This window comes from Pygocentrus nattereri, chromosome 3, assembly GCF_015220715.1.
Source record: "Pygocentrus nattereri isolate fPygNat1 chromosome 3, fPygNat1.pri, whole genome shotgun sequence".
Taxonomy (NCBI): Eukaryota; Metazoa; Chordata; class Actinopteri; order Characiformes; family Serrasalmidae; genus Pygocentrus; species Pygocentrus nattereri.
The window spans coordinates 37605152-37663888 of NC_051213.1; the positions used below are offsets into that span (position 1 = coordinate 37605152).

General features: G+C 38.4%; 3 protein-coding genes across 5 annotated transcripts; 1 reads left to right on the forward strand and 2 right to left on the reverse strand.

Annotated features, from left to right (window-relative positions):
* Nucleotides 1–226: 226 nt before the first annotated feature.
* On the reverse strand, nt 227–31380 carry pdpk1b (3-phosphoinositide dependent protein kinase 1b). The gene is made up of 14 exons (XM_017700762.2): nt 31244–31380; nt 19589–19783; nt 15981–16023; nt 15207–15344; nt 13866–14010; nt 11232–11329; nt 10018–10093; nt 9821–9889; nt 9610–9706; nt 7657–7830; nt 4795–5024; nt 4535–4592; nt 2641–2793; nt 227–1580 (listed from the first exon to the last, which is right to left on the reverse strand). Exons 1-14 carry the CDS (start codon nt 31265–31267, stop codon nt 1467–1469), a joined length of 1614 nt encoding a protein of 537 aa, XP_017556251.1. The 5' UTR covers nt 31268–31380; the 3' UTR covers nt 227–1466.
* A 3090-nt stretch (nt 31381–34470) lies between these two features.
* Nucleotides 34471–43076, reverse strand: tsr3 (TSR3 ribosome maturation factor). Of its 2 annotated transcripts, none has more exons than XM_037537310.1 (7): nt 43055–43076; nt 42404–42576; nt 40903–41110; nt 39666–39859; nt 37977–38144; nt 37838–37892; nt 34471–35264 (listed from the first exon to the last, which is right to left on the reverse strand). In XM_037537310.1, exons 2-7 carry the CDS (start codon nt 42522–42524, stop codon nt 35144–35146), a joined length of 867 nt encoding a protein of 288 aa, XP_037393207.1. In that variant the 5' UTR covers nt 42525–42576; nt 43055–43076; the 3' UTR covers nt 34471–35143. The 2 variants fall into 2 exon arrangements, with proteins under 2 accessions (XP_037393207.1, XP_017556250.1); XM_017700761.2 differs by lacking the exon at nt 43055–43076 and adding an exon at nt 42801–43001.
* A 148-nt stretch (nt 43077–43224) lies between these two features.
* On the forward strand, nt 43225–50536 carry gnptg (N-acetylglucosamine-1-phosphate transferase subunit gamma). Of its 2 annotated transcripts, none has more exons than XM_017700758.2 (10): nt 43225–43400; nt 43641–43695; nt 44739–44861; nt 45012–45095; nt 46861–46954; nt 47068–47182; nt 48880–48962; nt 49152–49274; nt 49371–49452; nt 50248–50536. In XM_017700758.2, the coding sequence occupies exons 1-10, from the start codon at nt 43352–43354 to the stop codon at nt 50334–50336; spliced, it is 897 nt and encodes a 298-aa protein (XP_017556247.2). In that variant the 5' UTR covers nt 43225–43351; the 3' UTR covers nt 50337–50536. The 2 variants fall into 2 exon arrangements, with proteins under 2 accessions (XP_017556247.2, XP_017556248.2); XM_017700759.2 differs by having other exon boundaries at nt 50252–50536.
* Nucleotides 50537–58737: the final 8201 nt, after the last annotated feature.

The window sequence follows — 58737 nt, forward strand, 5'->3', positions numbered from 1 at the left end:
AAAACGTATCGGGTTCTGAACATTTGTATTTAACAAGAGTGTGGTAGAGATAATTTTTCATTCTGCCCATAGAGAAATGATGCTTAGACCCGGAGTTCCTAATATGGGCGCCTAACAACAGGGCGCCGACTACAAAATGACGACACAACTACAGCGGTCTATAGGTTCTAAAGTCTTATTTTGTACAATATGCATGTGATTGGTTGAAAAAGGACAGGAGCCGTGGTTTCTGTTGGCCTAAACCCCTACATGCTTTATTTCAGTTCTAGGTGTCGTCAAGCTCTTGAGCTAGACAGGGAAAAATACACACAGCGCCCACACAAGGACAGACCCCCCACACACACATGCTGGCTCACTCACTCACACTCGCACACACTTGCTCTCACACGCACTTGTGCACAAGTGTGGGCGGGGTCCGTGAATGCAAAGGCTTTAAATTATCAGAATATGAGTCAATCACTGCGCAAATAGAAAATGTATATGATATAGTAAGAAAAAAAAGCTGTAAAATATCAGTTTACAATAATTCTTCACATTCAAAGGCTTTACATTTCAAAACATACACAGCAAGGCCCTCGAACATGACTTCAATCCAAATATGATTTTCATATATTAGAATTTAAATAACACAGAAGTAGCCGGGCCTGAACAGAGTAGCCCCAATAACCTTGTACAAGAATAAAAATACAAAACCCGGATCCAAGAGTCACCTCGCTCTACTCACCTCCAAGTTCAATATTACATCAACTATACATCACAGTCATCAGTTACCAACCAGGAAGAGGAGACACACACGCACGCACGCTCGCAAAAACACATGTACACACACGCGCCCATCTCCTTCCTGTTAAAAACGGCAGAGTGAGAGAAGGAACCACACGCGCACGCACACTCCAGTCTATCGCAGACATCTAGCACACACCTGGTCATGTCTCCACTCAGAAACATACGTACAGTCATTATCCCATTGCAGACGATTTGAGAGGAAAAAAAAAAAAAGAACTGAAAATCAGTCACGCAATTGGCTCAGGGCCTGGGGTGATGCATTACCCTCTAGAACTACATTATCCATAGTTCTGCAGTGATTGCTGTGATGTGGAGATGATTGGGATGGAGTTTCTTTCCTGTAATTTTTTTTTTTGTTCAGAGAGTTTTGATTCGGAACACAAACGACTTGAGGAGCAGGACCTCCCACCACAGAAATTCAACACCACATCCTCCATTCTGAATCAGCTAGACCAGCTACTGCGGCCAATGAGGGCAAAGGACCCGCCTTAACTCTAGATTTCAGACCAATCAAACAGAGGGGACACACCCCTTACACTGAAATTCAGGTGAAAAGTGGGGTGGGAGAGGGAGAGGGAGAGATAGAGAGAGCAAAAGAGAGAGAGGTGACTGTACAAGGGGTGTGCATGTTCTGAGATTGGTCAAAGGGCTGCTGGGGATGTGGCCGTAGGGGAGGGCTCCTATAAGCTGGGGCTCTGGTGTTTGTGGTAGATCTTCCTCCACACTTCTTGGATCTTCTTACACCATTTGTCAGCATTGCCGCTCGGGTCCATCAGATAGTAGGTCCGGTTTGGCTGCAAAGGAGAATTTCAAAAGTGCCATGATTACAAATTCTTCTGAAGGTCTAATTAAAAACCTGCCCAACACAAACCGACAGCCTGCAAAATAATGATTAACACGCCTGACAGCTGACCACAACCGTCCTCTCAGCACTACTTCCTCCATCAAGCGCTGTATAGTGAATTCTACAGTGGTCACATTTGCTATATAAAAAAATTAATGAATAAATAAAATCAAACACATTCAAGATAAATCCTAATGAATTTACATACCTGCAAAATTTGTATCTTTTCATTAAAATTTGCTAAATGTGCTTGTGAACAAGATGATGCCTTCCCTTCAGTATATAACATTACACCCACTAGCTGTAGCATTAGTTCATCTCAAGGGGTCACTTCTATGACTCAAACAAGGGGGTCTAAATCTTTGAACGGACAGCGACTCGATTCAATTCATGAATGAATGGTTTCCAATTCAATTCAAAAGTAATATTTGTAACTTAAACACTAAGCATAAATTAAACACTAAACTTTGTTTGGACTTGATTGTTAAATAGCTTTTGCAAACTTCACTCCTTTCTATGTGCATCACCATTCTGTGATTACTGGCTAACTACTGTACAAAGAATGCACACATGGAGCCTTTGTCCATGAATCGTTACACCACTATTCCTAAATGACATGAAAACCTCTTCACGCTAATGTCAAACTGCTAAAAAATTCCCCTGGTTTGACTAATACCAACACTGTTTGATCCATGTTTACTTTAAATTGGGCTACATTCATATTTGTCAGTTCTTAAACATTTATGACTAACATCTCAAAGCCAGTTTACATGTGAATAATAAAATGCTTTGAAAAGCACTTTTCTTTGAGCTTCTACATTCTCCTACTGAGCTACTGAACTTTTTAGTATGCTAGTACAAGTGCTTTGGGTGCTACCAGGTGGTCTGAGGTGAAAGTTGGAAGGACATAGCAACAGTAAGTAAGGAAAGTAGGTAAGTCAGAATCTTGCAAATTATCTAGCATCTGTGAAAGGTCAGTATGTGATGAGTTACTTGAGGTATGTACTTACTGTGTGGACAAAGAACGTTTTGAAGTTCTTGGCTTCGGGTCGAAGTTCTGGGGACCAAGGAATCTCTCCCTTCAGAACCTTATTCACTGGGTCCACATAGTACAGATGAGGGCCTTCGGTCAGTAGCAGCTGCCTACGCCGTGCAAACAGACCCTGCAAAAATACAGGTGTGAAACAAATCCATCAACAAAAGTGCACAAAATGAAAAACTGCACATATTAAAATAAACTTTTTTTTCTTTTTCTTTTCTAAAAATCTCCTTCTCTGCACTCCTACTGGTACAGCAGCTGCTCAGTGGCAGAGAGGAGAGCACTGCAGAGTTATAAACACGGCCCAGAAGATCATCGGCTGCCCACTTCCCTGCCTGGAGGACCTGTTCAGCTCCCGCTGCCTCAGCAGGGCAGCCAACATCCTGAAGGACACATTTCACCTGGGACATCATCTGTTCGACCTGCTGCCCTCTGGTGAACGCTTTAGGTCTATCCCATCCCGGACAAACAGACTTAAAAATAGTTTTTACCCCAGAGCCGTACGGGAACTGAACACTTCCAAACACACACTTTCTATAGAACACTGTGCTCAGTAGAAGTGAACTGAGCACCACTACAGCTCTTCACTGGCACTGACTTCATAGGCCACTTTACACTGTTCCAGTGTACCACTCCACCTCTGTTCTATTTATTATTAATTTGTTCTCGAGTGTGCAATCTATAATCTATCATTTCTGTGCAATAATTTTTAAGATGTGCAATATCATATGACTATCAAAAGCTATCCAAGGAATGTGCAATAACTAACTGCGACCTAACTTGTCTATTGTCTGTTTAGAATATATACTTTTACAGTCCTTTTTCTTTATATTTAAGATTTTTATACTTTTTTTCCTTTAAATCTGCACTTTATATATTTTAGCCTCATGTTTAATTGTTTTGTATGTAGAAAGTGCTATTGGGTTGCTCCTCAATTTCGTTGTACACAGTGCAATGATAATAAAGGCATCTTATCTACCCACTGATTACTTGAGCTCCACCTACATTATAGCTCCACTATATAAGTGAACAATTACAGACTGTTACCCATCTTTTGTAAGTGCACAATTTGTCAGCTGACCTCTAGCCCATTCATAATTCATCAGTTTCTGACCACAGATATTATTAAGCTGGTAGATAATTCACAACCGTGACAGGTTAGTTTATTATTAATAGGCATCAAGTCGTTTCAGACTCCTGGTGATAATATAGATGATGTTCCTCCAGAATATCCTGTTTTCTGTTTCGATCCTTAAGCTTCTTAATGGCTTTTTCATGATTCCTCTGACTGTCCTCTTTTGCCTTCAACTGTTTCAAGTACAGTTGTTCTTTCCAATTGATTCTTCCCAAAATAAAATATTTGGCACTTCATTTTGGTTATCTGGGCTTCAAGTGAGATGCAAGGCTTTACTGGGTCATGGTTCCAACTGTTTGTTTACTTAGCCACCAAAGATATAAACCAACAAGTATAAGACATCAATATTTCTCTTGTCCCACTTTTTTGCCCAGCTTTCACATCCATAAAGAAAAGACAATTCTGACAAAACTGACATGGTATAGGTATTGTAGTCTGTGTAATGCTGGTATCAGTATATCAGACAGAGTAGTGTTACTGGAGTTTTCACATAGGCTAGCGTCACTGCTAAGTTGAGAAAAGATCACCACCCAAAAGTTCTGTGGAGAGAAACTAACCACTGGTCATGGACTATAGGATGTATAACACAAACTGTACATGAACAGATAGACTACAGTCTCAGTACACAATTCACAAGCAAGGTGAATTCAAGAAGTATGCATCTAAAAAATTAAGTGACCAGTCAGTGTACAAATTCATAAAAAAATAATCAAAAAACACAGTAACTTACTTTACGCTTGTCAACAGGGCCCATCTTATAGATTAAGTTATTCTCCACAAACTGGTGCCTGTAAAACAAAAAATACCTCACAACATATACAAAAATACAAAAGTACTGTCTCCTTTGAGGCATCTTAAATGTATTTTAGCCACAAACAAGCACTAGAAGGCACTGCATGTTCCTTCCAAATTGCCCACTATCTTTATAAATGTAGGTGCTGTGTAAGTGTGCATAATTTCAAGTCAATGCCATAGTGCTTGTGTACACACCAAGGGTTTGCAGCACTTTGTTTGTCCAGCAGGAGGCGCTTTTCCTCTTCGCTGAATTGCAGGTCAAGCTCCATGCTGTTACTGTCCAACTCATGAATATGGATGAACTGATCCACGCTGGGGGCGGGGTTGCATACAGGAAGAACGCTCTCTGAAGACTCATCCACTGAGGGTGTGGGGCCAGGCTGGGCCACTTGCATGCAGCTGAACTGGCTTAAGAGGTCATCATACTGTATGAGAAAGGAGGACAAAGAAGCTGATTAATGACTACATAAACAAATAACATTAGTGTTTTTGTACAGTATATACTTTAAAGGTATTCTATGAATCCTGTAATCCCTGACATTGCGGACAGAAAAACAGGGGCCTATATAAAAGAATAATATAAAAAGTGCTGATTTTTACTAATATAAAAGCAATGGCAGTGGCAGGAAAAAATTATGGAAAAGCATAAAAAAAAGAAACACAAAGGAGCCAACATTCCAAAAAGGAAAATAATACTCCTTTGGGCTGTATTAGATGGTAAAACAGGACTTAAGGGTTGGCCCAAGAAACATTTTGTAGGCTTTGAATTCTCTCTGATATTTCTGAACTAGTACTTGAATAAGCTTTCTCAAAAGCACCTTTAAAAACTATGTTTGCAGCAGTTTTCGGATATCCATCTGACAGAACAGATATGCTTCCATTTTAATTAGTGTTTCAGTCCAGCTGAACTAGACATACAACCCAATTTCCAAAGATGTTGGGACACTGTGTTTATGTAAATAAAGATAGTATGCAATGATATGCAAATCATGTAAACAAAATACACTACAAAGACAATGCATCAAATTTTGAAACTGGGTTTTATTGCTTTTTGAAAAATATATACCCATTTTGAATTTGATGCCAACAACACATTGCAAAAAAAGTTGGGACGGGGGAATGTTTACCACCGTGTTTCAACACCTCTTCTTTTAACGCTCTTTCCGGGTCTCCTTTGTTATATTTTTCATTTCATAATGTGGCAAATGTTATCAGTGGGCGACAGGTCTGGACCACAGGCAGGCCAGTTCAGCACCCTGACTCTTTTAATATGGAGCCATCCTGGTGTAATACATGCAGAATATGGTTTGACATTATTTCACCAAGACAATCAAGGCTTTCCCTGAAAAAAATGTAATCTGGACATCAACATACGTTACCAACACATCTATACATCATTCAGCATTAAGGGTGCCTTCACAGAAGTGCACCATGTGTACTACTGCACCCCAATACCATCATGAATACTGGCTTTTGAACTGTGCACTGATAACAAGCTGGGTGGTCTTTAGCCCAGAGGATACAGTGTCCATGATTTCGAAAAAGAATTTCAAATGTTGATTTGTCAGACCACAGGACTTTTCCACGTTACCTCAGTACATTTTAAATAAGCTTGGCCCAGAGGAGGCAGCAGCATTCCTGGATCCTGTTTATGTAGAGTTTCTTCTTTGCGTTTTAGAGTTTTAACTTGCATTTGCAGATGCAGTGACAAACTGTTTTCACAGACCTCGGTTTTCAGAAGTGTTTGAGCCCATGCAGTGATTGCCTCTAATGAATCATATCTGTTTTAAATGCAGTGCTGCCTGAGGGCCCAAAGATCATGGCCAGCAAATACTGGATTTTGGCCTTGTCTCTTGTGTACAGAGATTTCCCCAGACTCTCTGAATCTTTTAATGATATTATGTACCATAGATGATGAAATTCACAAGTTTTGCTATTTTATGTTGAGAAATACTTTACGTCTTTCACAGAGTGATGTCTCTTTACTTCTGAAAGACTCAGCCTCTCTGAGATGCCCTTTTTATACCCAATCATGTTATTGACCTGTTGCCAATTAACAACCAGGTGTTCTTTATTTTACCATTTCACAACTTTACAAGTCTTTCGTTGCCCTTGTCCCCACTTTTTTGGAACACGTAATTTTAAAACGGGCATATTTTCCAAAAAACAATAAAATATCTCAGTCCAAACAATTAATATGTTGTCTTTGACTATTTTTAATTAAATACGGGGTCTAAATGATTTGCACATCATCGCATTTTGTTTTTATTTACATTTTGCATGGTGTCAACTTATTTTGAAATTGGGTACATGCACATGCGTAAAGCATCAGTGACAGTCAAATCACACTCTTACTTTCTGTAGCATTCTATACTAGACTTTAAAGAATAATTTACTAAAATGTGATGATTTTTTGTTGGTGTGGTAATTACAGGGTAGCTCCTGTGCTGTACTAACAATGTGTAGACAAGACTTCTCGGAAACAGTGGTGGTGATGATTTAGATTTTCAAGAAACAGATCTGCTGTTTGCGTTGTCAAGCTTCTTTTCTGCTGTAAAGTTTTCTTTATAAAAAAAAAAGAAAAAAAAAGAAAAAGCTGATAATTTTTCTGAATGAAGTGTTCAGGGCAGTGATGTCTGGACACAGGACGCTACTCAGCTAAGTACCACTATATTTTACATATGCGGGATTATTCATTAAACTTGTCACATCTCTATGGAATACCAATCTCTTAGCACAATGTGATTTCTTACAGGCATCTTTACTCCTTAGCTTCTGTGGTCACATAAAAAAATCTTTGCTGTGAAGTGACGGTCAATGCCTGCCTTAAATTTATGAAGCATTCACCTAGACCACCTTTATTTTGAACATTTTACATAGATTAATTATATATTAATATATAAAAAAAACAAGGCTCCAGAATACTATATAGAGAAAACAATAACAATGTAACAAATACTCAAGCAGAATTTCAATATGAAGTTAAGCAGTTAGCATAAGTTCAATTGAGGTAAAGACAGTCACAGTATTATCTGCAATGGTGTGTTGAACACTCACGTTCCCATAGCAGTCCTCATCATCCTCTGACATAGCAGGCAGGTAGGGAGTGAGCTTGGGTGGGGTTTGCAGATGCAAGTCATCCCAGCTTATTGACTCAAAGAAAGGGTGAGATTTCAGCGGCTCATATCTGCCCATCTCCTCACAGCCAAGCCGCTTGCAAGGATCCAATAACTGCACCATTTTTATTAAGAAAGACATAACAGTTAGAAAAGCTTGCAAAGTATGAATAACTGTTGTCGTGTGCGTGTGTGTGTGTGTGTGTGTGAGAGAGAGAGAGAGAACGTACACTATATTGCCAAAAGTATTCAGTCATCCATCCAAATCATTGAATTCAGGTGTTACAATCACCTCGACGGCTACATGTGTATAAAACCAACCACCTAGGCATTCAGACTGCTTCTACAAACATTTGTGAAAGAATGGGTCGCTCTCAGGAGCTCAGTGAATTCCAGCGTGGTACCGTGATATGATGCCACCTGTGCAACAAGTCCCGTCATGAAATTTCCTCGCTACTAAATATTCCAGTCAACTATCAGTGGTATTATAACAAAGTGTAAGTGATTGGGAACGACAGCAACTCAGCCATGTAAAATGACAGAGCGGGGTCAGTGGATGCTGAGGCACATAGTGTGCAGAGGTCACCAACTGTCTGTAGAGTCCATCGCTGCAGACCTCCAAACTTCATGTGGCCTTTAGATTTGCTCAAGAACAGTGCGGAGAGAGCTTCATGGAATGGCTTTCCATGCCCAAGCAGCTGCATCCAAGCCTAACATCACCAAGCGCAATGCAAAGCGTCGAATGCAGTGGTGTAAAGCGCCTCCACTGGACTCTAGTGCAGTGGAGACGTGTTCTCTGGAGTGACAAATCATGCTTCTCCATCTGGCAATCCAAAGAACAAGTCTGGGTCTGGCAGAGTTGCCAGAAGAACGGTACTTGTCTGACTGCACTGTGCCAAGTGTAAAGTTTGGAAGAGGGGGGATTATGTGTGGGGTTGTTTTTCAGGAGTTGGGCTTGGCCCCTTAGCTCCAGTGAAAGGAACTCATAATGCTAGAGAAAGATTATGGACAATTTCCTGCTCTGTGAGAACAGTTTGGAGACGACCTCTTCCTGTTCCAACATGACTGCGCAACAGTGCATAAAGCAAGGTCCATAAAGACATGGATGCACGAGTTTGGTCTGGAAGAACCTGACTGGCCTAGAGAGTCCTGACCTGAATCCAGTAGAACACCTTTGGGATGAATTCTCATCCAACATCAGTGTCTGACCTCACAAATGCACTTCTGGAAGCATGGTCGAAAATTCCCATAAATACACTCCTAACCATTGTAGAAAGCATTCCCAGCTGTTATAGCTGCAACTGGTGGGCTGACATCATATTAAACCCTATGGATTAAGTATGGGATGTCACTCAAGTTCACATGCGTGTGAAGGCAGACAAGCGAACACTTTTGGCAATGTAGTGTGTGATATATAATATATATATATATATATATAAATATATATAAATATAAATATCTCACACTCACACACACACACACTCGCACACAGTATTTTAAGGTTTTTAATTGTAGTTTAAGGACTATAGAGAATATTCCTTAAAATGTTGAATGTACAATACTCCTTTAAGAGCACTTTTTTTGGAAAGGACAGCTTCATAGTCAATGCTATCAGCATCTAAGCTAACCCGCTCTTTGACAAATGCTGAAGGTTCAGAACAAGTGACACACAGCATAAATACTACGACGAGTCTCATTCTTCTCTTAAATACTACAACTATCCACAGAGATGTAAAAACACATGGTCTTTCGAATTCATGCACAATATAGCCTAATTTAGCCAATTACTATGGTTCAACTTTGCGTGTAGCTGGTTCTGATTTGAAATCAAATAGCGTAGAAGGTATGAAAGAACAAACATGCAAGCAGACAAACAAAAGAAGCACATGCTCACCAGAAGTTGTTCCACTAGATTCTTGGCTTTGGGAAAGAATTTCTCAGGAAACTCGTACTCTAATTTAATAATCTTCTGGAATATTAGATACTCATTTCTGTGAGAGAGGTAGATGGAGAGGAGGAGAGAGACAGAAAGAGAGCATCTCCATGTTATATATTTTACACTCACTACACCGACTGGTGGTGGAGTGTTAAGGATATATACGCACCCCGCTCTGAATGGTGGTAATCCGGCAACCAACTGGTAAATAATGCAGCCTAACGCCCAAAGATCAGAACTGTACAAAAACAGGAGCGGACACCATCTTCATAAGAACTAGTGTCTGTATCTGTACAAAAGCACAGTCACCTGTACATTTAAAAACTAGGCCATACTGTCGTAAACAAAATTATGAACATGTCTTACCTCTTACAGGCAGATTTCTCAGTCAGTAACTCTGGGGAGACGTACTGAGCCGTACCAACAAACGAGTTTGCTCGAGCTGTGGACAGAAATATCACCATCTAAATATCTACTAGTTCCAGGCTGATTCAAAACTGTTCTAGAGCTTGACGCTCTATCGGCTCTAGAACAGCTCAGTGCTAGCGCTGCTAATGGGAATGTTTAGCCAACTGTACAAGCCATAGTCTCAGTGCTCCTGACCAGAGGTGTCAAAAAGTCATCAGTTTACACGTAGGAGCTAGCCCAAGTCTATTAATTCATTCGAAATCACAGCCCAAAGCCAATGAGCCCAAATATTAAATTGGGCAAAAAAGATGAAAATAAGTATTAGAAGCCATCATTTACTTTTAAAATACACAGTAATATCTGAAAATGAACATGTTACTGTTACAGAGGCTTCAAAACTGATCCTGAAAAACTTGTTAATAAGGAAAACAGAAAACCTTCAGCGGTAGGTTTTTGTGTCGGATGAGGAGAATGATTTGGAGTCACAGTAGACTACTCCATCAGATGAGCTGAAACTAGCGCTAATGATGGATCTGTGGTCTTCCACAAAAGATATTTTAGCGAACCTCAATGCAAAGAGTAGAAAGCATAGGTATGTTAATATTAAACTTGCCATAGAATTTTTAAAACGGCAAATGTGATAAAAAAATGTCACAGTACAATGTCATGGTGCCCCTGTATCTTCTGTTTAACATGTATGGTATTTGAATTCTTTATTGTGCTAGCTAGCTAATCACCACAAAGGCTCATAGACATTATAATGATAACTTTCAAGTCCTATTAAAGGCTTCACAACTTCATATGGGAATACAAACTATACAAAACTGATTAAATAGATCAAAATAGTATTAGTAATATTAGGTCTGATAACAATATCAATACCTTGACTGTACTCCTGAATTTCTTTTTAAACTGAAACAAACTGATGTTAATAACATGTATGTGGGATGTAATTCAGATACCCCATAAACAGTCTTGATTTTGAAAGATGCATAGCTCACTGATGTTGATAAGACTGATTGCTTAGGTAATTTAGAAGCGTCATGCTCTGGAGTAATACTAACTGATTTGACTTAAAACTGGAAAATAAATGACATAATACTCATGCTTGTGTGTGCACTAATCTCTGGTCAGTTGTCAACTGTTTCACTGTGTTTGCAAGTTTTTCTTACCCTGCCTGCTGTCAGAGGGGAGCTGTTTGGCTGTGCCAAAGTCTGTGATTTGAATGTGCATCTCCTCGCTGAGCAAAATGTTCTCTGGCTTCAGATCTCTGCACAAAAAGGCACATACAAAAACAAACTAAATGTCAGAAGGATCAAGCCACCACGACACAGAAATCAGGGTTTCCCCCAAAATGTCACACATGCGATTTCCCTAAAGTGCCTCTCAAATCAGAAGCATTTTTTGTGAAGTATCAGAACAACCGATATCAATTAGCATATAAAGCATTCTTTCACGTACACACAAAAAGAAATCGTCATCTTCATTCAGTTCATTGATAAGAAAAAACAATTAACTTGGAAGGGAATTCCCCAATTTAAAACAAAAAAAAAAAAACTGCATAACTAAATGCAACTAAATTATAATTATTACTTTTATTTTATATCTAAAACTTTATCTATACAAATCAAGTCATTAAGTTTCTCTTCAATAACCCATTTCACATTAAACCGTTCTGTATGAGTTTCTTTACATCTGAATTACATAACAATGAAAAGATTCTGAAATTTGAAAAATTGATGTATTTCCCCTTCAAGCTAATATATCAACTTAGAAAGAATAGAAAAAATAAATCTATTCAAAACTCCACGGGAATTACACAATTACAAGGTACGCAAAACATGTAGCATGTAACATATTCCATTAGTGAGGGATGACCACATTAAAGTTTATGTTGATATTGTGGAAAATGAGAGACATTCCCTTCAGTTTGATTCAACTACCTTCAACAGGTTTGTTCGGTCAGCATAATCAAGGTCAGTGATGTCAGATTAACACGCACATTACAATCTTAGACATCAACTTAAACTCCTGTGGTTTCCCTGCACCCTGCTGTGCCTCACTCTTCTCATGGAGGACTTGGCACAATATTACGTTTTTCCTATTTTAACTCATAAACGAATTACCAAGTGCTAGGTCCTCAGGACTGGAGGTGGTAAGTGCTGCCCTTTGCGCTCAAGATGTAGACACTTCCAAGAGACTGCAGAGAAGACTAGAGAAAAAGCTAATGCTAATAGACCTGCACAACCGTAACAATAGGCACTTTAAATCTGCCAGTGTACTATATATTCAGAGCAGAAAATGTAACCAAAGCTTTGTTGGCTGGACTGGGAGGAGAATAAAATTTGAGAAAAAGAAAATGGGGTGGGTGAGGGGGAGAGAAGCGTTATTTGCATGAGCAATGGAGGTAAACTTCATGACAGTTTCAGTCTAGATGAAGTATGTCTTAGAATGCCATCACCAATTTTTTCCCTCTCAAAGTTATGAGTCTACTCTTTTGTTCTGAACACACTTCTCAAGAGGGGATTCCCCAGGTGGACAAAGGCTGTTCAAAACAAAGAGATGACTGCAATGGAGAACTAAATGTAGCACCATTTGAGAGGAACAAAAGAAGAAAAATACACACACTCACACACACACACACACACACACACACACGTGTTTATATGGTTTTTTTTTTTGTTCTTAAATGTGCACACTCTTGTACTGACTTGCATGTGCAAAAGGACAATGCTCCCCATGCCACACTCAGCCAATAAGTACAGCTGTCATTCAAACAAAATCAGCTGCATGAACTGACACTATAAACTGAGAGGACAAACAATAGGAACCAAAGAGGCCGTATTGAGCAGTTTACAAGAAAGAGTCAAGTGGTGAATTTCTGTGATGGTTGGAATTGTGAAAGTCAATCAAATATGGAGAAGGGAACTTTAGTTCTTTAGTCTGAAAGCGGTGAAGAACAATGCTAGACAGGGTAAACAAATTAAATATCAAAAAACACCATATAAATACTGGAACAAGGCACTTGATGTGTGTAGCTCCTTCAACTCCTTATCCTTTTTTTTAATGTTCTAGAAAAAAAAAGTAGCTGTTCATTTGATTTATCCTGAAAACAAGAACTTTGTTTTCAAAAATCATTCTGATTACAAAAAAAAGGCAATATAATGACTTTAAGGGGTCTACTGCAACCAACATGAAATTATGTCATAAATTTAGATTTGGCTGTTCATTAGAAAAATTTAGATTTGACAGACTTTACTACACAGCAAATTAATAATAATATTATAATAAATATATATAAATAAATAAATAATTCATAATATAATAATAATAATAATAATAAATTTACCACCAACAAAAGTGAAGCAAATCATTATTAAAAAAGTCAGTCGCTGTGTTTTCTGCTGCTCACAAAGGCATATAAAAACAAATCTGTATCATCTGCAGAAAAACATATCGTGCCGCTTTAACCTGAGGTGTCGGCGATTGACTGACTGAAAAACTTGCACAATTTGCACAATCTCCCCCTTTATCCCAAACACAGTTAACCAGCCAAGACACATTTAGTGTTTGGAATTCCCAAAAACATTTTAAGTGACACAGACTTTCCTTACATGCTAGATGCATTATGTTTAGTATTATCTGCTTGTATGGTCTGGTGAACCATTGTTTTAACTGGGGAGAATACAATGAGAAGAGATGACCATTTGACTCAACATGAGACCTGTGTTTGGATCCAACTTTGTGATCATTTTGATACAACTGTGTTATACATATCTAAACACACACAGCGTTTGGTTACTGACCTGTGAATGATGCCTTTCAGATGCAGGTATTCAAGTGCACAGACAATCTCTGCTGAGTAGAATCGCGTGCAGGTCTCGTCGAAGGAGCCAATCTTGCGGATGTACTTTAACAACTCTCCGTTCTTAGCATAGCTCAGACCAAAATCTGACTTTGTGCTCAGGAAAATGCACTGGACTCACACACAAATATACTAGATTTCCTTCACTTCGATAACAAGTATCACTCACTTGTGCTAGTCATAAAATTGAATAGCTCTACAATATAAACCTAACAAGCAGGAGGCAATTAAGATTGGGCGGCATTCAGCAGGTATGCATTGCCTTTCTGGTCAATATCTACTTACAGTGCCTTAAACTGGTAAGTGTAAGGTACCAAATCCAAAGTACTAGATAATTATTTTGGAAAACATGACTGAGTTCCAACACTGTTGAACTAAATTACACTGAAATGTCCAACAGGTTCTAGATATTAACTAAATATGTGGTTAAAACTGTTAATAAATGTGTATTTATTTTGGATAAAATGATAATCACCACGGCAATCTAACTAAATTATACTGAAATGACACACAGATTCAAGCTATCAAAGTAAAGAGGGACACGGTGACATATATTCTATAACCGGATAATTATGTGGCGTAACAAGGTGGTAAGAACAAATATACATGCACTAAATGTCACTGTTAAGGTGTATGTTTAGGAAAGAAAGTATATCAGAAGAATTGAAAAATGAGTGTTAGTTCTCAAAAACAGATCTATGACACTTTTCTAGATACTATATCAAACTCTATTGTTATTAGACTGTTTTGAAACACACCATCATGTTGGCTAAAATAATAATATAGCACTTTATGTCTGAGTTTATGCCTCACACTTCACACTAATCCTTAAAGAATCAGAAATAAAAGTAGACCCATAATCTGTTGTTTGTTGGTTACTGATGATTAAGCAGTTGATTTTTTTCAAATTTCAATACAAGTTGATGACTTGCACACAGCCATTTTAAGAACAATGAAACAATTCTGTGATTAATATACAAAAATATAAAGGCTATAGTATGGTTAGCCTTCCATCAAAATAAGAGATTTTGGTAGAAGACTATAACAAAGTTATAGAGACTGATTACTCCCAGTGATTCTTACTAACAGTTTTCAGTGGCTTTTCCTGCTCAAAAAGACCTGATTTAACTCAGCAGGTATTGGCAGTGTAAGTCTGTGTGTTAGAGCAGAGAAATGGTGCTGGACTCCAGCTACCCATTCTCTACTCATGCTTTAGATGATTTCTGTAGTCCATAATTCATCTTTTACTTGGTGATGGTGTGTATGCGATCATAAAGGATACAGAGCTTTTCCTCATCCTGAAAAGTGAAGTACAGTTTGACGAAGAAAGGGTGATCCAGGATTGACATCAAATCTCTCTCTCTCTTCACATATTGCGCCTTGTTCTCCTTCATTATATGGCGCTTCTCCAGGATCTTAACTACACAAATACACACACAAACAGGTTGTATTGAAGAATTGCAAGAAAACGTTTTTCATGATTTCAGACATTATTGCTCAGAAGAGCAGCATGTCTGACAGATAGCAAACTCTTGTGTTCCTTGCCACATTTCGTATTTGCATGCTATCCCATCACGTTTAGGGCTGGACTGCTGCTCAGTTGTTCCTTTTGACTACTATGACTAGACAAAAAACTAGGGTAAAAACATGTGTAAGACAACTGAGTGCTGTGCATTCAAACCAAAAGCCATGGCTGTCACCTCATTACTACTTAGAGTACTAGATAATCCAAAAAAAAAAATTAAAAAAAAATCAGTATATATATATATATATTTTATATATATATATATATATATATATATATATATATATATATATATATATATATATATATATATATATATAAAATAAATTCTGGGAGTGTAATACTTGGAACTTTTCAAAAAATCAAATGGAATCTTGAACTTGGGTTAGTCCTTTTTAACGTCCACCATCAAAAACTCCAAATGATTAGAGTGAAGCTGGTCTGGAATCTAAAGGTGACCTTTTAAAAATTTCATGTTGGCAAGTTCCTTTACTTTTGTTATTTAAGTGAATGTCATAAATAATTTCTTACTTGCATATTCCTTCCCCGTTGAATGTTCTTTTGCGAGGACAACCTGGCACAAAGAAAGATACAAATGAAATTAGTTTCTCATTCCATCCCTAACTAACCATCCCTGCCAACTCACTTAAGGAAGTTATCCAGTGAGAGTTTCAAAGCTGTTAAAGGGAAAATATAGAAGAGCAATTCTTCTTCTCCAAAGTAAGTGCACTAAAGAAGGAGTGTTAGAGTAAGAGCACAAATCATGTGATCTGCTGTGTCTGTTTACTTAATTGTCCACATTACATGTTCTGAGTAAGCACATAATTAAATATGTGTACATATTATGTAACAAGTTATGCTTCTCTGTAAAGACATAATTGTCCGTTTAAAGCCCAGCTGGTTATTCCCTGTTTCGAAATCTTGTGTCCAAATGAAGGCAGAGAGACCATTTTGTCTGCTTCATCTGCTACTTTCTGAAAATGAATTTTCCACTTTTGCCACTGAAAACTCCATAATTGAATGTCAACCTTAAAAGCTCATCAGGCAGGCTAATTTCCAAGTCACTTCCAACTAAATGATGTAGAACACAGGACTTGGTTGGCTAAAATATAAAAAAAGGATGCACTGAATTTTCCTCCACTAAAACAAAGACAAAAAAGGCAGAACAATTTACCTGAAAAAAGCAAAAGATTAAAGCAGTACCACAAGATTTTTTGTTAAAACTAAATGAAGTAGCATTGCTGAGTAAGGAAAAAAACAGGCTAAAGTATGGTGAGCTGCTGCATGTTATCCTGTAAAACTGGAAATAATAATTTAAAAGTCAGTGGCATTAAGCTGGATTTTGCTGAAATTTTTCCAGACATCATACATGTTTGCATTTACATCACACACAGTCAAAAAAGATGGTCCAACTTGACTTTTAAGAGTCAAATGCAAAATTAACACTATACCAATAACGATGTGATGGCAACAGTAAGTCACTGACTTGGATCCTCGAAAGACATGTCCTTTACCAAGTTTTGACTTCCTGAGTACTTTCCAAAATACTCTTTCAGTACATGTATCTACTGCATCTGCTCGATGAAAATGCCCAGCATTTTTACATAGTGCAGCTCTAAATAGAACAAATTTGTCAAATTCTAAAACTTTTTACCTCTGGTTTTGAAAGTTGTTACAGATAATATGCATTTGTTAGACTCTCCTGGGGCTCAAAGTCTATTTTTTCACTAATAAAAGCACACTAAAATGACTTGTGTGCTAACAAACAGGGTGTTCACTGTCATTATAGGTGCACTGGAATTCAGCTTTAGATGCCTTAAAATAAATAGTATTATAATAGTATTTAATAGTTAAATAGTATTACTTTGAAAATAGAACCGTTTATATTAAATATCAAGTTGTTTTAAATTAGTCTATAGTTCTCTGTCAGTTCTCTTTTCAAATATGGTGTTTATTGCCTTTGCAGCATTGTTAGAATTATTACATTAATTCAAAAACATTGAATTACACAGTTAATTATATAATAAAAAAACCCTGTCTTTTAGTTTTTCAGTATTCAGATCAATGTGTCTTGAAATTTACATTTGGGGAAAAGTTTCTACTCATCCTTTGATTACTGATTACAAACTATCACAGAAAAGAGTTTTGGGTCATCCTTATCAACTGCTGATAAGATGATCAGAAAAAAGACTAGGAGATCAGGTTTTCATTAAGACAAATCAGTCAGTAAATGGCAATGTGCAACCTTGATGCTAAGCCTCCCACAACAATTTAATGCAGCATTACAGATAAAAGAGGATCTGAACATAATCCGTAATGGCCCATACAAACGAGTTACATTTTACTGAGGAAATGACTAGAGGGCTAACTGTAACTTAGTAGCAGTAGTAGTAGTTGCATAGGTTCACTCAGTGGGAACCTGATCCTTTAAATGAACTTGATCAATTTAGCATTTATAGGTTTCAGTTCAACAAGATAAACTGTATCATACTGTACAAAAGAAGCCTCTCCTAGTATTTTGTGTCAGAAGGAACATTCTCTTTTTTTTGTTTGCATCCCTAGCACTGGAGAAGGAGCCTCCTCCCAGCATTTTAGGTCTTACACTGAACAGAAAGATTGTTCTACCAGCGTTTTTTGACATACTGCACAAAATGAAACATCACAGGTATTCTTGTGCGTCACACGTTAAAGAAAAAGCTCTGTAATAAAAATAATTTAACTGTACGTATTGAACGATGGCAAATATAGCATTATTATAACAACGAAGCAACAGGAGATACAGGGTTCTATGGTAAGCTTGTTGTCAGAGAGCCCTGGTGATCCTGATCTGAAATAAACAGGAGCACACAGAAAAATCTATTAGCATAAAAACTGATTTTTTTCCATCTTTTTTCTTTATTCCTCTTATCAGTCAGAGAGGATGACCTTCAGCAAACAGATTTTTACTATGTTTTCCAAGCTCTCAAAAATTACCTGAATGCTAGGAACAATCATGTTCACTCATTCAGTATTTATGTTCTTTTCTTGCGCGCACATATGCACACACACACGCACGCACACACACGCAATTCTTGTAAGTTTGGCCATCAAGGCTGTTTGCTGACAGCCAGTTCTTGCTGTAACATCTGGATAGTTTCACATTTACTAAAATAGTACTTTATAATACAAAGCCTTGTTTCTCTTCTTAGAATGCAGACAATGACACAATACTATTAACTTTAGAATGATAATAGTTAATTTAGTAGTATAAAATAGCTCATTTGGGGGGAAAAAAAATCTGTCAAAGCTACTGAACAAAGAGCATGTTTTGGAGCTGATAAGAGTCAGTTATTATTGGTGAGCTGATCCAAACGTTCTGACTCACAAGAGGCAGAATGCCCATCACTAGCTGTGCAAATGTGCAGTCTGCTTTCCACTGCACTGACAACCCTGACACTGCCATCTTTACAGCGTGCCTCTACAGCTACTGCATTCTCCCCTAGTTTTAACTTCTCTACGCCACCAAACAAAAGACTCCATCTGAGAGATTTTTTTGTTGTATAAGAGGGCCATTTAGCTGCTGGTTGTTTTGCTCAGCATCCATTTTGGTAGCCTGATTAAATGCCAGAGCGTGAAATCAACGCACTTTGGCTTTGGGCAGTGCACTACAAATACATAGCTGAGCCCAGTATTGACTGTTTCTTTGAAGCCCCTGTGCCAATGCGCAGTAAAATAAACTTCTTAACCCATGAGATTTACTTTGACCGTCAGATGACGTGAGTCTTGCGATACACCAGCAGTTCTTAACTAAACCGTGAGACTTGACAGCTACGCAGGTATGTTATATAGCAGGTTAGGTTTTTTCTGACACTGCAATTTTTTCTTTTTTTTTCTTTTTCATGTCCTCTAAATAATGTAGCATTTAAGGCCAGTGTTATGTTTCACTGAAAAAAATCTCCATATTTGTATTCACACATACAATGAATACACATGAGGGGTATTCAAATCAAACTCAATTTTTCACTTGAGCGCACAAAACTGATATTACATTTCTGCCGTATCGTCCTTCTCTACTGCCAATCCCTAATTTGTTCTGCTGTACAGAAACAGCGCTTTACTAATATTGTTGCATGTTGTACACATGTGCATGTATACTGTACCGTAGAGAAGGAACCCTCTCCCAATATTTTGCCAAATTTAAAATCTTCGGGCCTCTTCTTGCGTGGCTGAGCTGGCTGAGAGGGAGGGGCCTGGCCCTCCATGCTGTTGCCGTGAAGACGAGGCGTCTCCTGCTGACCTCTTACCATGGATGGACAGGGGCAGAGACCAGAGGAGTGGAGGGGTACAACATCATACTAAAAGGGAAAGATGGAAAAACAGAATTAATTATCTAAACTTGATGAATAAAGAATTATGAAAATACTGTTAAGCCTCCATAGGAATAGCATTTGCCACATCACTCCAACAAACCATGGTCAACCTGAGACGTGGGCTCACAGGGCCCCACAGGGTCACTAAGGCCTGTTCTACACATACTACGGTACTGCAAGCAAGTTCTACCAACATCCTTTCTCCAAAAGGTTAAATAGCCAAATCAATCACTATGCTCAATAGATATAATTTGTAAAAGAGTACAATACATTTATTTCCCTCAGCAGCTTTCTGACTGGGAAAGGTCTTTAAGCCTGGTAGACCTACTGGGAAATTAGGTTACGGCACAAAATGTTTACCTAGTATTTAGTGTGATGGTCATGATTTTTAGAGGTTTTTAATTCAAGTTTCTGTTTCATTTTCTAAATGCCACGCAGCTTCTTTGTCACGTCTGCGACGCACTGCCAAGCCGCTAGTGCAGGCTGTGTGAATGCTGTAACCTCTGAAATGAGTGCTGAAATGAAAAGTAAGACCTAACACATTTCTTATGCCACACAGAGGTAGTATGTGCAACAAGCCCAACACTCATTAGCCACAGTATGCAAATGCATATTAGATTTATAGACATCATCTCTTGCACTTCGATCTGTAAATTGATTACTTCCATCCATCCATCCATCCAGTCCCATTTATACAACTAAAATTGTACTCGCTTTTATCTTACTGCACACTTAGAAATACATACACTATTAAGGATCACATGCTATTAAAACACATACACATTTATGGCCAAATCCTAAGAATAAGTTTAATGGAAAAAACATTAGAGCTAAATTCGACCAAATTAACAAATTCAATAATCATGATGGAGAACCATATTAAGATTTTATTTTTTTTTTAGCTGAGTTTATGCCCATTATTTTACCTTTATGGTAAGAATGTCATTTTTAATCCCTTTTTCTACATCCTCCTAGTAGGAAAATCAAATTCATCTCAAATACTTATTCATGGAGATACATGTTCTTGTTCAGACTGCAATTTATACATGCTGTGACTATCACCTTGATGAAACATTTTTGTTGTTAGGACAACCCAGTTACCACGCTTTGAAAAAGCAGTCGACCGCAAACACTCCTATATCAGAGACTCTTAAGAGAAAAGACTTCTAATGAAAACAAAAGAGAATTCTCAGCAATTCAGGGATCTGATTTTACACAAGCAAAAAAAAAATCGTACAAAGCCATTTCAAAGGCACTGAACAACCCTTTGAATTTATTGGGGTACAGAAAATAAAACATATTAAATGTCATCTCACTGCCAAATTAAGTTACTGGTCAACAAGGACAGGTCTTAGTGAAGACACTGGGCTAAATGTAACTGTGGTACAATGGTCTAAAGATGGTTTTCATCAAGAGTCTTAAAAACCTTTATAAGAGAACAAGGAAGAACCACTGGCTAATTAGAGAGAAAATACTTGAAAAGAGTGCGCATAACAAATCACTGCACTCCAGGCCACACCTTCCCCATTAAAGTGTGTTGGCTTTGATTGTAGTATCATGGAGATGCATTCTTATGAATGGTAATCTATATTTAAATGAGTTAAGTTGGCACTGAATAAGAACAATTTAAATATCCAATTACTTTAATGTGCAACAAGTCTTTGACTCTTAATACACTCACTGGCCACTTTATTAGGTACAACTTGCTAGTAAAAGGTTGGACCCCCTTTTGCCTTCAGAACTGCATTAATTCTTTGTGGCCTACTCTCCACAAGGTGTTGGAAACATTCCTCAGAGATTTTGGTTGGTGATTTGAGTCACTGCCCATTCTCCTCTAACCTCTCACATCAACAAGGCATTTTCGTCCACACAACTGCCGCTCCCTGGATATTTTCTCTTTTTCAGACCATTCAGACAAATCCCAGTAGATCAGCAATTTCTGAAATACTCAGACCAGCCTGTCTGGCACCAACAACCATGCCACGTTCAAAGTCACTTAAATCACCCTTCTTCCCCATTTTGATGCTCGGATTGCTCTTCAGCAAGTTGTCTTCACCAACTCTACATGCCTAAATACATTGAGTTGCAGCCATGTGACTGGCTGATTAGCTATTTGTGTTAACAAGCAATTGAACAGTTTTTGAATTGTACCTAATAAAGTGACCGGCGAGTGTAGATTGGATGTACAAAGGAGGCTCTATAACTACTTTTGCAAAGTTAAATAGCAAATGCTGTGGTAAATTCGTAAATACAGTGAAACTGATCAACATTGTCCAACACTAACGTCGGGTGTACACTGCGTGATTTTAGCTTGTTTTTAAGCCCGATTTGGTTGGAGCCAACTGAATTTCATGCTCGGGCTGAATTTCAGCTTCATCAGCTGTCATTTGCCATGCAGTGTAAAAGGGGAAACGATTAACTGCCCAAACAGGCTCCAATTGAGCAGTCGGACAATCAGAAGAATTGCTGACATTTCAGAAATGTCCGCATGTGTCGACTTTGCTCCGTTTAAAGGAGTTGAACTGCGAGGAACAAATTGTGTTTTTTGTCTTCGTAGAGCTGCTTGTAGACCGAATGCTTCAGTGCACAATGTGGCACAAGTTAGCAAAGCTGTTGTAGGAATTTGTCAATGGCTGAATCTGGCTTCTGCACCAAAACTGTTTGTTCAGATGCCACATGACCAAATATCAGAAAGCAATTTATTAGACATGTGATGCACTTTACAGTACGTATGTACTATGTAGTGAGCAGGGAGCCATTGAGATACAGCCAGTCAGAGGTGTTTTGATTGAAACAGCTTTATTGTAGAGAGAGCTGACTGTAGACGCTGCATTTCACATGTAGTGAGTATCCATGTCGAATCAGGTCAGTCGGACCATGTGTTTTCGTACCCTGTGAGCACATAAATCGCAGGCTTTGGCTAAACATGAGGAGCGGTTCAAACCTACAGTGTGAGCTGCCACCAAAGAACAAGACGTCTAAAATCGCAGTATATGGCAGGCTTACACTGGCATACACTGCCACATGATATAGGTCAGTGGTTCTCAAACCTGTCATCGGGGTCCCACTGAGATGGCGCACATTTTTGCTCTATTCCTACCTGTGCACTGTGTGGAGGACTAACCACTAATTTAACTGCTGGGTTGTAGGATTAGAAAAAGGTGGCACCTCCTTTGATTTTACTGATGATTTTACCGTCATCTGGGTTTATAAAGTTGTGCATCAAACAATTTGGTGAACAAAGCTGGTAAGAAATAAGCACAGCTTCCCATAGGGATCTACCATAGTCCCATTTTTCAATGTGACTCTCAATCACCTCCCGCTGTCTAGGGTGTTACATCTAAAGGAATGTCCGAGGCATGAGTATATGAGACACACATATGAAACATATCACTTAAGATGAAGCTTAAGTTCTCGTTTAAATGTCCCGTTACACCTTAAACTGTGCAGCAGTTACATCCAAACCGCTGTACAGCAACCAGAATGAAACTGCTGCTCCATTTAGAGTCGCGTGGAAAATTCAAACAAATATAAGAAGCAAATTTCAGCCCTATAGAAATTCAGACGTGAAACAACAATTGGCAATGTTTGTCAGGCCCACAGGAACAGTGTTAGAAAGTTGATATGAGTATTATCTATTTATCCTGTGATGTACATCTTTGCCCATCTCACCTGCTTATATGTAACAGTAATGTATACAAAAGCAACTTAATATTTCAGACGACGATGCTTCAATTTCGGGCTTCTTGTGCCACTTTTTTTTATTACATTTTTCACAATAAAACTAACTGCCTATAAGAGTCAGTGTTACTTGCAACTCTAACTTTGACCATCAAAGTTCATCCAACACCATTCTCCAAACAGGCTAAGCTGACATACAGCAGCTTGGGAAATTTCAGGAACTTCTTTTGAGGACTTTCTTTCCTGTTGTGTTGGTCATCACTGTGGTTCTGGATTGCTTCATAAACTGACTATTATTTTCCTTATATTATCTTTGGTATCATGTTTGTGTTCCAGCTCTACACCCCAATTATACTTCTCAGTACAATCCTACTTTAGGTTATTCAAGAAAATGTTAACAGTAATCAAATATGTACATGTGCCACAGAAACTAGACTTCTTTTTAACCAAATATTTTAACAGAATCATCTTAGCTTCAAACTCATTATTTTATACATATATCATGTGTGAGGTAGTGGCTAGTGCCATGCTGGCTACAATAACACGATGATGCAAATCATCATCACCTTAAAACAGATTTATAACAGGCACAAGAACGCATACAGTCTGCAGGATGTGAAAATGGGACAAAGAGTTTGTTTGGGGTTTAATTGAGGTCATTGTAAACATGAATCAGAATAGGCAGACTTGAATCTTTATTATCTTATGAGTTTCTGAACTGAGTTGTAGGCATGAAAACATAAATGTTTGAGGATCAGCCACATTATAAGGGTAGATTTAGCAGCCCTAGAAGACCATTTGAAATAGTTTTCCATTGTTGGGCAGGTTTTTATCATGGAGTACACACAAAAGCATAAGCCTGCTCAATGCATGCTTCTATTGGCTCACATCTGCATTTCTCTTTTAAATATTTTACTAAATACTCAATATTCTGTCTTAGATTTAAAAAAATTCAGACATGTAATGCAACTGATGTAAATACCTGCAAGCAACTACTTAATGCTTACTGTTAAATTTTTTGGTGCTGATGTATAAACTCCATTAACTTATTTTGCTTACTAACTGAAACTACAACCCCAATTCCAATGAAGTTGGGACGTTGTGTAAAACATAAATAAAAACAGAATATGATGATCTGCAAATCCTTTTCAACCTATATTCAATTGAATACACTACAAAGACAAGATATTTAATGTTCAAATGCATAAACTTTATTGTTTTTTGCAAATATTCACAGATTTTGAATTTGATGCCTGCAACACGTTCCAAAGAAGTTGGGACAGGGGCAACAAAAGATGGGAAAGTTGAAGAATGCTCAAAAACACCTGTTTGGAAAATTCCACAGGTGAACAGGTTAATTGGAAACAGGGGAGTGTCATGATTGGGTATAAACGGAGCATCCCTGAAAGGCTCAGTCGTTTACAAGCAAGGATGGGGCGAGGTTCACCACTTTGTGAACAACTGCGTGAGCAAATAGTCCAACAGTTTAAGAACAACGTTTCTCAATGTGCAATTGCAAGGAATTTAGGGATTTCATCATCTACAGTCCATAATATCAGAAGTTTCAGAGAATCGGGAGAAATCTCTGCAAGTAAGTGGCAAGGCAGAAAAACAAACATTGAATGCCCGTGACCTTCGATCTCTCAGGCGGCACTGCATTAAAAACCAACATCATTCTGTAACGGATATTACCACATGGGCTCAGGAACACTTCAGAAAACCACTGTCAGTGAACACAGTTCGTCGCTCCATCTACAAGTGCAAGTTAAAACTCTGCCATGCAAAGTGAAAGCCATGTATTAACAACACCCAGAAACGCCGCCGGCTTATCTGGGCCTGAGCTCATCTGAGATGATATGATGCAAAGTGGAAAAGTGTCCTGTGGTCATAGTTCAAAAGCCAGCATCTCTGATGGTATGGGGGTGTGTTAGTGCCCATGGCATGGGTAATTTGCACATCTGTGAAGGCACCATTAATGCTGAAAGGTACATACAGGGTTTGGAGCAACATATGTTGCCGTCCAAGCAACGTCTTTTTCAGGGACGTCCCTGCTTATTTCAGCAAGACAATGCCAGGCCACATTCTGCACGTGTTACAACAGCGTGGCTTCGTAGTAAAAGAGTGCGGGTACTAGACTGGCCTGCCTGCAGTCCAGACCTGTCTCCCATTGAAAATGTGTGGCGCATTATGAAGAACAAAATAGGACAACAGAGACCCCGGACTGTTGAGCAACTGAAGTTGTACATCAAGCAAGAATGGGAAAGAATTCCACCTACAAAGCTTCAACAATTAGTGTCCTCAGTTCCCAAACGCTTATTGAGTGTTATTAAAAGGAAAGGTGATGTAACACAGTGGTAAACATGCCCCTGTCCCAACTTCTTTGGAACATGTTGCAGGCATCAAATTCCAAATGAGTGAATATTTGCAAAAAACAATAAAGTTTATCCGTTTGAACATTAAATATCTTGTCTTTGTAGTATATTTAATTGAATATAGGTTGAAAAAGATTTTCAAACCATCATATTCTGTTTTATTTGTTTTACACAACATCCCAACTTCATTGGAATTGAGGTTGTACATCTAATAATATACATATCTAATAATAACATATACATGCATGCACACACAACGTATGCATGCAACTGAGAGCATGTTAGCTAGCTAGTAATCTCAACCTTAAATGCTCAATAGATGAACATGGAGCATCTGATCTCTATTGTAGGCTCACAACTATCGAGATTCTGCTAGCTGCATTTGTACACACTTCCATATGTCAGCTTTAATCACTCTGATGTGAAATGTTTCCTTCTTGTTGACTGAATAACAAAGGGAGAAACAAATGGTTCTCATTGGGGCTGCACTCAAAATATTAATACGGCAATATATCATGGATAAGCCTGAGATAGTAGCGATATTTATGAATTTACGAGTACATGACATTAATTAAGCCTGAAAATGTGAATTTATACAGCATTCAGTGTACAGTAAAATGTGCTCTAGTTGTCAGGGTTAACCATTTGTATAAAAGCTGCATTAGAGAAAAGAAAATGTGTTTCACACCAGTCCCTTCTGCATAGCGCACTCAGAAGAAATGCAGCACTATATCCTGTACTAATTGTTGTTAAAACTGGATGATCCTTGTTAGCTCTGTATTTGAGGTAATTTAACTTTCAGACACAAAAGCGAGGTAGCCTGTTGTGAGTTAGTTAACACTTTTGTTGTTTATTGATGGTTTTACAGCCACAGGCTCCCTCACATGTGCCCAAATACTGCCTACTGCCTCTATGGAAAAAAGGGGCAGAAAGTTCAGCTCTCTGCCTCTCTGTAATCTGCTCCTTTATAAAACTTTAATTTAATAGCATTTTCCCCAATCTTATTTATTCATTCATTCATAATTACTTTAGTTTTTATAACCAATTTTAAGTTAGTCATGGACTAAAAATTCCATTTATACATATGATGTGCTTTGTCATTATGACGCCTGTAAAGAGCAGCCACCGTTCTGTGCACCATGCAGCCTTTTCCCGTGGGATTTGACAAAAAAGGGTGATGGAAGATGGGAAAAACATACTGTGAACATGCCTGGTACGTACGTGAAAAATATGTGAACACGACTTTTAAACAGTCATGCTCGCACCAAATCACTCATCCCTTTCAGGCAAAATGAGTTCATTCCTCTGATCTAAGTCAGAGTTTTGAAACCTGACCTTTGCATGTCACACATTGGCTAATAATATCAGAAATGTTTAATCTAATTTTTCAACATACCGGTCAGCTAATGATAAATTAAGAAAAGCTAAAATGTTTTTCTGCAACATTATTTATCATTAGTCAGAAAATTATTTCTTTGATTATAAAATGATTTAAAATCAATTTACATTAAACAAAGTAACATGGATAAAGTTTAGCTCACCTTAGAGCTAGCATTAAGCTGTCTGTTAAACTAAAAGTGACATTGAGCTGTCCGTGAGGTCTTCCATATACATTAATCCCAAAGGTTTCTCCGCTTCAGGAATGTAATAAAAGCACCAGTAGCTATATGATCAGGATAGCCTGAGTAAGGCATATTCCTCAGGAACATAGTTCTTAGTCTAATAATTCAGACTGATTTACAGCCACCATTTTGAGGAATTCTGTAGCTATTTTACATTCACCTGAAAGAGGAAGTAGCATTAGGAAACTTCTGATTGGCCAAGAGGCAAGTCAAAAAGTCAGAATTCAGCAAAGTCAAAGTTTTGCAGCCACAGTCAGAAATTAGAACTAGCATCCTCGACGTTTCTCAAAATGTTTTTTCTGATTCCTTTTATTTATATGAATTTGTTGAACCAACTGATGAAAACACACGCCATTCACATTCTGTTAGCTGCAGCGTAAACATGTGACTAAGATCAACTTGGGCAGTCGTGGGCTGGAGGTTAGGTAATCAGCCCTGTGATCGGAAGGTCGCCAGTTTGATCCCCAGAGCTGACGGTACATAACTGAGGTGTCCTTGAGTAAGGCACCTAACCCCCAACTGCTCCCCAGGCACCGCGGACAGGGCTGCCTACCGCTCAGGGCAAGTGTGCTCACACTAGTGTGTATGTGGTGTTTCACTTCATGGATGTGGAGGTGAAATTTTCCCATTGTGGGACTAATAAGTCACTTAATCACTTAAATGAAAGCAATCAGGTAATAATCAAGTGAGATTGTATGTATGTATGTATGTATATATACACACACACACACACACACACACACACACATATATATATATATATATATATATATATATATATATATATATATATATATACACACATACATACACACACACATATATATATATATATATACATACATACATACATACATACATATATATATATACACACATACATACACATACATTATATATATATATATATATATATATATATATATATATATATATATAAATTTCACATAAGCAAGATAAGCTGAGTTTTATACATATGAAAGTTGTATAAACAGTTATAATTACTGTTCTGTCTTGATTTACTAGCGTGCTTTCCTTAACAAGCTTTAGACCACAATATACTGGACTGTACTTTGGTCCAGGATCTGAACTTTAAGTCTTTGAGATGATAATACTACTGCATTTCATGGACATTTTCACATACATCAGTTTGACCTTCGGCTGAAATAATTATCCACCAATAATAATAATAATAATAATAATAATAATAATAATAATCTGTATATCTGCTACTGATTTTTCGTTTTTCCTTTTTTTGAAGTGACGCCTAACCTAAAGTGAGTTAACGACATAACCTGAAGAGGGCAGCAATTCACTTACAACACCATACCTATGGAAGTAGACAGCAAAAGAAAAGAACAATTATGGCTAAAAGTTTAAAAATAAATAAAGTCTGGGAACATTTTCTTATGAGAATGCGAAATGTGACACACGACTTGTGCAAGCCTGACTTTGCTTTCCATGGAAGCTTAATGTCACCTTCGACCACCTGAAAAGAAAACAGGCTGGTGTTGATTGTGAAGCAGCAAAAAAGGTGACTGTAGTTTTGCCTCAAGGCCGGTTTTCTGACTAACCAAACTCCCTGAAAACGTGCAGTTTGCACTGTAAATGATTTCTGAGAAAGAGCTACTGTTACAAAAATCACTAAAAACTCGTTTCACTACTAAAGACAGTCACTGGAATATTCTAAGCTGTATCAGTTTCTGTTCATCAGAATTATTAACACAATGTTAATACGTTATCTAGCTTACTACTCAAAACTGGTTCTTAAGTGAAAAATGCCACCCTCTTATCTAGGACACTTATTTCCACATAGCTTGTCTAATGAACCAGCATGTTAAAGTTAGCTGGTTAAATGACGCCGCAGCCTGAAGAGCTACACTGATAATCTACATATTATAGTAATAATGATAATGATGATGATTATGATGATGACTTATTTTACACTATTACTTATTACTTACTGTAGCTCAATATTATGTGCAGATTTAAACAAAGCATGGTGGTAATTTAGCTTGTGGTAAACTACCTCTCTTTGTCTGTACATTGCCAAACATTTCATTCTTAGATCTCTTCACATTTAAGCTGATTAATCAATTATTAGTTCATTCGATAATATAAATAATCAGCTATTAAATTACTTGTTTTTGCAGCCCTATTCTGATCCACTCCTGAAGCATAAATGAGCACGTATGGTGCCTTGACCTTCTCAAAACACACAGGTTTGCATGTACTTGAAGTGCACATCAGGCCAAACCTTTCCCAAGGGATCCAAACCGTCTCATTACATGCATCTTAAAACAATAATTTCTGAGCATATTCAGAGACACTTCAGGGAAGTGGATTTTATGTGATAGCACGCCACAAATACTTTCGCAACAACAGATAAATGCCCTAATCGATAAAGAAAATCAAATGCACCTGTGAGGGCACCTCAAATGAACATGACTGACATGATATGGAGCCACAGTAACATCAACCAATACGCAAAAAATACAATAAATGTCTTTTGGCGTCTGATGTAGCGTTCCCAGGCATCACACTTTATGGGGTGGGGCGTAAGGATTCACTACAGTTTCCTCAAGCATTCCTTAAAAGGTCGGCCGGCAGCCCGGCCTAAAAATTGTCAGCCTAGCCATAATTTTTATGTTAGTCCCATATAAAAAATGCTAGTATGTGATGGAAATGGCCTGCCATTCAAACATATGACGTCGGCTGCTGCGCCGACGTTGGTATCCGCAGCCCGGTAGTTAACACGACATGATTTGCACTTCAAGTCAAAAGTCCAATCAACTCGACCCCACTTAGCCAGGCCTCATTAACTCCCTAAGACCGAGCAGTAAAGCTAGCCAAGCAGCTAGCTGGCTTCGATTCGGACTAGAGACCTAGCGAGCAATGTGGAGAGGAGGAATCATTCGCCTTTCTTTTAGACTTTTCCAGAATCCAAAAGAAGGAATCAGATGTTTGCCAAAGCAAGACAAGACACAAGCTGAGAAGGCCAAAACTGATGCTAACGCTGCGCTAGCTCTGAAGCTATAAAGCTAGCTAGATTAGTCTGTGTGTTAGCTAGCTAGTTATGTCAGTGAAGCTGGCGGGACAACAGTGAAATAAACGGACACGCTAAAGCGAAACGAACTACGGACACATCGCCACAGTTGTGTGCGAAAGGATTACAAGAACAGTGCGGACACAGTCCGGAAAATCCCAATTAAATTAGCATGTAAAGGGAAAAACACTAAACAGCGACTCATAAGTTTCATGCACAGAGTGAAACAGGGGGAGAGTGGTGGTCTGACTTTAGTTAGGTGACCAGTTGGTTATCGTCCAACGCGGTGGTTAAATAATAACTTAAACAAGTTTAGCTGGCTAGCTAACTACAAAACCGAGCAGTTTGTTTTGCCGCAATTAGCGAGCTAGCCACTACCTCAGTTTGAGATAACGTCAAAAACTGAAATGTTCAGTGTTCATTCAGTTAGAAATCTCAATATGTAACAAATGTAAGACTGAAAGACATCATGCCGTGAGTTAAATGACTATTCAGCCCCAGTAACGTTGATAACCACGCCACCGAAAGCTGGCTAAAAACGAGCTAGCTGGCTAACCGCTGTATTCCGGGACGTTGCTGCGAGTGTTGTAGACTCGCAGACCCGGAGCCGCCGCGCTGGAAGCGGAGCGGCCTTTCCCAGTAAAACGCCGTCTAACGGCCACCACACAGCACGCGCCGGCCGCCGGCTTCGAATCAACACTGGCAAGACAACCGCGATACTCACGATCTGACTTGTGGCTCGTGCCATGGAAGTTTTCCGCGAGTATTTTATTTGGATTAAATAATTACGGAGCCCGTAGTCATGGCCGCCTCTGCGCCTTCATCTTACGGCCGTGACGTCATTCCACAACAATGTTGTTACCGCAGTCGAGAGGGGAGCGGGCGTCTCAACGCGCCCTCGCGCGGCCCAACCGCGTAGTTCAAAAATTCGAAATGGTTTGTAACGGTCAGTAACGGTCAGTAACGGTAACGCGCACCACTTCATTAGCCTGACGCAAAAGTCCTGAACGTTTACAACGGTCAGTAAGGGTAATGTACACCACGCCGTAGCTGCATTTCCCGGAGCATGTTAGATATTTATTCTATATTATATTGATATATTATATTATATGATATTTCTGCTCTATTCTATATATTATGTTAGCTATATCAAAAGGAAATTACACAGGTTTTTCAGAATGTCTGCATAATTAAATAATTAAGACGTAAACAAGACAATTCAGTGAGGTTTGGTGTGAAATGCTTCATTATAGAGAAATGTTATTACATGAAAATGTTGCCTGATGCCTGAAACACTGGAGATTCAGTTAGGACCTAAAGTTTTGACAGATTTAAAAAAAAATGTGTCGTAACAACAAAACAGTGCCCACAGAAATATTTTGAATTAGCACCATATCTACAGAGACCCCATGAAATGGTGATTTTTTAAAAATAAGGTGTGGCCACAAATAAAAATTTTGAAGCCACAGGTTGTTTCTTGTGGCCATGAATTCATATATTTAGGTATGCGGGCATGAGAAATTAATTCATGGCCTCAATCTATTGATCTGTGTCCAAAAGAAACGTCTATCGCCTATCAGCCCCGCCTGGGAGTTGAGGCCGCCATCATCTACCTGCTCAACCGAGTCTACGCTCACCTGGACAAGCAAGCCAACACAGTGAGTGTCATGTTTTTTGACTTCTCCAGTGCATTTAACACCGTTTGGCCTGCTGTTCTGGGTGATAAGCTGACAGTGATGCAAGTAGATGCCCCTCTCATGTCCTGGATTGTTCACTACCTGAATGGCAGACCACTGTATGTATGCCTGCAGCACCGTGTGTTGGACAGAGTGGTCAGCAACACTGGAGTTTCACAAGGAAATGTCCTCTCTCCCTTCCTCTTCACCCATTACACCACGGACTTCAGTTACTGCACAGAGACTTGCCACCTTCAGATGTTTTCTGATGATTTTGCAATAGTTGGATGTATCAGCAGGGGTGATGAGGATGAGTACAGGGCGACTGGGAAGGACTTTGTCACTTGGTGCAAGCTGAACCACCTGCAGCTCAATGTGACGAAGACAAAGGAACTGGTGGTGGACCTGAGGAGGGACAAGGCACTGGTGACCCCTGTGTCCATCAGAGGGGTCAGTGTGGACACTGTGGAGGATTACAAATATCTGGGAGTGTATATTGACAATAAACTGGGCTAAGAACACTGACGCCCTCTACAGGAAGGGCCAAAGTCGTCTCTATATTCTGAAGCGCCTGAGTTCCTTCAACTGCCGGACTTTGCTCAGGATCTTCTATAAGTCTGTGGTAGTGAGTGCTATACTCTATGCTGTTGCATGCTGGGGAAGCAGGCTGAGGGTGGCAGATGCCAACAGACTCAACAAACTGATCCGCAAGGCCAGTGATGTTGTGGGTGTGGAGCTGGACTCGCTGACGGCAGTGTCGGAGAGGAGGACGCTGTCTAAGCTGCAGTGTCCCACCCACTCTACGACACAGTGATGAAACACAGGAGCTCATTCAGTGCAAGGCTCATTCTACTGAAATGCACCACAGAGCGCCACAGGAAGTCATTCTTGTCTGTGACCATCAAACTCTATAACTCCTCCCTCAGTGTGTGATTCACAAAGTGGGGTTCATCTGTGCAATACTCAATACCAAACTGTAAAATACTCAATACCACCTGTACTGTTCATATGTGTAATAATAATTGTGTGCAATAACTCAGAGGTGCAATAATTTGAACTGCTTTATACAAGATGTTTCATATTATCACAGTCACTGCCACTTTACTGCATTCATAAGAACTTAAATCTTGTGTACATATTACAAATTTCTCTTTTTGTTTTTTTTTTTTAATTAAAGTCTTATTCTTTTACATAAATGGTTGCAACTGTAATAACTGCAATTTCCCTCTGGGATCAATAAAGTATTCCGATTCTGATTTGTGGCATTACATATAAAAATACATAGAAATAAAAAGACTGAAGTTGCATTGTAGACATAACTACTGCTATGAACAAATCTGATTTTACGTCTCTGGAACGTTCCTTTCATATCAAACTACTGTGAATGTTTATATTACAAAGACTGAACTATGCAGATTTTTTTTGGCAGAGGAATTATATTAATAGATACAACACAACAATATTGCTGTTGGGTCAGAGGAACAGTGAAATTCCCAAATAATTTGTGGGCCAAAGTGTCAGCAACTAACTGGCTAACTAACTTTTGAGGCAATGTTTTTTCAATATTGTAGAAATTTCTGGTAAACAATTTGCTATAAGTCAGCCCTGGGCAGAGAATAGCCATTTGACCTTATCTAGGGGCTGGACTTCCTCATTCAGTTTAGAAAAATTATATGACAAGAGACCAATAATAAAACTGCCCTCATATCAGAAGGCAGCTTTGAAGCCCCTCATTGGACTGACAGTTGTATGCCTTCTATTTTCATTTCTTTTCAAGACAGGGATTTTCATTGTTAAAGGCAGTGCAAAAAGGCTGAAGTCTGGAAAGTCTGGCACTCATTTCAAGACTGGAAAAGTATGGAAATTCAGAAAATGCTGGAGGATGTACAGATATTCTGTTGGCAAAGACTCCAGACTAATACTGTCAATCTGTTATAGGGGGAAAAAGGCAATTCTGTGTTTGGCTGCAGTCTCTGTTATGTATGAAATTTAAAGTTTTCTTTGACCAGAATAGTTATACCTCTTACAAATAGCAACTGAACAGAGAAAGTCTGGAAACTGAAAAGAGAAATGAGGAAAAACTTTAAAAAGGTATGGAATTTTATCATTCAGAAAGGGTGAAAGCCCTCAGGCAGGGCAAGCTGGTCTACAGTTGTGCTCAGACAGCCAGTCAGTGATTTTCTCTCCATTTAACACATAAAAAGACAATCAAATAGAGAGAAGTCTGATTTTAACACCACACTCTGCTGTGGGGAGGTTGTACATCTCACTGTGCTTTCCCATCAGAATACTTGTTTATTTCTTTAAAAGGGCAACTATCCTTTTATAACAAAACTAGCACCATACACTGTGTTACAAAGGACACTTACAAGGTTCAGGACTGAGCTTGCAGCAGAGTTCTTCAATAGACAAGCCAAAAATATATCCAATCTAATTATTTCTGACTTTTAATCCCAAAGAAATCTTTAACTATTTCCTTTCAAAATACAATTGTGTTTATTAATGAGTAAATATGATTAGATTATAATACAATAGATTTACAAATGGTATAATCACCCAAATTACAAGCTCTTAGCATTATTGAAATTCCAATAAATTATGATTATATTTATAAAAATGTTCTGACACACACAGGTCAACTGCTAGACCATAATACACCCCCATAAAAGTTCCTTCTTTACCCTATTGGTTTAACACAGCTGAATCACAGAGCCATTCTGAGCAACAGTTCTGTTCCAGAGCAAACATGTGCACAAATTTGGGATCTATTCACTACCAAGTTCTTTTACAAGCAAAAACCCTGGGCTGGATTACTGAGCACAGCGTGATGATAAAAAAAAAAAAAAACGAAACACAATGGGTTTCTCCTTTCTTTAGTATCCACTGTTCGGTCCATTATCTGCCCTTTATTCATGTACTTGATTGTCTTAGGTCGCCTCCTCTTTGCTTCAGTCGTCTTCTACTTTCTCCACTTTCTCCTTCTTCTCTTTTCTCTCATCTTCATCTTCTTCCTCTTCTTCCTCTTCTGACGTCTCTTCCTCGTCACTTTCAGTGTCGTCCTCTTCCACCCTGCAGGCAATCACACACAAAACAAAGTCAAGAAACCCCTGAGCACCACCCCTTATAGACCCAATTAACGTGAGCAACAACAGTATAATGCCAGAGTAAATGCAATACGCAGACAAGACATGATGCAGATCAGTGTTGACGTTGTTGTGGAAAGAGTAATCCATTTACTAATTAGTTACTAATTACTTCTCTAAAAGTGTAATTGGATTAACGTTACGTAGTACGCCCTGCAAAATGTAATCTCATTACTTCTATGCTAAACCGTAAAACCTGCTTCTACCAAGTGTCCAAGGGAAAAAACAACAATCATCTTCAGGAATTTTAAACAAGCAACTACAGAAAACCTTTAAAAAAAAAAAACCTGTCTGTATCGCTGCTTCTTAACAAGACACAGCCAGTTATGCTGATAAAAAAATTATAAACAGCTGATGCTGTTTAAAAACTGTACACAGTTACAACAGTCATCTTGAAATAAAATCTTCATGAATAAAATGTAAAGCTGACATATCACTGAAATTAAATCTGTGAGTCTGTTTTTTTAAGTGATGTTGATTCTCTCTCTCCTTCAGCACAGGGATCCTTATCAAAATACGTATAAGGACAGGCACAGATAATATACACCAATCAGGCATAACATTATGACCACCTCCTTGTTTCTGCACTCATTGTCCATTTCATCAGCTCCACTTACTATATAGGTGCACTTTGTAGTTCTACAATTACAGACTGTAGTCCATCTGTTTCTCTGATACTTTGTTAGCCCCCCATTACCCTGTTTTTCAGTGGTCAGGACCCCCATGGACCCTCACAGAGTAGGTGCTATTTGGGAGGTGGATCATTCTCAGCATTGCAGTAACACTGATGTGAAGTAGTGCTGCTGGAGTTTTTAAACGCTGTGTCCACTCACTGTCCACTCTATTAGACACTCATACCTTACCTGTCCATCTTGTAGATGTAAAGTCAGAGGCAATAGTTCTTCTGCTGCTGCACAGTTTGTGTTGGTCATCCTCTAGTCCTTAATCAGTGGTCACAGGACACTGCCCACAGGATGCTGTTGGCTGGATATTTTTGGTTGGTAGACTATTCTCAGTCCAGCAGTCACCCTGAGATGTTTAAAAACTCCAGCAGCACTGTGACTGATCCACTCGTACCAGCACAACACATACTAACACACCACCACCACATCAGTGTTACTGCAGCGTTGAGAATGCCTGCTCTGTGAGGGTCCATGTGGGTCCTGACCACTGAAGAACATAGTAAAAGGGGCTAACAAAGTATGCAGAGAAACATATGGACTACAGTCTGTAATTGTAGAACTACAAAGTGCACCTATATAGTAAGTGGAGCTGATAAAATGGACAGTGTAGGAACAAGAAGGTGTTCACAATGTCATGCCTGATCAGTGTATATACCAGAGTATGTGAGTGGTGTGGAGATGGAGTGAAGCAACGTGATTTTGCACAGAGTGGCTTTTTAGAAAGTTGAAGTGCTGGTATTATCTTTCAGATTTGTACAGGTATTGTCCTTATTTCCTTATTAAGTGCCTATGCATGGCACAAGGGATGCAGCAACATGACAATGTGCAAACATTGCCCATTTATATACACTGTTTGCGTGTGGAACTGCTCTACAAACCTAAACTGGAAATTCTCACTGATCACAACAAAGTTTTAGGGATATTACACACAATTAGTCTTGTGTTGTCCATTTTACTGTGTGCATGATAAAGAAGCACATGCATTTGTTTACCCTCAGCAGTTTGCTGACTTGTGACTGGATGATCATCTCCTATAGCCTATACCTACCCAAGCCTATACCTACCCAAAACATCTATGTGGCACAGAATGGTTAACTAGTTTTTCCATTTAATAATGACCATACATTATTTCATGAAATAAAGTGCATAGGTCCATATGTTCAAGACGTAAAATAAATATTAGAACAAATAATATGAAGTGAACATGGAGCAAATTTTCTCACGTGTGAGCGAGGAGCATAAAACAGAAAACTCGTAGCTGGAGTTGGAGTGGAGTGATTACAGAACGCTTTAAGTACTTTGACTCTACTCTTATATATACACTTATATATCGTTGCTGTCGGAAGAAAACCTTGTATCTCCATTTTTGCCTTTTTTCAGTTTTTGACATAATGTGAAAATGCCTTTACATTGTGTGTAAATTTCATGATAATGGATCAAAACAAACGGTCCAAACTGAGTTGGAAAAAAGTCTGGTTCCACTGACTTACATTGAGTATGTTTTTTCCTCCTCCTGTAAAGTTACCATTTTGGAGATATGAGGTTTTCTTCCGAGAGCAGCGATATGCAGATTGTCAATGATTTACACACATCATACATAATTTATAATGGTTCTCTTAGAGATGTGAGTAACACAACTAAAGAAATTCTTAGTAAGTCAGTAACTGTATTGTGATTAGAGAAAACCGTAATGCGATGCATTACTTTGTTACAGGAAAAGGCAATTACATTAATGTAAGGTGTTACTTTGTACCACATTAGGCCCAACACTGCTGTACATATGAAAATAATTCTTATTTCTAGAAACATTTCTTACCTCAGAGGCCTGTTGAGGTTCATATACTCTCTTCCAGAGTCTACATCAAAAGGATCTGAAAAAAAACAAAAGTGAGCATGTATTAAGCACGTCCATATTGCGCACCTACAACTTTTTTTTTAAGCATTGAAGATTGTACCTATCTCTTCCTCTGGGGAAGCAGAGGTGAGGTACTCTTTCTCCACTGCGAGCAGCTCCTCTTCTGATTTGCTGGCAGCATAGCGCTCTAGAAGTGTTTTATTCAACTCAAGAAATCCCTTTCCCCACTTGAACTTCCTCAACAGGAGCACTGCTAGGTCCTGAAAACCTGTTAAACATATACAGACAGGCATGCACCAAATGACACTGCAACACAAAAAAACTGCAGGACACCTTGCCTTGTATTTGTAATATTTGATTGTTACTTTTAGTAACAATAGACAGTAATTCAGTAATATTTAGAGTATATTTTGCAATACTCAGTCTGGATGTTTGCGTCACACGTCATGAGAACACGCTGCATTCACGAGAGAAATTGATTATACTGTGTAGCTGTATGCCAATATGAAGTGTGTCATATGGTTTATAGCTACCATTATAATCACCATTATAACTCACTTCTCTGGTAGACCTTTTATGTTTCTTCTTCTGCTCATGTTCTCCAAGTGTAGAGAGGACTGAGACGAAGTTCTACTACCCAAGTCAAGGAAATAAGTTAAGTGTTGAGTGAAGTTAAGAGTGAAGGTAAGAGTGAAGGTAAGTGATACTTTTTTAATCCCACAACTGGGGAAATTCCACCTCCGCATTTAACCCAACCGTGAAGAGAAACACCACGTACACACTAGTGAACAGACACACACTAGGGGGAAGTGAGCACACTTGCCCGGAGCAGTGGGCAGTCCTATCCACAGCGCCGGGGGAGCAATTAGGGGTTAGAAGTCTTGCTCAAGGACACCTCAGTCATGGACTGTCGGTGCTGGGGATTGAACCAGCAACCTTCCGGTCACAAGGCCAGCTCCCTAACCTCCAGCCCACGACTGCCCCAATAGGCCCCAAATGGCTGAAAGACTGCTAAAATAGAGTGTTTTCCTAATCCAGAAAATGTTTAATATGGATACACACACTAGAAGACTCAATATGGTGAGTAGTAGCAGCCAAATAATTTTTTTTAATACACCAATAATATGAGATAAAAATAGAAAATAACAATAGCACTAAACATTTATGGACACAGCACTCCAGTACAAAAGCAGATGCACTTGTTTTACTTGCACACTGGTATGAATAAACACTGCAACCATTGAAATCTCATGGTTTATTGAACCATTGAAAATGGCTTACTGAATTATAGTAGTAGTAGTTAGTACATGGTATTGGTCAAATCTGCATTCTTTTTTTTTTGATGAATTTTTTTTTTTGAACTTTGATGAATAATGGCCAGAATGACCTGAGCCTAATGTGACCAGGAACATAAACCAACAACATAACAAGGTCAAGACTTTAATATTTAAGTTACTGGAAATAAAAGGTGAGGTGTCCCCAGACATTCTTTGGGTAGCATACACAACATTGTCAATGTCTACAAAAGTAGAACAGGTCGTAAGAAAATTACACAGTGAGAACTAGCTTGTTTTGCTTGTTTTATGGCCATTAAAAGAGCACAGCCTAGATGAATTTGGGGATGGAGTTTACAAAAGGTGGACCCTTGTTTGCATCAAATTTTGACACAATCCAATTCCAAAGTTTAACAAGTTTTCCCTTACCTGTAATCTTTTTACAAAATCATATCTAGCTCCGCAAGACTAAAGAAACCCATGCTCACACATGTCTACACAAGACGGCTGCTTACCTACGATGCAGAAGGTGGCAGCGTAGGCCTCTACACAGCTCAGCTTACAGGGTTTGCCATAATTCACAGGATTGGCTGCCAATAGGTATGGTAGGAGTCGTGGGTGGGAGCCAGTCATCTTACTGAAGGGCGTGTCCTCAAGTCTCGCCCATGAACAATCAATCACTGCAACTCCACTCTGAGCCACGATCTCCCTGACAAGCAAAGATCATTTCAGCTCTCATGTAAGCCAAATCATTACATCAAAGCAGCGGCTACATCTTTAAAGGCCCTTTTTAAGCCTGAATTTTGTCCATGTCATCACTCCATGAGCAAAACCAATCTCCATTTTGGTTATTATTTATTTATTTGTCTTTGCCCAATTTGAAAACACCAGATGCCACTTACACTGTGCCAAAATTTCACAACAAATAGAGTAACAGAAATAGTTCAAAATGAACAAATACATCTAGTTACATTAACTGACTTTAAAAGTATATATATATATATATGCGATATGAGATTTTGTTCCAACAGCCGCAATATGTTTTTCTTTTTTATGCTTTGGCAGTAATGAACTGCAAAGGATCACAAAGTACTAATGTTAAAAAAAATGGGCATGAATATATGAATTATTTTTGATGCCAGGAAATGAAAGGGCAATATGTAAGTAAGACAGGTTTATACTGTTCACCCAACAGAGGTATGCTCAAATTGAAGCTGACATTCTGCACTTTAACATTTTAGCCATTAACTGATTTTAGATCAAACATGCTGTCCAACGTCTTGTATGGCTTTTTTGACTGCAACAGTACTGTACACACAATCCATAATTTTGATGACCTGAAAAATGTAAAACTATAAAATGGAGTAAAAGAACACAAATTATGATACACAAGGAGGCTTTATTGAAATATAATGTAACTGCTTTAAGCAAACAAATTGTATTGTCTAGCTTTAAGAAGATGAGATGTGTCATAAGTGTGCCTGAGACCATCGTACAGATTTGGACTTAGTTTAGATTCTGTTTTTTTTTTTTTTTAATAGAAAGTGCATAGATGGCTTTTGCAAGCACTTGAGGTGAAAGCTGTAACCAGCCATTGAGTGACATGTGAAGTACCTCTATTAAAAAACATGCAAATGTTAACACTGAGGATAATGCTTGACTTGCTCTTGATCCATGATTGAATCTTGTGATTATCACGGTAGGGCTCTCCAAATTTTTTTTAGGCATGTTGAGGGTGTAAGGGAGGCTTACTTGTCTGCAGGTGTAACATATCTAGTGCCCATTGGGCTGAGGATGAGGCCACTGAAGCGCTGGTTGAGTCGAAGGCAGCGCACAAAGCCCTTTCGCACCAGTTTACGTCCCGTACAGCGTTTAGGGTCACAGTGACCCAATTCCCACATCGCCAAAGGGCAGGGCAACTTAACATGTACAGCATCCTCGGACACTGCATCTTCACTGGCTGAAAAAAACACACGTATGCAAATTATAATATGGAAAACTGCAACTTGACTAAAAGAGGGAGTTCAATTAGTAATACTCAAATACTAGCCCTGTTGTGCCGTGGTGGGTACTTGGATACTAGATACTTTAACTCACATGATGTTACTTCTACTTCTACTTTTAAGTATAGTTGTCCTTTTTGCACTGATCTTTGAGTTGATAGATGCTGGTGGAGTATACCGAGTATTTAGGCCAGATACTGATGCTTGGAATTTGGCAATTTTCCCAAATATGCTCACATAGCATTACATTGGCTTCTACTGAAGTTGATATATAGAGAATGTATTCTACTTTTTCATCAGTTGCACTTTAGTCCTTAATATTGAATTTTTCAGGTCGAAGGAAGAGGCTCCACTAAAGGTAGTTTTTTTTGGGGGCAAATACTTTGTACAGATACTTTCACTTCCCATTGTGTCATTAATTGATAATACCATTTTTGTAAATGGCTAAGGCTTTCATATCTGCTATAACCAAATGATCCGTGGAAACAATCACACTCAAAGGCTCGACACACAATACACAAATCACAAAGTTTCTTTCAGATACATTAATAATTAATGGTGAGAAACGTTTTGATTGGAAAGGTCCTGTCCTTAAAAACTGCAGTGTATGCACTGCCTGACATAGAACCTGAAAAATGTATCCATGTAAAACTATAAAACGGAGTAAAAACCACAGAAATCAGGGTAAAAAGAGGCAATATTAAAACATTAGGACGCTGCTTTAAAAGAGAATTCCACAGATTTTTCAAAATGTATGCATAATTCAGTGGTTCAGTCATTCAGACTGGTTTAATGTAAAGTGGTTAGAAACTAATTGACTCAGGTGATCTTTGCAGTTATGATGGGAACCAGGAGTCCCAATGTGTACAACACAGATATAGCCATTTTATTTAATATCCAAAACCACCAGTAAATCTGCATGTGTTTTCTGAGTTTTAATAAAGTAATGTTACTGATGGTAAAATAGTGGAAAAGGTTTTACAATTTTTTTGGGGGGATTGCCTCAGGACAACCTTCAAGTATCCCTCCACCATATACAGATGAAAAATAAAGGGATTAAACTACATTTCAGGCCACAAAACAACCGTTTGAACAATTCTGACTCTGTAAGTTTCTCTAGAATGCATTAAACTCCACTGCAGTTCACAAGAATGGAGCATTTCACACCAAACCACTCTCCGTGACTTCATTTACATCTTAACCATTAAATTATGCAGAAATTTAACAAGACAAGGTATCACAACACACACCTTGCAGAGCCTCATGCATCTCTTCGGTAAAAGTCTCCAGAGACTTTCCTTTATTTCTGTGCCGCTTGTCTTTGCCCTTGTTTACTGCCCTTTCGCTTTGGCCATGCTTTTTACGTCCCATGGTAGTGGAAGTGGTCCTCAGCCGACACAGGTTAAAGTAACTCGAGTATACACTGCAGGTAAATTAGCCAACAGTCAATTCCAGTCATAAAACCCTCAACAACACAGCGGATAAACTTAGAACTACAACTGCACGCAGTAGTTCAGTACTGTATTGATATCTGAATCTATCTGTGCAACTACCATGACAGAGAAGTCATGGGGCTTTTAAATCTTTAATTTTATTAGCCGAAATGCTACAGACTCTCCACGAAGAACGCGAAGATTCTTCTTCTACCTTTTGGGAGTTTTCCTGCAGACTCAACGCGGCATGGCGCATCACTGCCCCCTACAGGTGGAGCGGGGCGCATTCTTTAAAGTCGTGTAAACCGTCAAAAGTGACCGGTGGTTTAATCAATTAAAAAAAACGGAATCTAATCATTTTTTGGCAAGGCTATCCACTCTTCAGACATAATAAAAATCACTGCATTATAAAAAGCACGGCATCTATTTTGTCTCTGAATTATAGCTGACAGAGAAATTCCTGTACACCTGGGACTCGGCAGACAGATTTAGAGTCTGCTTCTGTAATGTATCGCTTCTTTTCGCAGTCACACCATTTCATTTCATAGTCCTGCTGCACAGCGACATGAAACGTCTCGCTGAAAACAAACATGAACATGACCACAACCCACACATGAAGAGGAGGAAGAGGAGGAGGAAAGTGAACGCTGCTCGAGCAGAGTCATGTGACAAACACTGCCATCATGGCGGCGCTCACTGGAACACACAAGCAAATATAACATAGCATCATTTCTGCAAATTTCTCGGGCAGTGTTTTGTGCAGCCATGCTGTTCACATCCGCCATTCGACATCTGCCATGGCTGACATTACTGGGTAAGTCAAGTCCGCCACACAAAGGCTGCGTCACAGCTGCTGTCCTTTCCTGAGTCTCAGCAGTATCAGTGGTACTTGGAGTCGATTTTCTAGCATTTTTATTTCTCTGTTTGGTTGGTTGCTTTTGGTGTGTATATGCATTGACATTATTGTGCGTGAATGTACACAAATACTACTGAAATGATTTCTATTATAATATGATTTAGTTATACTGAACTACTTCATGTCACTCTGTTCCAGTCTTGCTTGTACATGGTGGGAAGATGAAGATCGTAGAGGAACCAAACACATTTGGGTGAGTTATGGCCAGTCTGAGTTCAGCCAGTGTCAGTAGGCTGAGGTTCTGGTTTGTAATAATGCAACAGTTCAAGTGCATTTACTTAAATGCCACACAAAGCAAGCCAGGATGATTTGTATGCAATATATGATATATTGTACTCGCTTTAGGGCACAATACTAGTCTCCTCATAGTTTTGTTCCATAGATAGCAATTCACTAGATTAGACTTCAAAACTGGAGCACACTTTCCTAAGTCATGTTCTTTTTCTTGTTCAGGGGCTTTTTTTCCCCAATCAGACCATTACAAAATACATGAGGGCTGAAATATTATTCACAAATGATTCAAATATTAAGTATTCAAAATATGAAAAATGCAACTTCTGGCCAAAATCACTGCTTCTCAGTGTTCAGTTTGTGCTTTCCAACTGTAGGTTTGACTAAATGTCGTGTAAATTAAGTTGTAGGTCTAGTCAGAGAAAAAACAGCTCTTAAACTTGAGTTAACTTCATTACTGCAGTATGGTCCCGAGCCCCTAACATGCCACTGCGAAAAAAAATATTTGCAATGACAATGTGTTTCATTGAAATCCATTGTTCTTTCATGGCAATGCAAAATTATTGATGGTGAATTTAGAGTCATGACCTTTTTTTAACTAAAAAAAAACACACATGGTGTATTACACTGTAATATTACAATATTACTTTTGCCATCAGGTCAAAGGAATGTGTAGGCCGGTGGGCCACTTGCAGTGCACTCTAAAACAAAAGTCATGCTGACATTAGTCCAGTGCTAATAGTATCAGATCAATGCCATCTTCGCTATTTTTACTTTAGTTTAAGTGTTTCTCATTGCAGTGACAATGCGTTTTAGGCTACTTTAACTACTTCTGCTGTTGTGTAAAAGCAGTAGGACTGTTGCTCAACTGAACCCTCAGCATTTCCTCAAAGCTGCTTTGGAATGCATGTGCTTGAACTGATCAGCTACTGATTTGCATACAGAGGCTTTCACATGATCCTGCGCTCAGTCTGTCTCTCTCTGTCTGTCGTGCTCACTATCCAGGTTGAATAGCCACCTGCTGGTGCAGGGCAGCCGACTGCAGGCCAGAGTCAAACCATCTCCTGTGTCTGGCCCTCCTCATCTGTCCAGGCTAGCTGGAAAGTGCTTCAGCTACATCGAGTCCATGTCAGTAATATTTTAAAGCCTGTTACGGATACTGTGTCAGTGTGTAACTTTATCAGTAAGGAGCTGTAGTCTATTCATATTTGCATATTTAAATTTAATTAAATATGCATGTAAGAAATGAGTGATGTCTGGTCTTTCTCATGTGTTTAGGTATAAGTACGAGTTCTGTCCATTCCATAATGTGACGCAGCACGAGCAGAGCTTCAGGTGGAACGCCTACAGTGGAATACTGGGGTACACAAATGCACAGACAGATACCACAACAACAGTTCAGTGCAATGAGAAGTGATTTTTTAGTGAACATTATTAATAGGGCTGCAGTGATCACAGCAGCATACAGAGGTAGTATGCTGGCTAGAGTGTTACTTATTGAAACAAAACCTTGTATTTTTGCTTGTATCAACACCACTTGACATTTTCTTGGTAAATGGTCCAAAACATAATAAAAATATTATATTAACCTACATTTAAAGATAAGATTTATATCTTTTCCTGATCATCTCCTTTTTTTTAGCATTTTAGTGATGCAAGGTTTTGCTTTTTGTTGTTTTTTTTTCTCAACATTATCTTGTGTTGTGTTTTTATAATTATACAAAACTTATTCCATACAACTCATTCCACATTATCACAGTAAAACACTGCTGCAGGAGAATAAACTTTAGCGGATAAAATAAATAATAGGGATATGCCGTTGAAATCAACAAATTTATGCTCAAAACACAAATTGGCAGTCGGCTAGTTTGTTGTTTTTCTTTTGGCAGATCTGTGTTACAAGACTGTGATGTAAATAACGTGCGACAGATCAGTGCCTTCTTGCTGTATTTGAATGGTGCTGCTACAGCTGTACCAATATCTTGAAGCATAGTTTAGTTTAGCACATTTTTGGAACACTTCGTCAGTATACATACAGTGAAACTTACAGTATATTCAGGCAAAGCTTGAGGGAATAGCTGATTGTCAGTCAGGAGCATGTACATACATTTGGATTTTTCAGGTTTTCAGGTGTTGTCTTACCTCTCTCAGTCAAGATTTATTCTTATGTTTGCTTGAATTTTGTCACCATCTATCCTTGTTTTTGTAAATTGTCCATTATATCTGGGCTAATAACATCAGGTTTGAGGGACTACTGTTAAAAATGAGCCAGCGGCACATTTAGTTTATGTTGTGCATTGTCCCTAAAATATAAATAAATGAATTATTTGACATATTGAGCTGAATATCCAGTTGTGCCTTATTTTTGATTTAGCACTTTATTTGCTGTATGTTGTTTAAATAGGCAGTTGATTTAAAATTTAAAAAGCCAGTTTGTGCCGTTATTTACAGAGTATATAGTGTTCATATATTGAGTTAGATTGGCTAATAAGATGTACTGGAAATGTGCTAGGATGTGTCACAAACACAAACAGTGTGAATTTCTTTTTTAAAAAAAAGGTTAATAAATAAAATTCTCTTAAAAAATTAAAGTAACTTAAATAAAATCAGCAGTTGGCCAGTTTAGCTGCAAAGGAATTGGTTGTAAAAGTTCAAGATCGGTGCATCTCTAATAAACAAGACAGATCTTTGGATCATTTTTATTCACCACAGAGTACAATTATTTTTATTTTTATAGCATTTATTTTTCCCGTAAAAAAAAAAAAAACTGGCTTAGATCTGGAGTTTCTTATTTGGGAAATAAGCACATAGGCATGTCGCCGAGTCTCTAAGATGCAAGCAGATTTAGCTGTGCAGATTTGTAGTCTAAATTTGCTTTAAAATTACAGTCAATATTATAATGCCCTGGTGAGCATTCTTATGCAATTTATTTATTTTTTTCCCCTTCCAACTATTGAAATATTAGCATGTATCTTCACTATGAAACTCCACTGTATTTGCACAAAACCCAACCACTTTTTATTGTGGTGTGTTTGCATATTGCATTTGTGGTAAGGCAACCAAACTTTGCAGAGTTTAAAATTGCCACCACAGCAGTCCTAATTACTAATTACACATTGCTGTGCAGGATCTGGCAGGAGTGGGAGATACAGAATAACACCTTCACTGCAATGTGGATGAGAGAGGGAGACACGTGTGGGAGCAAGAACAGACAGACTAAGGTAGTGAGCATATTGTGAATGAATGTGTAATACCAGGCATGATGTGGATATATAGGCTGTATACTGCGTGATTGACAGTACCTCTGCCTGTGATGTAACTTCCTGTCTCTCAGGTGCTCTTCGCATGTGGGAACAGTAGTAAGCTGGCCAGAGTGTCAGAGCCACAGACGTGTGTGTACTCGCTCACCTTTGAAACACCGCTGGTTTGTCACACACATTCCCTCCTGGGTGAGTGCAGATTAGTACGAGTGATGAAGGTTGATGGACCAACTGATTCATTCTCATGTCTGGATATTTTTCTGATTATAAAGGAATTATACAAGGGATATATGTACCAATCTTAAACCCCCCAACCTGTTACAGCTGTGTCCCATCAGCAAATGCTGTTCCCAAAGGAGTCACTGACAACGTGTTCCTCATTAAAGAGACACCACCATTCACACAAGCAACTACCCAGACACACCTTTTAGTGCGTCTAAAATGACTAGAGGAGATTTTTCTCAGGAGATTAGATAGAAAATCTATTTACATAAAGAAGGGTAAGTCAAAGGAAAATAATTGAAAAAAAACAAGAGTTTCCTAACTGGAGTTCAAAGATACAAAGAAAGTTGGACTAACAACCCCACCCGGTAGTAATGGGTCACCATTGGGTCTTTGAACGAGAGGAAAAATTAAGCTCCAGTCCTTTCAGATCTGAACAAAATACATGAACGCACCAAATACTGAAACAGTGAGTGCATTTACAATAATCTGATCATAATCAGATTTCTGCAGTTATCTGATTATTCAACTAGCCATGTAAACAGCATATTCAGATTTCTTAGATTGGAATAAGGTTTAGAAATCCGACCAAGTAGTCAGATAAAGAGAGCTGGATTTTAGCTCAGTAATCAGATATTTCAGTGCATGTAAACTTTACTTGGATTTCTTTCTGATTTCTCAATCTGTACATGTGCGAAAACAGATTGTGGTACCGAGAATAAGCAAACAGCGTTGCCATGAGAGGGCAGCAAAACAATGATTAAACCAACTACATGCTTCACAAAATAAAAGATTTAAATATTCTTCATCTTCTAGATTATGTATATTCATAGTTTCAGGTAAAGTGGCAAAATGTTAAAAAAAAAAAGCAGCAGCATGAAATTGGAGTTTTACATTCTGTTTACATCATGTCTACTGTGAGGTTACTGGCCAGTTGCAAAACAGAAATAAGATTACTGATATCTTATATATACTGATATATAAGATTAACTCATATAGACACGGAGTGTCCCATTATCTAAATACTCAAGGGATTAGATTACTGACAAAATCAGATTTTTTGCTGTTATCGGATTATTAAGTGCATAGAAAAGCACTCAATGCTATTCCGTATCTCTATGTAATTTTATGTAATATGCAGGGTGAGGATAAAACAGAATACAAGTATTGGGAATATGTATTCAGAATATAAAGTGTCTGTATTCAGTTCAAGTTACTTTTTGTAAAGGCTGTACTCAGAATGCAGTTTATGCTTTTAGAGTTCACCTGAAATAAATGAAAAATAGGGCTACTTCATTTAAATAAGTGAATTTTTCATTAAACTTTAATAGAAGAATTACTTCCAACCCGTAACAACAAGTAATGAATGAATTACATAAAAAGTACAACGGCAGAGTTTTTACCATGTGCCTTGAATTGTAAATGTTTTCTGAATAAGTCACTTTTTATGTACTGTACTAGAATACATTACTGAACACATTCATACAACTTATTCTGTATTCAGCCATCACTGCTTTTTCAAAGTATTCTCAAAGTATAACTTGCACTTAATTGTGGTTTTTACTTGAATTTAAATTAATGTAATGGTTGTGTGTGACATTTGCACACATGAATCTGTGTATAATCTTCCATGCTAATGTAAGTTTACTGTGTGTTATGTATAGTGTATCCAGTGCTGAGTGAAAAACTGCAGGAGGAGTGGGATGAGATTGAGCAGGCTCGATATGAAGAACTCATCACTGAACAGGTAACTGAAATGCACACAACCCGAGAGAACACTTGCCATGCCTTCTAAATGATACTGTCCAATCCTGTTCACCAGCCCATCCTCTTCAAACTCGGCTGTGCTTAGCTAAAGCATCCTGCCTCTGTCTGTTTTATATACATATAATTTGTGTGAAATGTATATAATTTATCATGTGTGCTGTGTGTGTAGGGCTATAATAAGATGTTGAAGGATCTGTTTGAAGAGGCTGGTTTTCTGAAGAAAAATCGGCAGCAGAAATGGGAAGAAACCCCACAAGCTCCTAAACATCAGAGTCTGGAGCAGTGCACACAGGTCTGTGTGTGTATGCTTAGAAAAGATTTTTATTAAATAGTGTGCATTAGGTAACAATAATATACTAAAGTATAATACTGTACTGTGTGTTAACAGGACTATGAGAAACAGCGTGCTGAAATCGAGCGACTGCGCTCTCTCCTCACCCAGCACAACATTTCGTATGAGACAGAGACTGGTGAGACATGCACACACCCTTAAGTCTACCACGCACTGGACACATCAGTCCAAAAATTAGAGACTCTTGTTTTTTTAACACAGTCCACACACCTCCTCCTCAACAAAACTTTGTGTTGTTAAGAAACCATGTATATTGCAATTGCAGTATGTCCTGTTTTATATGAAAAATGCACTTCTGCCCATTGTCATGGTTCAAGATTGACTTGCAAATGAACTGAATTAGTTTCAGGGCTCATTTGCATATTCCAGCTGCTTAAAAACAACATCGCAAAGGCTAGTAGCATGATAAAGAATCCGGTGTGTTTTCTCACTCATTATGCTAAAAGTCATATGACTGACATGTAAGAGAACCCAACACAATGATGTTTGGGAACTGGCGATTTTTAAAACTGAACACAGAAAACAATGAAATGATGGCATGAAATTGCCAACAAACAAACAGATAAATGCAGATTATCTGTTACTTTGCTGAAGCTAACCCTGCTAGCCTTGTTGCATTTCACCTCATATTGTACCTAGGAATGGAGTGTTGGAAAAGTTAGCTGATATCACGTAATAAAATTAATTAAAATAGATTCAATAAAATAATTCTGCTAAACCTACATGTTTAGAATAGATTGTTAATGGAAAATTTACCCAACCTGAGCTTGGGTGTAGAATGTCCATTGGTTCTTTTCTGCATGCTAGAACTGCACTTTGTCCACCTTCTCGACTGCTATGTGTTAGGCTATACTTTGATTGGCATGAGTTCCACACTATGAGAGCCCACACCCACCTTCTCTTTCTGTCTCAGTCAGGCCAAACACCCCACTGATAGCTCGACCCTCAGCACTGCAGGACCAGCATCTCCGTGGCGACACAGGAATCATTGCAGACCTTTAGCAAGATCTGCAACAACCACTTACCTCTCGACCAAGGGACAACTCCATTGTCAACTATTAGGAACTGCAGGACGAATTTTGTTTTTATGGGTGCTTTTACGTTTGACTTGATTGATCATTTCAATTGAAAGACAGTTGCTATCTGAAAAATGTACGATTGACTTGTGTAAAACATAATAAATCTGTGGATATTAAGAGAAATTGAGAGAAGTTGATTATTTCTCTCACATCTTATAATGGCCAGAGAATGTAGTGCTCAGAGCATCACAAAAGGGTTTTTATTTTTTGAGTTACAAAACAGAGGTCCGGTTTTAATTGATTCGCTCATGGTTTTTATGGTTTGCAAAACCAACAAACGTAATCAAAATGTTTCAAATGCAAAAAGGGACCACAGCACACTTTTTAAGCAGTAGTTTTACACTGACAGGAGATGAGTGTCTGCCGTACTGTACTTACCTTTATTGTGAGCCTAGCAGCAGCTACAGTAAAAGCTAATACATTATAGATAGTCTATTTAAATAAGGTTAAAGTATAATGTAAGGTCGTCTGGCCAAAGCAAGCAATGAATCCACACATCCAACCCCAGAAATAGTTATATGCATTTTCATAGAATCAGTTCTAGTGCAATGAATGTTTGTCAGACTTACATGGTGTGTGTGTGTGTGTGTGTGTGTGTGTGTGTGTGTGTGTGTGTGTGTGTGTGTGTGTGTGTGTGTGTGTATGTATATATATATATATATATATATATATATATATATATATATATATATATATATATATATATATATATATATATATATATATATATATACTGTGCACAATTATTAGGCAAGTGTTATTTTTGAGGATTATTTTTTTATTAATGACCAACTACAGTGCTCTCGGTTAATCCAAAATGTTAATAAACCTCAAACATGAATGTTTAAGAAAGTAAAAGTGAGGTTTTGGCTTTCTTAGGAGAATATCTATATGTGCACATTTATTGGGCAACTATAATTGTGCAGAATTATTACGCAGCTAAATGAAAAACACACATTTTCCCATCTCACTTTTTTTATTTTCATCTGTTCAAGTGAGAATTATAAACAAACAACTCACAGCTTTCCAATGAACATTTCTGAGACTTTTTGTGCAGCAGCAACCACAGCCTCCCAGACACTGTTCAGAGAGGTGTACTGTTTTCCTTCACTGAAAATCTTTAAGAATTTAAGTTTTAGGAATTGCCCACAGGTTCTCAAATGGGTTCAGGTCAGGTGAGGAAGGGGGCCATGTCATAAGTTTTTCATCTTTAATGTCTTTACTGGCGAGCCATGCAGAGGAGTGCTTGGATGCATGTGATGGAGCATTGTCCTGCATAAAAATCATTGTCTTTTTGAAAGATGCAGATTCTTCTTGTACCACTGCTTAAAGAAAGTGTCTTCTAAAAACTGGCAGGTAGGCTTGGGAATTGATTTTGAGCCCATCTTCAACCCAAAAAGGTCCAACCAGCTCATCTTTAATAATACCAGCCCATACCAGTATTCTTGATACTCCAGCTAGGTTGCAGTTCTGGAATATGACAGAAATGGAAGATAATGGGTTCCTGGTAGCTTCACGCTTGATTCTTCTCAAATCCTTGGCAGTTAATTTGCGTCTTTTTTTTCTCAACACATTTCTTGCGACCCTGTTGACTATTTGCAACAAAACGTTTGATGGTTCTGTAATCACGCCCCAATATCTTAGCAATTTCAAGAGTTCTGCATCCCTCTGAGAGACATTTGGTAATTTTTGACTTTTCAGAGTCAGTTCAATCTCTTTTTTGGCCCATTTTGCCTAAAGAAAAAAGCTGCCTAATAATTATGCACACCTGATATAGGGTGTTTACCTCCTTAGGCCACACCCTCCCTCATTACACAGATACACATCACGCTTAATCATGCTTAAATCCGTTAAGCATTCAAGTTTATCCAGCTTGGAGTTAGAAAATATGCCTAAAAATGATAATATGGTCAAAATACTCACTTGCCTAATAACTGTGCACACAGTGTACATGTAGAGTGTGTGTGTATAGGGTATAGGGTTCCACTGGGGACACAACACCCTGCACATAGCTCTCTACCCTGAATGCATTTTCAAACATTTTAGACCAAAATCCTCCCTCAAATGTCAATATGTTTATAAATATTTCATGGAGTTAAATTTTGTGATGAAGCTTTAAGAGGCATTAAACACTTCAGACGTCTGGTTCCCATCACCACCACTGTAAACAAGTCGGACTACCTTACTGACTTTAGTTTCTTGTTCTTTTAATATGATGAGTCATTTTTGTTTAAGTACTCCGTCCTCTCCATTGAAATGATGAGTTGAAGAGGCTTACAGTTATATGCAAAAGTGTGGGTGCCCCAAATGACAATTTGTTGTTGTTGTGTCAAAATAAGTTACACATGCTCTACAGAGAACACACTACCACACATTTTGATGCCCAATTACTGTTATTTTGCTGAATGTAATGTAAAAAAAAAAAAAGTCACCTTTTCAAAACCTTTAGCACGTTTTCCTCCCACTACGTTAAACGTAACATCACTAAGCAAATAAGTAGAAACTGTACACTAAAATTCTTATTCAACTGTTTCAACTTTCACTTAGAAAATCAACAAAATGTCATTTAATTAGGGGTTCAAATTATACATACAACTACAACCTACAACCAAGAGGTTACTCAGCATCCCAGCTGTAGTTTCTTCCACCTTCAGAATCAGTAATCATAAGTAGGTCTTTAAACTGGAAAATCTCTCTGGATGCTACTGCAGCACTGCTGTTGGAGGTGAGTTAGCATTATTTTTGATTACATTTTTCATGTTGACCTTCTCAAATTTGTGAGCAATGTGCCACAAATATTGCTCTCAAGCACTCTCTCAAGTGTTTTTTAACTGGCTTTTAGCAAAAGAAGTTTAGTTTCCCAAACGCATTTTAGTGTTAAGATGATCTTAAGTGGCAGAGAGAATGTTCGTTTAGATGCTTAAGAATCATCTTTGTGCCAAGATGCTTTTGGGTAGTTTAACTCTGTCATGAGGTCTAGAATTATTATAATCAATGAAGTGATACAGATTTAGTAAAGCACATGTACTAACACCTACAACACTCTGCATTCTCAGGTGCTTCTCATTACTCCTGCATTGTTGACACGGACCACGCCTAAAAATGTGTTGCATAACAAATGCATGTGGGAAAAGAGCAGACACTCGGCTCAGCTCAGTAAATTCAGGCAATGCATTACATTTCAGTGACCTGCAGCTAAACGGCAAGTTCACGCAAGTTCTGAGAATATGCCAGAAATTTCAAAATGGTACAACACACTGAAGGGGAATTTTAAAAAATATAGGCTCCAGCATCCCCCCGCGACCCTGACGGAGAAGCGGCTTAGAAAATGGATGGATGGATGGATGGATATTTAGAAGAATTGTTCACAATGGTGGTGAAAGCAACCAGACATCTGAAGTGTTTAATCACTTTTAAAACTAACTCACAAAAAAACAGTGAAAAAATACATAGTGTGCCATGTGCCTCAGCCTCTGCTGACCCTGCGCTGTCATTTTAATTGGGCCACTACTTCGTGGCTGAGTTTCTGTCGTTTCCCAATCGCTTCCACTTTGTTATAATACCACTGACAGTTGACTGTGGAATATTTAGTAGTGAGGAAATTTCATGACTGGACTACACAGGTGGCGTCCTATCACAGTACCATGCTGGAATTCACTGAGCTCCTGAGAGCAATTCATTCTTTCACTAATGTTTATAGAAGCAGTTTGCATGCCTAGGTGCTTGGCTTTATACACCTGTAGCCATGGAAGTGATTGGAACACCTGAATTCAATTATTTGCATGGGTGAGTGAATAAGTTTGGAAATATAGTGTATCTGGGTCTAGATTTGATTACTGCTTTGCAGAAAGATATTCATTTTATTAGATCATTCTGAATGCTGTAATAAATTGGTTCTCAATGTTATAAGCAAAATAGTCATTTTAGAATTATTTTCAGCTACATTCATCCTTCCCATTCATCATAAACTTTGTAAATTCACCACTTATCAAAAATTTCTTAATTTATTATAGGTTCCTACAAATCTATGAAAACTTATGAATATTGCACTAGCATCACAAAACCTTTTATATTTGTGAAACGTGTCCCTGCAAATGCAGCTCAACTTTCTGAGCTGTAACTTTCCTCTTATTTTAAGCTGTGAAACAATGTGCAATCTTAGTAATTGAAGCTGCACTATGTATGTTTTGGGAATTTGGAGACCTCTCTGGTGGAAATGTGTAATTACACATAACAAGCACACGAAATGTTTTGGAACATGGGTTGTGCTTGAACCCCTTTCCCTGAGTGGATGATTGTGGGTGTGTAGAAAGAGTACTGAAAGATAACTCAGTCCAAACTTGCTGAAGGCCCTGTTTTCTGAGAATGTCATTAAATGATCTTTTATTGTCATCATATCTTAATCCACATAGTGTTAATTTGCATTTGAGACCTAAATATCGAGCTGGATCTTCTTTTTGAACCTGCATGTGATGTTAATGCGTAAAAGACCTATGACATGGTCTCAAAGTCTCATGACCTGACTTTTCAATTACTATTCCAAGTTTTACAGGGTGACTTGCAGCAGCTCATGCACAACACATTTTAGCATTTATTTTCTCCTGATTCAGTAACGCTGCTTATTTCAATGAAGAAATAAACAAAAGCATCTTATATAGTGCTGCTTTAATCTTATAGCATTCTCCTACAAGTTTCAGCGATCATTTTGCTGGTGAAATATATCATGAACGTTGTTATACAAACAAATAAACACTTTCAACATCTTGTAACGTGTTGGCAAGTGGAAGAGCTTTTCCAGAAAAGCCCTCAAATGCACAGTAAGCAATGATGGATGTTTTTCTCTAATGTTCCAAACTATTGGCATAATTTTGGTTAACTTTTGGACTGGAAATAAAATGTGTGACAGCATATTGATCTTCACATTGTTCAGGAATGTGTGAGTCAGTGGTTTAATTACAGTTTTATTATGGGAGATAACTGTGAAATGCAGTCACTCAGTGGTTTATGGTTATGTTGAGATATTCACATCGTAAAAGTCAAAAGTTGTAGGTGTCTGACACAACATGTTAGACTGTTTATCTGGGCAGTAAGCATTTGTTTGGAACATTAGAACAAACAGAAACATAAAAATGAACAGTACACCATGATTTTGTGTGGGTGAGTTTGCTTAACCATTTCCAAAGCTCTACTCAAGGAAACCCAGTATTAACAGCTACCTAGTTTATCTAATATGGTCCTGCCAATCAAATGGGAATTCAAATTCAAATGTTTTGATGTGAAATCGTTCATTGTCTAGAAACTTATGGACTTGTGCTTTCTTTACCGCAGTGGTTATAGGAACCAGGGGTCAGAATGTCTTCCACAGGGGTGCACAACTCCAGTCCTGGAGGGCCACTGTTCAGCACAGCTTGGAGGTTTCCCTACTCAAACACATCCACTAAACCTGGTCATTACATCTGAGGGTAATCAGGGTTGTTTGAGCAGGGAAATCATCAAACTGTGCTAAATACTGACCCCTGGACTACAACATCAAACGTTCTTCAAAACAACTACCTAAACATGTCTTCTGAGCTTTCATATATACTGTGGATGACAGTAAAATAGTGGTAAATCTGAAATTCTTTCTATTTAGTCTTACAGTTCCCTGCAGGCACCTCTCCACCATAAATTGATTAATATATATTAGCCCAAAAGCATCTATCATTAAATAATGTCTCAGGCATCAGGCAGAATATTCATAACCATAATACTTTTCTGTGATTGAGCTTTTAAATCAAATCAAATCAAAATTTATTTGTATAGCACTTTTTACAACGGATGTTGTCCCTAAGCAGCTTCACAGAATTCCAGAAAAGACAAAGTTTTAACAAGAATCTAAAAAATTTAAAGACCCCCTGGCAGGCAAGCCAGGGGCAACAGTGGCAAGGAAAAACTCCCTCAGAACTGACGAAGAAACCTTGGGAGGAACCAGGCTCACCAGGGGGGACCCATCCTCCTCTGGTCAAACTACCTACAAGTGATTATACTACTAATATTAATAGCAGTAGTATTGGTAGTAGGAATTGCTAGGAGTCTATGAGAACATCAGTGTAGGGTGGGCAGCTAGTCCAAGGCAGGTGGTGGTAGCTGGGGTGTGGGCAGCTGGTCTGAAGTGGGTAGCAGGAGGGCTCAACAGTCAGTCGTTCTTCAGTGTCCGGCCGGACATGTGGGCGATTGTATACTCGGGAAAAAAAAGCAGGGAGAGGGAATTAGTTTTATTCTGTCTGTTTGTACGTAAAACAGGGGATGTAAACATTTACAGAGTGTGGCTAACGACTCCGGCAGATCTGACTATGACAGCTTAGCTAAAAGGAGAGAACCAGAAGGACACACAGACACAGCAGCAGTCTGAAACAAATTGGCATCCCTCCGCTCCACCGTCCACAAAACTGAGTGACCGCATGCGAGCAGCGGGACAACAGCACCAGCGTCTCAGTTTACTATAATTCCCTGTGTCCATGGACCCCTGGATCTGCTGCCTTTATCTAAGGGGGAACATTACCTACCAAAAGCTAAACTGAACAAGTGAGTTTTCAGCCTAGTCTTAAAGATTGAGACTGTGTCTGAGTCCCGAACATTTTCTGGAAGATCATTCCAGAGTTTGGGGGCTTTATAAGAAAAAGCTCTTCCCCCAGCTGAAACCTTCTGAATTCTGGGAACTATTAATAAGCCAGAACTCTGCGATCTGAGTAGTCGTGATGGCTCATAATGGGAAATAAGGTCTTGTAAGTACTCAGGAGCGAGTCCATGTAGGGCTTTATATGTCAATAAAAGAATTTTATAATCAATATGGAATTTAACAGGCAGCCAATGAAGTGATGATAGCACTGGACTGATATGATCAAATTTTCTAGATATGATCAAATTTTCTACTGTACATCCTGACAGTAGTGCGTTACAGTAGTCTAGCCTGGAAGTAATAAAGGCGTGTACTATTGTTTCTATATCATGCAGGGATAGGGCATCTCTTATCTTGGCAATGTTGTGAAGATGTAGAAAAGCTGTCCTAGTGATGCTGCCTATGTGTTGATCGAATGATAAATCTGAATCAATTATGGTGGCAAGATTTTTTGCTACTGAACCAGGTGTAACTGGAAAGTCGGCGAGATTTAAAATTAAATCTGGTAGTTTATTTCTTGCTAATTTTGGACCCAGAAGGAGAACCTCTGTTTTGTTACTGTTTAGTAGGAGGAAATTCTGTGACATCCAGTATTTCACATCTTTTACACAGTCCTCCATTTTCTTTAATCTGTATTTGTCATCAGGCTTGGCTGATATGTACAGTTGCGTATCGTCTGCGTAACAATGAAAGTTAATACCATGGTTACTTATTACTGTGCCTAACATGTATAGAGTAAATAATAAAGGTCCTAAAATAGAGCCCTGCAGAACTCCAAATCTTACTTTTGAATAACTGGAAGATAAATTGTTTACACTAACGAACTGAATACTGATTCTGTTAGGTAAGATTTGAACGATGGTAGGGCTGTCCCTGTGATTCCAACCATGTTTTCTAACCTTTCTAAGAGAATATTGTGGTCTATTGTATCAAAAGCTGTGCTGAGGTCAAGTAGCACTAACAGGGGTACGTAGCCTTGATCAGAGGCAAGAAGAAGATCATTAGTTATCTTAACTAGAGCCATCTCAGTGCTGTGATGTGGCCTCAATCCAGATTGAATTTTTCATATATATGGTTCTTACGTAGATATGAACTAAGTTGTTGGGCCACAGCTTTTTCTAAGATCTTTGATATAAATGGTAAATTAGAAATAGGCCTGTAATTTGACAATACTAGCATCAAGATTTGGTTTCTTGGTCAGGGGTTTGATAACTGCAGGGTTTATAATAACTGGCAGTACTTCTTTGAGTAATTTTGAGGGAATTGCATCGAGTATGCAGGTTGTGCAATTTGCAGAAGAGATAATCTTCTCTAGTTCTAGCTGTGGCAGTGGGTAAAAAGTTTCCAGGCTCTTTTCTACAACTGTGTTTTGTTTTATATCAGCCAAGTCTGATGACAGCCAAGTTGGGTTTAATACTGTAGGTTGAATTTGTTGTCTAATATTTTCAATTTTATTTCTAAAGAAGTCCATAAAAACTTCACTGGTGAGAGTTGCTGGGATTTCTGGTTCAGTACCTGCCTGATTTTTTGTGATTCGTGAAATCACACTAAACAGAACTCTAGGATTATATTTATTATTCTCAATCAGTAAGGCCAGATATAAACCAGCCATTAGTTGTGTATTTTGTGTACTTCTGGTGCCGGGCCCAAGCCCGGATAATTGGTG

Coding starts and splice junctions, on each gene's coding strand:
- tsr3 (XM_037537310.1), bottom strand. CDS start 42,524: ATGGGACGTAAAAAGCATGGCCAAAGCGAAAGGGCAGTAAACAAGGGC. Junction 41,111..42,403: donor GATGCATGAGGCTCTGCAAG/GTGTGTGTTGTG, acceptor TGTTTTTTTCAG/CCAGTGAAGATGCAGTGTCC. Junction 38,145..39,665: donor TGCCACCTTCTGCATCGTAG/GTAAGCAGCCGT, acceptor TATGTTTAACAG/GTTTTCAGGACCTAGCAGTG.
- gnptg (XM_017700758.2), top strand. CDS start 43,352: ATGCTGTTCACATCCGCCATTCGACATCTGCCATGGCTGACATTACTG. Junction 45,096..46,860: donor GCCTACAGTGGAATACTGGG/GTACACAAATGC, acceptor ATTGCTGTGCAG/GATCTGGCAGGAGTGGGAGA. Junction 49,275..49,370: donor GTCTGGAGCAGTGCACACAG/GTCTGTGTGTGT, acceptor GTGTGTTAACAG/GACTATGAGAAACAGCGTGC.
- pdpk1b (XM_017700762.2), bottom strand. CDS start 31,267: ATGGCACGAGCCACAAGTCAGATC. Junction 11,330..13,865: donor CTGAAAGGCATCATTCACAG/GTCAGTAACCAA, acceptor CTTTTTGTGCAG/AGATCTGAAGCCAGAGAACA. Junction 2,794..4,534: donor GCCCTGTTGACAAGCGTAAA/GTAAGTTACTGT, acceptor GTATTTTTGCAG/GGTCTGTTTGCACGGCGTAG.